Below are 60,948 nucleotides of genomic sequence, written 5' to 3' on the forward strand. Positions count from 1 at the left end.
ACATCCTCTCGCAGCAGGTGCTCGCGTTTCATGTGACAGCTCTTTAATACCTGGTTTGATCTGTGCAGTCATATCATTATTTCTTCTCCATGCACCTCCACACTACTCAATTCTGAAGCCACATGAATTATACACACGCATGCGGTACACTTAATAATCATTAACAAGAGGGAGGCATGCGAGGACTGATGAGGAGATGGAGTTTTCCTGTGATTTATAATTTGAGGTTTTTCGTTTTATCATCTCCAACATGAAATCCTTTTGAAACAACAAACAAATTTATTCTGAATGAAATGTTGCTAAGCACCTTTAGAGTCAACATGACCTTATTACTGCATGTTCCCAGGCCTTTTCTAAACAGTGCATCTGGGCATGTTATTTTCTAAAGAAGTAAATAAAACTGTAGACTTCATAATCTTTAATCAAAATGTACTTTGCTCTTTCTCTGAGCTGATTTGGTCTCATGTCGTTCAGGCAATGCGGGCAACTTAATAATGGCAGCCAGCAGCTATTTAGATATTATTTAAACGACCTTTCAATCAGTTTGGCTCTATTCAGAATAGATTTATGATCAACATACACATATATAGTCTTCTGCGTTTATTTCTTTAATAAATATGCTGTCAACATGATCATTTTTTTTAAATACTATTTTTAATTAAAAGAATTGATTTCTATAGATATGCAAATATAAATACTAATGCTGGGCAAAAATGAATCATGATTAATTGCATCCAAAATAAAAGTTTGTTTTGACATAATTTAAGTGTGTGTACTGCGTATATATTATATATATATATATATATATATATATATATATATATATATATATATATATATATATATATATATATATATATATATATATATATATATATATATATATATATATATATATATAGTAAAAAATGGCCGTGATTTCAACGGTAAAAAAACTGTAAAAATCCATAACCTGGTTAACAGTGTGTTTCTTTAATTTACACTGCGAATAACCGTAAATTGACTTTTTTTTTTTTTATTGAATAACCCTAACCCTAAGCCTAACCCAGAATTCCCACCATGGCACATCACTTTTTAATGCTTTTTGTTGACATTACTATGGATCTTCTTAGTTGTTTCCCCATCAGTTATGTACATTAGAGATTTATGTTATATCTAATGTTGATAAACAATGTTTATTTCATGACTTTAATTTTATCTGTGTTACCATACTGGTGTTTAGTAGCTGTGTGAATGACACTGAACACCTTTACACTGATACACTTTTCTGCTTGTGGGAAAAGTTGTTTGTGATGAGCATTGGTTCATTCTGTAAATGTCTATCTGTGTAACAAAAGATGTGTAGATGTTGGTAATTCAAAATACAGACATATTACTGCTATAAATTAATAAAATATGGTAGTTTACTGTAAAAATGAGGAATTACTTTTATGGTTTGTACCGTATTTTTAACGGTAAAATACTGGCAACCACAGCTGCCGTTTTTTTACCGTAAATTTTACGGATTTATTTTTTACAGTGTATACAGTATATATTTCTATATATAATAACAAAATTGCTTTTTATATTTTTGTTCCTATGTATGTGTGTGTATCACATATACATAATAAATATATAATGTACACACATATATATTTCAAAACTTTTATTTTATATGCAATTAATCTGCTCAGCACTAATACATACACCCATTCACAAACATTTATACATACATTCAAGAGTTCACACTTTTTCAGTTCAAAAGAGTTTGGCATGCTGTCCCAGGAGAGAACCCTGAACTTGAGGATAATTGAGCCCAAGGTTCAGGTAGTTCTCGAGAGCTCCCCTGGTAAAAGAGGAAAAGGGGGAAGATAAGGTGGATGGGGGGTTTCTTCAGAAAACGAAGATAAGGGTGTGGTTTTAGACAGTCTACTTATAGTGAGTTTGGATTAATTTGATTGGCTTACTAATGATTGCGGATGAGACCAGCCACTATCAATCATATCACGTGCTCCTCTCAAATTAGTTTGTGAAACTTGACAATGTTTGTGTGTGTTTTCATTTTATTTATTATTATACATTTGCTAATAATTTATTATTATATTATATAAAAATATATTTAAAAACAATTTATATATATATATATATATATAATTTTTTATTTATTTATTATTATTATAATTGAAAATGTTTTCAATACTGAAAATGAAAAAAATGACTGAGCACCAATAACAACTATTCATACAGCATGATTACAGTAGCAAACCATGATTTCTGAGACTAGAGACTGAACAAATGATTCTGAAAATTCAGCTTTGAAACATGAGAATGAATTACCAGCCACTTTATTAGGTACTATCTGTCCAACTGCTCGTTAACACTAATTTCTAATCAGCCAATCACATGGCAGCAACTTGATGCATTTAGGCATGTAGACATGGTCAATCTGCTGCAGTTTAAACTGAGCATCAGAATGAGGAAGAAAGGTAATTTAAGGGACTTTGAATGTGGCATGGTTGTTGGTGCCAGACGGGCTGGTCTGAGAATTTCAGAAACTGTTGATCTACAGAGATTTTCACACACAACCATCACTAGGGTTCACAGAGAATGGTTTGAAAAAAAAAATCCAGTGAGAGGCAGTTCTGTGGGTGCAAATGCCTTGTTGATGCCAGGTCAGAGGAGAATGGCCAGACTGGTTCGAGCAGATAAAAAGACAACAGTAACTCAAATAACCACTCATTACAACCGAGGTATGCAGAAGAGCATCTCTGAATGCACAACAGCTACAGCAGCAGAAGACCACACCGGGTGCCACTCCTGTCAGCTAAGAACAGGAAACTGAGGCTACAATTCGGACAGGCTCACCAAAATTGGACAATAGATGATTGGAAAAAGGTTGCCTGGTCTAATGAGTCTCGATTTCTGCTGCGATATTCCAATGTTAGGGTCAGAATTAAGATCAGAACTCAATCCAATAGAGCAGGTTTGAGATGTGGTGGAATGGGAGATTCGCATCATGGGTGTGCAGCCGACAAATCTGCAGCAACTGTGTGATGCTATCATGTCAATTTGGACCAAAATCTCTGAGGAATATTTCCAGTACCTTGTTAAATCTATGCCACGAAGGATTAAGGCAGTTCTGAAGGCAAAAGGCGGCCCAGGCCAGTACTAGTAAGGTGTACCTAATAAAGTGGCCGGTGAGTGTATATTCACATAAAAAATGTAATTTTAAGCTATAATTTCACAATATTATTATTTTTAATTGAGAAAAGTCTTTTTTCAAAAATCTTCCCAGTCTGTATTGTCTCTTGCATTTGTCTTGTAGGCAATTTATACCTGACTCAAGTAAATTGCACTCACACAGACAATAAGCCATTTGAAGCACAATTTCAAATAATCTTATTTCAAAGTTAAAAAACTAAAACCAAATAAATGAAACCCAAAAGGCATTTCTATCATCCCTGCAGGACACATTAAAATCAATATGAGAGTGAGAAAAAAATAGGGTAATGTAAAAAAGTGTCAGAGAGACTATAAAGGAGCGCAGGCAAAAAGTGTGAACTGTGTGTTTACAACTGGCCTAATGTTTGTTTGAAGCAGCATGTGTAGGTCTGCGGTCTGACTCCGGGTGACGGCGCTCACAAACACAACAGAAATAACTGGCTGTCACAGATCAAAGCCATAAACAGCAGCACTTGCCAGACGCAAAACAAGAGACGGGCTCCAAACAAATTGCACAAGCTGCTGCAGAAAATACGTCCCGATATATTCCTCTCCAAAGCAACAATTTGATAGTCTTTCACCTTGTTTCGTTCGTTCTTTTCAAGCTGAGCCGCTCTGCCTTTAATCCTTCAGACCCCCCGTTTGCCTTTCTTATGTCAAATCAAATTAAAACAGCCTGAGACACAAGCTAATTCCACATTTCTGACATCGCCTCAAATCAGACAATTGCAGGAATGAGTTCAACCGAGTCAGAATATTAAAGAAGTGCTTTAATAAATGCGTGACATTCTGACAAATCGGTCAACCCTTATTTTTTTCGATAGGAACTAAAGTGCTGCTTTTCATGCATGGTTTTGACATGTTACCATTTTATTGATTCACTCCGGCAGCGTGTTTGACCACCAGAGCACAACCATAATGTGACAAATTTGCAGCATCACTCAAAGAGCTGAAAGTGCATTCTAGCAATTACAGAGAGTTGCAAAGCATCAGACCTCCTGTGGTTTTACTGTAAAAGCTCCACAGTTAGACATTCGGCCACTTTTAATCTTTTCAAGATTTGCAAATATAGTTTTAAAATGGCTTCAGTACAAAATTCACAGCTACTTCCTAAAAACACCAAGTACAATCTGGAAAAACCACAAGCGGATGACTCAGCAAACAGAATTGGATTAAATATGTGTGAGGCTGACTTCATTTTCTTTTCACAAAGCGCAAGAAACGCTTCATCTGTACTTTCAAGTCAGATTTGTTGAACTTTAAATGCTCTTCTCAGAGTTCGTCGGTTGCTCTGGGAAATGCTTTTCATATACTGTAAAAATCTTTCAAGCTAAACCAGTTCAATGGACTCTAAACTAAAACTGGGACAGGGAGCAGATTTCTCTTTAAATATTCGAATACTTCTGACAAATGTCGTATATCTGATGAAGATATGGCCAATTTCATATATCATACTGTATATCTCAAACACTTACAACAAAGCATTTTGCAGCAAATATTCCATCCTACTCATCAAAATACTCACTAAATAGGAAGAATATTATAACAATGTTACAGCAATGTGAAGTCCATACAGTTATGATAGTCAGTCTGATATGAGACCAAAAAAAACACTTCCCTACGTGACAAAAGTCTTGTCGTCTATCCAAGTAACTTATTAATAAAGTCATTCATTGTATCATCTTCAATGCCTCCTCCATCATCTTACTCCAGACATGCTCTATAATGTTCATGTCTGGTGACTGGGTTGGCCAATCTTGGTGGCCAATCCAGATCTCTCACACGCCCCCATACTGAATGTAACCCCAAACCATGATTTTTCCTTCACCAAACTTGACTGATTACTGGGAGAATCTTGGGTCCATGAGGGTTCCAATAGGTCTTCTGCAGTATTTGTAATGGTTGGGATGCAGTTCAACAGATGATTCATCAGAAAAATCTATCTTCTGACACTTTTCCAAATGATCAACTAAAAGTCAAGTTATTATTTGTTGCTCTTACAACTGGAATCGACAACAAGACATTTGTCAGGTAGTGTAGATAAATGGAACTTTGCAGTTGAAGCCAAAAAGTAACATTTATATTATTTTTAAAATAGTACTGCTTAATGGAGAGAATATTAACAGATTTTGAAACATAATAGTTAGAATAACTAATTTCTAAAAACTAATTTGTTTAATCTTTGCCATGATGACATAATAATATTTCGTAAGGGGACTACAAGTATTGGCATTATTAATGGTTTTAAAATATTTTAATACTGGTATACTGTCTAAAATCATTTGCTCTGTTAAACATTACTTGGGGAAATATTTAAAAAATAAATATTTCATGGAAAGACTAAAGATTGTGTCTTCAGCTGTATACTGGAAAATGTCCTTGCTCTGTTAAACATCGCTTAAGGAATAATATTAAGAAACATGATCAGTGGATGCTGTGATGACCTTTATATTGGACTTGTTTATATTTCTCCAATTTTTAGTCTTTAAGGAGGCTTAAAAGAGGCTTCAGTAACTCTTGGTCTCAGAATTTGCCATTCATCAGTAGAAACTGTAGGCTTCATATTTTGAGTATTATGTTTTTAAAATATTTACTTTTTGTATTTTATAAACCTCTGATACTCTTTCAGATTTATAAATAAGGATATTATCATGTACAGTACATGATTTAATAGTAGAAAATGACAATGAGTCAATATAAAATAGCAGGATAAGACACGTCTGAAATATTAAAAAGTACTTTTTATTGGCTGCAAATAACTATGAGGAAATTAATGATTTTTATGTCCAGAGAACCGTTGCACTCTAAAATTGTTCTTAAATGCTCATTTATGGACAGTTTCAGAAGCAAAGAAAATATTTTATGAGAGGTCATGTTCTCAGAGCTTCAGCTGTGCATTACAACACCTCAGCTATTGATTAAAAAGAAGAAAGAAGCCTTTGCACAAACATTTTCTTTTCTATATGAATGTTCCTTTTTTGTGAATAACTGATATCCCATCAACTGAAGCTATTAAAAATCTATTTTCCTTTTCTTGGTTAGCTCATGCTTTGCCGTCCCCCTCATCTTGCCAATGAAGATCTGCCTGTCTGCAGGTCCTCCAGTCTCAGTGTTTCTGTGTTTGTTCATGACAGTCAGTAATGATGGCTTCAGCACACATTGATGAAGTGTGTGGAGGGCTCAGAAGGAGATCTTTACTAATGAAACCAGGACCAGAATTCCATCGAGATGTACAGTATAATTAATGTCACAGTTGTAAGATTGTCAAACATTTTAATTTACATGTTGTATTTCTAAGATTACATATCATCAATTGGAGATTATATATATCTTAATAGCTCATAATTTATATTTCATAAATTTTAGGCTAATATTCCAGAATTTTGAGGTTTTATCCCATAGTTGTTTTCAGAATGTTGTTAAAAGTCACAGTTGTACGAGAAGATAAATATGTAATTATATATAACATATAAATATTATATAAGCAACTAAACAAACAGCATATTTACTTATTACCAACATTTGTTTGCCCTTATTTAAAAAGGGAACAAAAACTCTCTGAACAGAATACATTTTACTGTGTGAACTCATGAAACTGAAATGTTAAAACTCAAAAAACTCTAAAAACAAGAGCTGAGAATTGTGACACTTAGAAAAGTGTAAAAAAAAAAAAAAAAAAAAGGTAGAGACTGTGTATATGATTTAATTCAGCTGTATAATAAAGAAGAAATTTCTAACCTGCAATTTCTCAAATAGAAAATGAATAAACTTTTGTACAGTCACAGCGACTAAGCATTATGCTTCCACTAGAATTAAATACAAGCTAGAAGTGAAAGGAGCTAAAAGTAGATCCACGGTGTTTGGCCCACATCATTAAATGTGGGCAGAGAAGGGGGAGATCCACTAATGCAGCATAATCCAGAAACACAATGACCTCAATCCCGCAAATCTGTCAATAGAATATCCGACGCTCCGGATTAGACGACTGGTGAAATGATAGCGCAGGCGTAGCTGTTATTTAAACATCCCACACACAAATATGTATTTATATGTGCCACGCGAGTACCGTTCCAAACTTTCAGAGATCAGTGATTCAGAGAGAATTTTTTTTATTATGAACTAGACTTTCAGAATTTGTACCTTAATTATTTTTTTTTCCATTTCCGAACATTATAGCTGCACATCTACGATTGATTATGCTTTCTTTCTTTTTTTTACAGATTAGTAGCAAAACATTTCACAGTCGATTTAAAATTAAATCTATAGTTTATTTGCCCATTGATGTCAATTTCAATATCAATTTTATTTGTATAGCATTATTAAACACAACCAAAAGTTGACCAATGTGCTGCACAATACAAACCACAAAGAGAAAGATATAAAATTATAGCTAAAACAAACAATTCTCACTGGTATTCTCACCAAATCAAAAAGTTAAGTTTTCAACCTAGATTTAAAAACAGACAGAGATGATATAGATCTAATACAGAGGGCCAGAGCATTCCACAATGTAGGACCAGCTACTACTAAAGCACGCTCACCCCTGCATTTCAGCCTCGACTTAGGGATGTATAATAGTCTCTGGTTTAATGACTGAAAAGACTGACCAGGCTGATGTTCAGTCAACAGGTCTGACAAATAAGAAGGTTTTGGTACCGGTTAAAAGCCTTGCAGCAGCATTTTGAACTAACAGTAAATGGGAAAGAGTTGTCTGACTAATCCCAAAATATAGTGAGTTACAGTAGTCTAACTTTGAAGTAATAAAAGCATGAATTATTTTTTCAAAATGTTTTCTAGATAGAATAGGTTTGACTGTTTTTAAAAGTCGAAGATGTAAAAAGCAGGATTTGACCACTGTGTTTATCTGTTTATCAAATTTCAAGCCATCATCAAAGATTACACCCAGAATTTTTACCCAAGGCTTCACAGAAAAGCTTGATTTACCAAGTCTTGTGTGGGTATTGGTTGCATGTATAAATTGTTAGACAAGAGTGAGATGACAGCATCGTGATATTTTGAAGACTATCATACAGATTGTCACTTCTTCCTTTTCAGACACATGTAAGTTAACATTGTTTTGTTGGTAATACTTAACAATAACTGTACATGAATATTGATGTATTATATGTAAACTTAACATTACTTTGTTATAAATTAATGATGAGTTAGGGCATGCACTAATCATGAACTAACTTTAACTGCAACATGAGTCACAAGAGTCCATGAGTGAATTATGGCTACTTTAAATATTTGTTAGTACATATTGTTAATTGATGTATTAATTAACATGTAAGTTTAAACTAAATGTAACCAGCATGAACTCATGAGCTGTTAATGTATAATTACATCATGACTTTACTTGGAGGGGCACATCACCGTTAACTCATTCTTAACTCAGAAATAAAGGTATGTGAGCTGTCACTGTGGTGGTACCTTTTCAAAAGGTACAAATTGTACCTAAAAGGTCCTCAAGGGTACATATTTGTATCTAAAAAGTACAAAAGGGTTCTTCTTAAAATCTGTAGGTACTAATATATACTTTTGAGATACCAATATAGACCCTTTAAGTACAAATGTGCACTTTTTGAAAAAGTACCACCCCAGTGACAGCTCACGCACCACTCTATTTCTGAGAGTGTACTTATAAACACCTGTGTTTAAGCTGCTGATGTTGACAGAACACGTTTCGATAACACTTTATCTACCTATTACTAAGATACTAACTGTTCATTAGTAATTATAAAGTATGATCTTATTCTGCATCCCTAATCCTACCCAAAACCCAACTTCTACCTTACTATTTATAAACAGCTAATTAGTAGTTAATAAGCTATTAGTGTTAGTTAATGTTTTGTTTCTACCGTGAATTGTGGCCTAAACTAAAGTGTTACCCCCTCTTCAATTGTTATTCAGTGTAATCGCACTAGACTGACGTACATAAGGAGTTCATGAGTAGTTAATAATGGGTTAATGATGATGTGCCCCTCCAAGTAAAGTCATGATATAATTATACATTAACATATAATGAATTCATGATGGTTAAATTAAGCATAAACTAATGTGGTAATTAATACAATAATTAACAAACAATCATGTACTAACAAGTAATAAAGGTAGCCATTATTCACACATAAACTCTTGTGACTCATGTTGTAGTTAAAGCTAGTTCATGATTAGCGCATGAATTAACTCCTCATTAGTTCATAATAATGTTTAGTTTACATATTAATACATCATTATTCATGTACTGCTATTGTAAAGTGTTACTGTTGCATTGGTTTTGATTTGTTTATTAGTTTGTTTATTAGTAAATTAGTCTTTACATTAGGAATAGTCTTGAATCAATACAGGGGGTTTACATTTTCATGAGCTATAAAAATTAGCCAAAATTATTGCTCACTGTATATGGACTATTGTACAAACAGCATGATTTACCAGTCGAACACACTCCCAAATCTCTTGTTACATGTTAGATCCATAAAACTGTTGTAAAATTAAAAGTCAAATTAAAAGAGATGTGTTTCATAGGCGGCGTTTATGTAGGTTTACAATTAATATTTACAATTAATGGTGTTGAATTCCATGAAAATGTAAAATAAGAGATATTTTTGGGTAATTCTATTAAAACTTAAACTTTCCTTAAATACTGTAAATACAGTTTAACAGTTCGGCTAAAAAAAAGATATCCAGAGAAGCAGATTAACTGTATTATTTATTTATTTTGCAGAATTATCTATACTATTACATTTATCAAGAAGTTTCAAATGCTTATGAAACTACATTTAGTCTGAGCTCAGATCATGACTAATATATGGCATAAATTCAGACTTTCAGAATATTTTATGTTTTATTTCTGAAATAAATAGCTTAGAATTTTTTCATGTTTGATATGTACATACATTTCAATTTTTTTTGTTTAGTTTGTTAACTAAAGAATGCGTCTTAGTAAAATGCTTAATACTACATCATTTATTCTCGCTCATGTGGTTATAAACTTTTATGAGTTTTTTTTCTTCTGATGAACACAAAAGAGGATATTTTGAAGAATGGTGGTTGACAAGAAGGGGGAAAATACTTTGAAAAACTATGGAGATAAATGGGTACTGGCATTCTTCAAAATTATTTCTTTTTTATGTAACAGAGAAAAGGAACGGAACTAGGTTTTGAACAAGTGAAGGGTGATAATGATGACAGAAATTTCATCTTTTCATCTCTAAGTATTCAAATGTTTTATAAAGTTAAATGGCCATGTTTAAGAACAGGCCAAAATGGCTAAATTTAAAGAATTAAACTACTTTAAATAGTTTATGCATTTACAGTACACTGAAAAAATGATTTAAATAAGATTCCTAAATTTACTAAATTTACTAAATATAATTTTAGGATAAGTGGTTGTAAACAATTTATTTGGGCTAAATTTAAACAAACGAATCAATTTAATTAGCAATGAATTACTTTTTTTGAAGCAAACTCACCCAACACCATTGGTAGAATATTTCAACAATCACAGTTTACTACACGCTGAAAGAAACCTGAGGCTATTTTGACGATGATTCCCTCTCTGCCAATCTACAAGAGTCCTGAGGTGCAGCACATCAGATTATCAGAGCTAGTCCAAGCTTTTTCTCCACGCGCACTGAGGGAAACGCAATTTCCAGATTTGAGGCAGTGCTCATTCGAAGAGAGAGATAGCAGTTCTTTTGCGGCGGAGGGCGGTGGGGTTGGTGGTATCAAAATAAAACAGGGAGGTTTGTTTGCAGCAGAAATTTCCTTCTTTTCACTGTCAGCGATGAGTTGAACCACAGCAAGGGTCAAAAACTAGATAAAGACCTACGATCCAGAAAACAATCAGGAGGCGTGTGGAGCATTAAAGGAAGCTGTACTACTGCAGTGATAAAATGGAGAAATGCTTATATTAATATGCAGAGGAACCGCTGTGCAAGAGTTAACACGAAGAGATGATGTGATAAAGGAGGCACGGATTGATCTGTCATTTACCCATAAAGACCCAGCAAAATAAAGATGACATTTGAAATTTGTTATTGATCAAACCAGTTTGATACTGTTAGGATTTTTCACATATACACATTTCATCCACCCAGCAAATACCTTGATGTCAAAACATCATCAAAAACCACATCAAAAAACATAAAAAAAAAAAAGCTGGTCAAAAATACACCAATCATTTGTGTCAAAAAATCATTTACAGGACTGTACACCAATGCTAGATGTGAATTTGATGTCGTTTTGACATTAAGGTAGTTTACATCCGTTGTAGGAATACAAAATTCAGTGTAAATTTGGAACTGAAGTTTTCAAATGAATAAAACCTTCCTCATATTAAACCATTGTTCATTATTTTGGTTGACAAAATGGCATCAATGTGTGGATGCCAAATGGATGTTAAGGTTTTAACATCAAATCGAATTCCAATCTTGAAATGTTTTATGTTGTTTTAACATCAAGTTGCATGCTGGGCAGTGTTGAAAACCCGTAAAACTGACATTAATATACATTGACGGGATGTAAGATCTACTGTACACACGTTAGTAATAATATTTTGGCATTTTACTTACTTGGATGTTGATGTATCTGGTCCAGTAAAACAAGATGACGCGCTTCAAGGCTCATTCAGTTCGATTAGACAGAGTCATCGTTGAGATCATGGCCAGGTGAACAGCCTTATTTACAAAACCTACAATCTAATAACAACATAGCAAGGTTGAAAAACAGGACCTGTATTAGCTACTCTTAGAGAGAGAGAGGGAAAACGTAGGTTTATTTTAGTAGAGCTAATATATTGCAAAAGTGGGCCTCACAGGGTACAGAAAACTGCAACAACAGAAATTTGCACAATTAGACACTTTATTTGATAAAGCAGAAAAGAATGTACAATGAAAGCTGGGGCAATCTGCAGTGTGGGTATACTCAGAAGCAGAAATGTAACTTATTTGTTCTTGTTAATTAATTGATAAATAAGAAACTTTTTTTTATTAATGAATATATTTTATACAATTTATTTTTTATACATTTAAAATAGATACATAAATTTGCTCATTTAACATTCAATGAGAGGTTTATTGTAATACACAATGAATAATTTCATAATATATGTATTCTTTAAATATTTAATGTCGTGTTTCTAATGATTTTATTCATACAAATATACAAAAGCAGGAAAAGTAAAAACTTTGTAAAAAGGTTAAAGAGATATTTACATCATTTTTAGACATTAATTTAAATATTAATTTAAATATTTTTTGTGTAAATTGCTCATAAAAAAAAAAAACTTATTTTCTAAGCTCCTATTCAGATGTATGAATGTATTTTTTGGCAATTGTACAGAAATTGTTATTATATACTGTACATGTTTATTAGAATTATAAATAGAGAGAAAGTATAGAGAGATTTCTTTTCATATTTCTTTTAGTTTGGCTAGAATATTTACTTTTTTAAAATCAATATTATTACCACCCTTAATAAAAAGTTTGAATATTTAAATCAAAATTATAAGCCATCCTGTGAAAATTATTATTTCAACACCCACTTTGAATGTTATCAGTCGATTAATGGGCGTTATCAATGGTTATCAGCTGATAGATATGGGCCATTAGTACACATCATCCAACCACATGGTTAATCAGCTATACTAAGCTGTTTTTACATTACTGTGACGGTTGGGTTCGGGGTTAGGGTTGGGGTAGATGTTAATAAAATACAATTAATGGAAACTTTAATAAATAATATAAATAATTCTCATGGTTAATAAGCTTTACTAATAGAGAAGACTCCAAGACTCAGTTTTTACATTGACGTAAAGGTTGGGTTAGGGTTGGGGTAGACGTTAATAAAATACAATTAACGGGAACTTTATTATAAATGATTAACCATGTGGATGGATGATAACAGCCTTTTGAGGCTTCTAGTAGGCACAGAAGGCCCCTACTGGCCCATATCTATCAGCTGACTGATAACGCCCATTAAATCGAGTGATAACATTCAAATCGGCTGGATTTCAACAGTCTACATGAACATATTAGATTAGTCAGTACCAAAGCGAAAACTGGAAGTAATCTAACAGAAAACTTAAAATCATAATCCAAAAAACAAGTACATTCAAATTAATATGTTGGATAATGAACAGGTAAAATCAAGAGAAACATAAAAAAATATAAGATTTAGTTAAAATTTTGTGGTTTGTCATTTTTTGCCACAACTTGTCTAAATTTAAATGCATCATTCAACACGTAAAGAATTTAGATGACCAAACTCTTAATAAACACAACTCTTATTTGAATAACTTTTCAATAAAACTGATTTGCTTAAATGCACCAATTAGTCTTGGCTATATTCACAGATATATTGATAAAAACATTTATTTTCAATAGAGGTGTACTCATTTTTGCTGAGCACTATATATTATTTGTTGTGATGTTTTGAATGTGTACAAATATACAAAAGCAGGAACAGTAGAAACTTTGTAAAAGGTTGCAGAAATATTTACATACTTGCAGAAACTTATTCATGAAAAAAACAATTTCTGTGTTAAATTGCTTGAAAAACATCCCTTATAAACTGTTACATTCAGATGTATGAATGTATTTTCTTAGTAATTTACACATAAATGGCTGTTTGTGTTGTATGACCGAGGCTGGTATTGCTGCAGTATAAATAACCCTCTCCTGTATCACACATTTGACACTGGTGTCACCACAGGCCACGGAGCATCTGGAAGAAACCCTTTAGACTCCATGTTCTCCTGCTGACCAAACATTTCCACCGGGCTACAGAAATGTACATGATTGACCCTTTCAGCCTTACCATTTAACCCAGCCTGGCTCATACTGGCAGCCTGACAAGCTCCAACCGGTTGACTGGGCCAGCTGAAGTTCTGTCCGCTCTTCTTGAGAGCAGCCAGATGTTTTATGTCCAGAGTAGTGAAGGTTGTGAACTGGACTTGATTTCTTTTGCTTGTTGGGGAATGCAAAGGCTCGCTGCGCACAGGCTTGGCCAAAAGTGTGGCTGATCTGACCGCCATTGGAGGAAGCGGAGCCATCGGTTCCCGCCTTGGAGGAAGCGTGTTGGTTCTTCGACCCAGAGTTGCAGTTCTCTCCTCACCTGCGATAGCTGGGATCTCTCTAGGTTGGATCATCTCCGGGTTTACGCTGTTCTGCATCTGAATGGCTCTTGGCATTTCAACAGCTGCCTGCGTTCCTGGATTGGAAGCTGTTGCAACTGGCACAGCTCTGCTTTGCTCTGCAGCTGTGCTTAGACGAACCCAGTGATGCCTGTGTTCATGCTGACCCTGGCATTGAATGGGAGTCTTCCTGTTGCGAGATCGTGCACTGCTGGTGGCGCAGTGAAGCAAAACTGCAATCATAGCCAAGCAGGAGAGTCCTACCAGTGCATAGATGCAAACTTCAATGTCTGAGAACACACTAAACATCTGTATCAGATTACTTTCCACTAGAGGCGGATCTCGCTTGGGTTCTTCTGCTGGAAACGGGAAGTTGGGCTTCTCCAGCAAGTTTCCGTATCCGTTTTTTATTTGACTTCTGGGGCCTACGGTAACAAGCGCTCTGTCTGCAATGGGCTTGGTGATGAGAGTTTTATTCACAAAGTTAATTGCCTTAATAGTGGATACACCACCTCCTATTGCTTCCTGAAGATTGGATTTAGTTGCCGATTTGATCCCACTTGTCGTACTTTCTTGCATAATGGTATGTTGAAGAATGTTCAGAGGGGATGTGAGGGTCAATTTGGAGTCGCTTTCTTTATCCTCATCGTCTGTGACCCGAATGCTGTCTTTCTTGCCAGTCCCGGAGAGCTGTTCATCTGATGGGAATTTCACCTTCACCATTCCTCCACCCACAGCCAATTTGCTCTTGCGTTTGGATTTCTGACAGGCCTCACAGATGGCGAGCTCTGCTCTGAGTAATAAACCCTGTCCCTCGCCTTCAGCGACCACAGCAAAGACAGACCCCTGGATGGTCTGCACTGACACCACCTTTGGGTCCATTGAGGAGATGGAGAGGGAATAGCCAATGGGATCATAGAGATCAAGAGGAGTTTGGGAGCCATCGCTGAACTTGAGCCAGCATCCAACCACCGCCTCCTGTTGTGTAAAGTTATGAATATTTAATTGTTTACAACATTATATAAATGTTTAGCAGACAAGCTGGTCAACATGGAAATAATGACAGCTAGCATTGCAATTCATCATAGGCCATTAGCAGGACTTACTGTATTACAATGTAGTCTGGAATACTTGTGTCTGATTGCTCAGTCATGACATTCCAAGATATGTTTTTCCAAGATAACAACCACTGAAACTACACAGGCTCATCCAGGTACATCAAATAACATTGTCCATCTGTGAATACATTTAGTGATGTTTTATAAATTTCCACACTATAAAACCCAATACCTAATTAAATCTGAGAGGGGAGTGTTCTAGAGCCAGGCTAGACACTGTACTCGGACCCCCATCTCTATCTCCATCCTGATAAGGGGAATAACACAAGTTGAAGCCTCTTTCTGAGCTCAGATTCAGTTTCTATTCAGTCAAATATCTGTGTGAAGTTATGAATTTCCATATATATACTGTATATATGGTTGTCTGTCACACTTTCAACTGTTTGGCTCCATCTTGTGACATAATAAAGGTTAGTGCAGGGTTTCAGCCCGTGACCCCCAAAATTACAATGCCAGTGACTCGTGACACCCAATATCCTCTGAGGTGGTTAGAAATATATAAACCTTCCACATAACGGCGTACACATACCCTTAGGCACAAGACTATTCATCATTTAATTTTGAAGAACGCCACTCGGGGACCATCCTCCATGTTCAGTTGTGGCCTGTATTTATTTCTAATGTACGTGAGTGCCGTAAAGGTGTCAGAAAGTTTTACCTGGTGCCATAAAATCTATGTGCTGTGTCTTTATTATAACAATCACTCCAGGGGTCACAAAAAAGTTGTTGTTATTTTAATATAACTATTAACTACTATTTTTGTTCTTCTGTAGGTTATGGATAAAATTTTAAAATTTAATTCTAATAGTTTAATAAAATGAATTAGATTTTAGGAAATCACCAAGCGACCCTCTCCTCATTGTCCCGCGACCCCCCTGAGGGGTCCCGGCCCCCACTTTGGGAACCACTGGGTTAGTGCATAGTCCATTCAGCCATTTTCGTTTCTGTCAGCTTTGCCTTTAATTAAAGAATTAATAAATTATCAGGGCCCAAAACAATGTTTTGTGTCAATTTTTATGTTTTGATGCAAGTAGCCGCGCAGAAAATGTGATAATGTAGATTCAGGCGGTTGTTTTTTCTTTTTGTCGAATAAAGCCCTTCAGTCTTAAACAACAAACGATTGATAAAGTTCATTCAGGAGGGTGTTATTGCCAGTGGTGTAAAGCAACAAATTTCTCATACCCAAATTACTGAAATCGACTAGTTTTTCTCAGGAATTGTAATTTTCAAAGTAGTTTTAAAAATGTGTACTTTTACTTTCCCTTGAGTACATTTTTAGTGCAGTATCGGTACTTTTACTCCACTACTTTCCTTCAACCTGCAGTCACTACTTTATTTTTTCTCGTCTATGGGATTGGCTTAGTACTTGGCATCAGTCCTGTGATTCCTGTCCAATCAAATCACACATAGAAAGTAAATTCCATCATACTGAACTACCTTAAGACATGGGCGCTTTACAAATGCAGCAAATCATTTGGAAGCATTAAAAGTGTCCAAGAAGATGTCCAAAATCTTTACACGCAATGATCCAGAGACTATTTAGACTGCTTATCACTGATGAGAAGATGGCAAATGCTTACTGTATAAAGACTGAAATCACTAATGACCAAATGGCCTTAAATAATCACTAAATGCACTAGAGAATGTTACGTTTACACCCACACACATGCACAGATTGCATGTAAACGCATCAGCTTTTCACAGCGTAATCCTCAAAACTCACTACTCCTGACTACTTTTAAAAGGGTTACTTTTTACTCTTACTTTGAGTATTAGTTACAACAGATACTTTTACTCAACTTGCGCTACCTTTGGGGCAAGTAATGTGACTTTTACTTGAGATTTTTTCAGTAAACTGGCTGAGTGAAGCTGATGGAGTACAATAAACTGTGCATTATTCAGTCACAAGATGGTGGCAAACAGTCAAAAATGCAAAGTTGACAGAAATGAAACCATTTGAATGGAGCATACATTAACCTACATATTATTCTTAATTATTATACATTCACCAGACAATGCCAAACAATTAAATCCAGCAACATGACAGACAAGGAGATATGAATGTAAGGACATATCAAAGTATATTGATGTGAAAGTGTTCACTGATGGTAAAGGTGATTCAAAGATTTCGGATGACCCTGTGTTGTTTAGCATTTGCCATCTTGGAATAATTCTATCAGTATTGGATTACGGAGATATATTTTATTTGCATGCACCTCTGAATGTTTAGAAAAAAAATTGGATATTGTTTGTCATAGTGCCTTAAGATTTGTCACTGATTCAAGCGCTGTAAATTATATAAAAAGACAAAATAGACCTCATTACAGTTAAGGAGCTTTAGTTGGTAAAGTACCACAGTATATATCTAACTTGTTGGAGCACTGCTCAAATACTTACAATACCAGATCAGCAGATATGCTCTTACTTAAAATCCTATTTTTTCCATTCGAGTTAGGTCGAGCTGTATTCTCGAAGTATAATCTATATGTATGGAATGAGCCTTAAGATAAACTACATATGAAATCCGTACCATCTATTGCTATATTTAAAAGACTGTCAATGTAGAACAGTGCACGTTTTAACAATTGGTTATGGTTTGTACTATTTTTGTGTTAGTTTACAGTATATGTTGTGACATGTATTTTTTTATTATTCTTTTGTATTCTCCTATGCTGCCTGTCTTGACAAGGATTCCCTGGTAGAAGAGATATTGTATCTCAATGGGACATTCCTGGTTAAATAATTAAATAAATGAAAAAATAATTATAATAATATACATTGGAATGTTGTGACTGACCAATCACAATCAAGTATTGCAGACAGCTGTGTAATAATCTGGAGTAACAACCACCAGGACGTATTTTATACTTTATATAGCACATGATAGGTCTAAAAAAATATGTATGATGGTCTAATTGTATTAACAGATCAATATTTGTTTGTTTGTGTTCAACATTGAATCCAACAGAGGGCACAGTGTATTTACAGCAACAAGCTGTGGCACAATAACCCAGAGCTGCCAGATAATACAGTACGGTATAAGCAAACGCCACCTCAGACCTATATTCACCACAGACCTGTCCTATATTCTGGGGTGAAATACATTATGCATTGGCTGAGGAGCTCTGCTCGCAAAGCCCATCAAGAGACGAATGAGGCCTCCCGCTGAGTACAAATAGCCTGATATTGATTGGATCATGTTATGCCAGTCAGACCTGGCATTGGAACTGGCAGTAATATAAAAGAATTTAGAGCATGGTTGTACTCAATACTCTTTCCTTATGCCTTAATGGCCAGTGCTTATCATAGGTGGAGAATAGCAGGTAACAGACACTAAAGATACTTACAAACAACTTGATGGATAATGCTTTGCTATATGGTGGCCAACTTGAGTAATTAATTAAATGTTTATTTGGCACATTTCATAGTAAAAACAACAGACATGTACAGTTGAAGTCAGATTTATTAGCCCCCCTGTTTATTTTTTTCCCCAGTTTTTGATTAACGGAGAGATTTTTCAAACACATTTCTAAACATCATAGTTTTAATAACTCATTTCTAATACATGATTTATTTTATCTTTGCCATGATGACAGTAAATAATATTTTACTAGATATTTTTCAAGACAAGTGACATTTAAAGGCTCAACTAGGTTAATTATCTTAACTAGCCAAGTTAGGGTAATTAGGCAAGTTATTGTACAACAATGGTTTTTCTGTAGACTATAGAAAGGGGCTAATAATTTTGACCTTAAAATGTTTGTTAAAAAATTAAAAACTGCTTTTATTCTAGCCAAAATAAAACAAATAAGACTTTCTTTAGAAGAAAAATATATCAGACATGCTGTGAAAATTTTCTTGCTCTGTTAAACATCATTTGGGAAATATTTTTAAAAATAATTCTGACTTCAACTGTATATAGATCAAACTTACATTTTGATGTCTGCATCAAATTAAATTGATAAAAGCGATGTCATACACTACATAGAAAGCATATTAAGTGTATGTTAATTGTCTACTTGTTTTAAATAACTTTCAAATTAAATAAGGTTCAAAACATGGCTGAAAGTATCTATCATCATTCATACATGTAAACATGAAACAACATGGTTATCCTGATCTGCATTTATACATGAGCAATTCCATGCAAATTCCTCCTACCTTGACATGAAAAAAAAAAAAATCGTCTTCACCAAATGAGCGAAACACGGGGCAACACATTGGGTAGCACTGTCACCTCATAGCAAGAAGGTCACTGGTTTGAGCCCCAGCTGGGTCAGTTGGCATTCTTCAATAATCAGGGGTTGCCACAGCGAAATGAACCACCAACTCATCCAGCATATGTTTTATGCAGCGGATGCCCTTCCAGCTGCAACCCAGTACTGGGAAACACCCATACACTCTTGCATTCACACCCACACAAACACTATGGCCAATTTAGCTCATTCGATTCACCTACAGCTCGTGTCTTTGGACTGTGGGGGAAACCGGAACACCCGGAGGAAACCCACGCAAACACAGGGAGAACATGCAAACTCCACACAGAAATGCCAACTGACCCAGTCGGGACTCCAACCAGCGACCTTCTTGCTGTGAGGCAACAGTGCTAACCACTGAGCCACCATGCCACCTATTATTAATATTTAAATAACTTAAAACTAGTTGGTAAAACCTAGATATTAAAAGCTAGTAAATTATAAAAGATTTTAGCGCTAGTTTGCTGTAAATCATGAATATGGAGATTATATATGATACAAGATAAAACATGTCATGCACCCCTTTTTCTTTTACTATGGAAAAAACAAGAGATAAGTTGAAAATTATTTGGGGTCTCTGGATTTATTAGTTATGGGCAGGGCCAGATGGAATCTGCGGGCGTTTTTTGCTATTTCTATGGAGAATTTTGGTAAAAATTTGTGGATTTCTACTAAATTATTAAGGTATCGTAACTAAAACCTTAATATGTGAAACAAAAAATTATCTCTTTTTAACTTGTATTTAATGAGATTCACTTTATTTGGTAAAGCAAGTCTCTCATATGATATAACTATTAAAAGACAGAAAATATTACTGTACAAACTGCATTGTACATAAATCAGATGAACATTTCTATATTAGTCACTAATATTACTGTAAGTAATTTAAAAACTGAATAAATATAAATGTACATACATTTACATAAGTAAATAAATAGAATTAATGTTGGCTGAAAATTTGCGGAATTATGCAGAAAATCTGCGTGCGCAGATTCTGTGTGGGCCTAGTTATGGGTTTGAGTACATTTTTAATATTTGTTTCAGTGTATGGTGGTCTTGTAAAATTTCTTACAAATTTGAAATAAAAATATATAATTATAACAAATGTTTTATTAACTCTTATGAAGTTAAAATATTGGTATTGTGTTTAAAATGTATTTGAAAAACAAATATAAATATGTGTGAATATATTTCTTATTTAATGCATTGAATAGCATAAAAATAGAGCAGGCTTCAGTATTCACTAGTCTTTCAGAAGAAAACTAAAACCGTTTTACTCAAACCCATAGCTATAAATATGCATTATATACTTGTCAAACACACACACCCACACACATACTTGTCAACCACAATTAATGTCTTTGAATTATTATCTATTCTCTCATCTTTTATTACGTGCAATTGAAATATTAATATACAATTCAATTAAGAAGATTGACAGCTCATACAGCTACATGAATCACCTGCTTGGGGTAGTGTATTATCTCCTGTGTGGTCGTCTTGGCAACGATGGCCCTGTTGCTTCCTGTGCTGAGCTGAAGGTTCAAGGAAAGGCCAGAGACCAGCTGCACACCCAGCTCTGTAATACTGACTTTATCATCCAGAACCCGGATCACCCTCTCAGCCAGAATCGAGCTTGACAGCGGAGACATCACCTGGACCACAGAAACCAACAAAAACCAGCATGCCATCACTACTACTTTATTTGTTTTCCAATTAAAAACAAACAGACCGTTCATTTGAGGGCTGTCTACATATTGTCTACTGTCTGATATTGAATAAACACAGAATAAAAGTTGGTTTCAAGGCAAGACATCACAGGCAAAAACACTTTTCATGGAACTGTTAATTTTTAATACTTTTACATTTTGGCATAAGAATAGGCCGTGTGTTTGGATAGAACTCAGTTTTTTTGACCACACTTCATTATTATTGTTCATTTATTCATTTGCTGGAAATTAGAACTGAATTTAGAAGTAGTTTTGAAACAAATCTTTGTGCTTAACAAATGAAAATAAATATGTAGGCTAATGAATGTCTTTAGTGGAGTACGTACAACACTGTTTCCTTATCCACGAAAGTAAAGAAGTAAAGGAAAGATTCAAAGTAAAGAGAAAGTAGAATAGGCCGAATGGAGGAGACTCCTTTTTCCTTGCGCTGCAGATGCTCTGTTTAACTGTTTTCTCACTAGTGAAGCTTTCAGTTTTTTCAGTTACAAATTCTGCCATGTAAATAGCAAATGCTCCATGGCGTGACACAACTGACTCTAAAGGGAATGAGATATGAGACTTTTATTGGTTTAATGCATGTCATGCTCAAAACACACCCATAACTCATTAAGAAAATAAGCACAATCATGTTAGGCCATGAGCGTATTTTTCCATCTTTAAAATAGCAAAAGTGGATTCGGACACACCCTTAATGCCGAGTTCAGACTGCATCATTTTTTAAACATTTCAACTTTTTTCTTTTTTGACCTGGTTGTGATATTGCTCACACGACACGTCAAACAGACACGAATGCTCCAGCCAAATTTACACTAGTTTTTCCTTCATTTCTTGGGTAAATAAACTGAAAATGACAGCTTTTAACTTCTCCCTCAACCTCCCGCTGGCCTGCAGGTACCCATACTAGTGGATGCTGCTCTCTCATTGGCTGTAGGTGATCACCAATGTTATTTTCAGTCAAAACTCGATTCACACGGCATGACTTGAATCGCCGACAGTTCCAGATATTTAGCATGCCAAATATCTGATGGGCATCCAACTCATGGGCGATTCTGTCAGATCATGTCTTTGATAGTTCACACTGTGAGATTGTCACTCACGTGAACGAGCACTGACTTGCCCATGATTTCAGGCATTTGACGGCAATTTCTCAAAACCGGTGAGTCAAAATCATAAAATTATGCAGTCTGAACTCGGAAAAATGCTTTTGCACCATGTGCTTTAGGCTTTACGCCTAGATCGTTACAATAGAGCCCTATATTAATTTGTGTCTGTATATTTCAACTAAAGTACACCATTTTAAAAGCATTTTTTTCCTAAATAATTTTTTCTCCTGCACTGAACCATACATCTCCAGTTCAGCAGCACTTGCAAAGGCCAAACTTTATTGTTTTATTCTGAACATTTTTAGGGATGTACATAATTTGCATGATTATATACAAATCTATTTTCTTAAAAACTCCTGGTATAATCATCAAGAAACTTTGCTGCCATACCATGGCTCCAGCAGGCACAATGATGTTACGCAGCACTGTTACTTAGTTAACTAGCTACTGTACATATTTAGGTGCTACTGTATATAAAATCATTGCTCTTGCTTCACTCATAGTATGGCAGTAAAGTTTGTTGATTATTACACCAGTATACTTCCTAGCCACACTGGCTTAAAAAGCAACTTTAAATTTTTCGCTGCTGCCTTAGTACACAGAAGAATCAACATTTAGGGTGCACTCACACTATCCTATCCAAACCATGCCTAGGTCTAGGCATTTCCCTGCTCCGAATCGGGCCCAGGCATGGTTTTGTTGGCCGGCCCTGGCCCGGTTAAAAGAGGTGTGTCAGAGCGCAGTTCGGTTGGGCTTTGACATGGTTCGCTTGTAGTGTGAGTGCAAAGCATGCCTAAGCCCGAAACTAAAGACACGACATCACTTTTAAGGGACTTTTTCATATGGGTTTTTTAATCATTCTTACTTTCCACTGAACGCTAACTGTCGTAGTTTATTAAAGATGCAAACCCCCGCTGTGCGACAGCTGCCCCTTCAACAAACCTCTTAATACATGCAGCATGATGACTTTTATGATATTGTATGAGCGTCAAGTTGTCAGAGGAGAGGGTTCGACACGGTTCAAAGCAACTGTACCTAGTGTGAGTACACCCTTAAACAAAAAAATTACCAGAATTTTTTTTTGAGAGAGAGATGCTATTGGTCTAATCCAATTTCATGATTTATGCTAAGCTAAGCTAAAAGTGCTCCTGCAGACCAAGAGACTGTCTGGATGGATTGAAAAATGGTAAAATCCCAACTTTAATAACGAAAAAAATGAAAAAAAGAGTGTTTCTTTAAACAAGGTCTCATTTGCATATTCAAACAACATTTAAGAAAACTTAAAATACCAAAAATACTTCCAATTCTTAATGCCAGCAAACAACTGGTGGAATATGATGAAAGTGTTAATTTTATTAGCCTATTCACCTGCAGTGCCTTGCCTTAATGAATATAGAGAAATGTAAACTGCTGACAGCTGCAGGCGGCGCTCTCATTATCACCATTACCTGCACGGTGGTGACTCCCACAGCCTTGCCTGTCAGTACGGTTCCTGCCTGGAGGCGTGCAATACTCGTATCCCCAACTCTCAGAAAGTAGCGCACCAGGCGCGTCACATCAACCTGCCAATCCGAGCCGAGAAAGTATGCAGGAGAAGGCCTGCTCGGATCTGGAGATTCTGCGGTGAAGACCGTAAGCACTCGAATCAAACTGTGCTGATACTGCAGCATACATCCTCGACCCTTCCTCTCATCATCTTCCTCAGTGTCCCAGCTCACTCTGAGAAACAGATGGAGAAAAGATGAACAACTCTCTTCCTCGCTCTCCTGTTCTCAATATATTTTTCCTCTGCTATCTGCTATTTGACTAGGCTCAGCAATCTCTCATCTCTACCTTATAATGAAAGTCTCTGCGATGTCATAAAAAACTGCAGGGATATCTCTGCGGAACACATTCTCTATTCTAACAAGAACAGTTTGGAGCAGTTTTAAAGTGGAAAAAGTCGAATATCAAATATCGAAGTTCTGAGCTAGTTTGAGGAACTAAAGGTGCCAAAAAAAGGTGAAATTCAGAATTCAAGAGTTACTCACAGTAACAACAGTATCAACAGTCCAAAACAGAACAGAACAGACAACAGAATAAATGTTCAGAATGTTATAACAAAATACACCACATTCTGTTAAAAATTAACTAAATATTATGGGAAAATGAAAGTAATGAATAGATAAATTACTCACTGTTAAAATACATACACATTTTTGAAGATACTTTAGTATTAAATATCAATATTATTTAGTGTTGTAATTACATTTATTCGATTTAAATTTGATTTATTATGTATTTGTGTAAATAAGGGAGGATATGAGTAATGAATATTTTATTATTACTCATTATTAATTTTATAATTAATTACAATAACAATTAATAACAATTCATAAGTTCAGTTAAAAATAATAATAATAATACAAATATTATTAATAATAATAATAATAATAATAATAATAATAATAATAATAATAATAATAATAATAATAATACTAAAAATAATAATAATAACAATAGTAAGGATAATAATAATATAATTAATAGTAATAATAATGATAATGATAATACAAACATAATAATGATAATAATAAAAAAATAATAACAATAACAACAAAAATATTACTACTACTACTACTACTACTACTCCTACTAATAATAATAATAATAATAATAATAATAATAATAATAATAGTAATAATAATAGTAATACAAATACAAATAATAATAATAATAATAATAATAATAACGGTAATACTAAAAATAATAATAATAATAGCAATATTAAGGATAATAATAATATAATTAATAGTAATAATAATAATAATAATACAAACATAATAATGATAATAATAAAAATTATAATAATAATAACAACAAAAATATTACTACTACTACTACTACTACTACTACTAATAATAATAATAATAATAATAATAATAATAATAATAGTAATAATAATAGTAATACAAATACAAATAATAATAATAATAATAATAATAACGGTAATACTAAAAATAATAATAATAATAGCAATATTAAGGATAATAATAATATAATTAATAGTAATAATAATGATAATACAAACATAATAATGATAATAATAAAAATAATAATAATAATAACAACAAAAATATTACTACTACTACTACTACTAATAATAATAATAATAATAATAGTAATACAAATACAAATAATAATAATAATAATAATAATAATAACGGTAACACTAAAAATAATAATAAAACAATATTAAGGATAATAATAATATTATTAATAGTAATAATAATACAAATATTAATAATAATGATTGTAATAATAATAATAATAATAATAATAATTATTATTATTATTATTATTATTATTATTATTATTATTATTATTATTATTATAACATATATTCAGTAGTACTGGCCAATTAGGAGTATTTCCTAATTCAGGTAAGCACATATAAAGCATACCAGGGTCTGCATGATTATGAAATCTAACCCCCTGACCCACATCACATTTAGTTTGGAGGGGGGCTGTGTACTTCCTTTAAAGCAGCTACTTCTCATTATTTGACTAAGCTGAACTAAATATTGTATTCTTACTCAATAGCAGCAGCGTCACTTACTTTTTGCTGCCAGAGACAGGAACTCTCCAAGCTTTGATCTGGCTGAGCTCTGTATCGGACATCTCCATCTGCAGGGGGAATCGAGGCGTCCACACGTTCACCTCCAGCTGAGCACTGAGGTAACTGTAGGTAAAGTTCACCATCGTCTTCACCCTGCCACGCGTCTCCTTTCCATTAACGTACACAGAATCACACCTCTCAGACACCTGTGTGCAGAAAGAGTATTTAAGTTAATTCATGTTTAGCATGGTTTTAATAACATGACAGATCCATTGTGGTGTAGTAAGTGAGGCAAGGCAAACTGTATTTTAGGCAAAGCAAGGCAAATTGTTTTATACAGATGTGGCTACTGAAAATGCGCGCGTGAATGAACATGACCACACACAGTGCTGCAGTACTGTGCCGCACAGCACAACATGGTCTAACACAAGAAAGACATGACCAGCAGGAGGCAGATGCTTAACATAGTGAACATACTGAACTGATATACTGTAGCAGTGCACAGACCGAGAACGAAAGGAATTAAATAGGTTAATCATGATTGTCTCATGAGTTTATGATGATGATTTGTTCACTGAAAACTAAATTTTCTAAATGTTGTGGATCAACTAACAATCACGATCTAAAAACGTACTGTAGCTCTGACTAGTCTCCAACTTGAATGATGCTAGGGGTTTGAATGTTATTTCAGTAGAAATATAAAAACAAATAGCTCAATAAAAATATAATAAAAAGAATTTCAAAGCAAGCAAATTAACTCCTGCAACCCTTTTTTACAGTACTGTAATGTCAATTCAGTTAGGTTTTTGCTTTTTTTCAAAATGTCAATGTTTTCCTTCAAATTACCGTTATGTTTTTTTTTAAACGTATATTTATTTATGACAATAATGGAACTTGGGACCTTAGGCTCACACTGGCCCGACAATGGAAAAGCAGTTGTTCCTTGCGCCATCTGGTTGATATTGCGTAAAGCACAAAAATGTTGTTTTTTTAATGAAAAGGCAGCCTTTGCTGCTGTAGCACAGCGTGTGACAAATTGCAGCACTGCGCATGATGAAACGTGGCGGTTCATTCCATGGTGGTGACTCCGGATGAAAAAAGGGACTAAGCCAAAAAGAAAATGAATAAATGAAAGAAAAGGAATATATATATATATATATATATATATATATATATATATATATATATATATATATATATATATATATATATATATATATACATATATATATATACATATATATATATATATAAAACAACTGAAATACAGACATGAAATAACGTGCATGCATCACTCAAAGGCAAGGGACTAAAAAAAAAAGTCTTTAGGTCATTCAAATTAGCTCATCGGGACCAATATTATTACCCCAGAATTGCCCCCTAGTCTCACAAGCTCAAGTTTGACCATATTTGGAAAGGTCATGAATATTAATGAGCTCTACTCTAAGCTCCAGAAATCATAAGTGCCTGCTCACACCTCATACACACAGACAAAAACACAGAGGCTCACACGAAAAAAAATGTAACAAATTTTTTAAATCTAAAAAACAAAAGATTTTATTCAACTTTAAGGAAACTGTTAGGAAACAATTGCTTTAAGGATGTTTTATAGATGAAAACTATAATTTCAGATTGTAAAAGAATAAATATAAAAATACAACAAGGCTCTGAGGTTAATGCATACGTGAGCATTACTGTGGTACATGATGACAGGCCCTGTATACATTGTTCAGTCTCATTAGAAAAACCTATGGGCATTGTTGCATCACTGTTTCATTCAACCTCAGTACTTTGAAGACTAATTATATAAACCCCAGGGCACATGCTCTGAACTCTGCACTATAAACAGAGATATTCCTACACTTCTCTTGGGCATTGAAGGCACATTTATGAGTTCATGGTGCAGTTAAGCTGTGCATGTGTGAGAAGACACATTATATTGCATAGGTTTGTGTGCATGGTTGTAGTGACTCTGTCAAGTAAATGAGTCCTTCCCTCCATTTATGTTTTAGGCTTAAACGTGAAAAGACAAGCTTCGGGGAGCTCTGGAGTAACACCTTTATATCTTCAGATATTTACAGTGAAGCTGCCATTGTTTAAGGTGAATGACCCCAGAGAATGTTCCAACAATAATAACAAGATTTCAAAGTCTTTCTAATAAGCATGCAGAAAAAAAGACTGTTATTGACAGCAAAGATGGAAAAAAACTGAGCTCTAGAGTTGATGCTAAAATTTAAATAATCAAATTATAAAACTGCATATTTAGAATAGAAAAATAATAGGCTTATCAACTAGGCTTGTGCGGTAATAAGGTAATATGGTATACCGCACGATCTAAAAATAGCAACGGTGTCAGTTTCAATAGTTAAACCGTCATAAAAAACAATGCACTTAAATAGGAGACAAGTATTAAATAATAAATATAATTTATTTAATGCCTAAATATGCAAATGCGTGACTGTCATCACGGGACAGTGAGGAGGAGAGAGAGAGGTGAGGTAAGATGGTGAGTCGCGCATCAAGTGACCTGGTCTTGAAAAAGAACACAACCTCTGCAGTTTGGCAGTATTTCTGGTGTCGACCGAACAAGAAGGAAGACGTGTTAAATACAAACTAGAGGTCTGCATTCCCTTGGTGCTCTCTATGTGTGAATGAGAGAGAGACAGAGAGAGAGAATGATGCTGTGCTGTGTGTCTGTGTGTGCGTGCGTGCGTGTGTGTGTGAATGAGAGAGAGCATCCCATGGAGATCTCAAATACGAACAAGACAAACAGGGAACCGCGAACCTATGTCGCATATACGGTATTCAGTTTCTAAATGATTTAGGCACAAGCCAACAGTTTGGTGACGCTGTCGGAGCCTCACATCATAATTTTTTTTATTATCCACAGTAATACCTGATACCGAGGTAAAATAAGGAGGAAGGTTTGACGGTCTCAAAATTTGGATGGAAAAGGTCCATTCAACCTCAGCCATACAAAGTCAAAAAGAATACATTAAATAAGGCTTCTCTAGCAAAAAGAATTATTGCCTGCTGAGAGCATGAAACCATCAAAAAAAAAAACGTTCAGCTTATGCCATGTTGATAATTTTGTCTTTATTTTGTAAACTTGTTGGGTCTATGGTAAAATGACAAAAAAAGATAAGAAATATTTGCTTTAATACAATGCTGTCACTTTATTCAATATAAGATCCTGAGACAAATCCAGTTGAGAAGCACTGCCCCAGAGAATAATCCGGCAATAACAGAGGGTTCAAGCTCTTTATAACGCGCAGAGGGGGAAAAAAAGACAGGTGTTTGAAGCACAGATGTGCTTTGGGTAAAAAAAACACTAGTTCAGTGAGGGCTTGCAGGTCTATCTCCATCTTGAGTTTTTATCTTTTTTTTTTACTTGAGGAACTAAGTGGTGGTCTAAGTCATCTCCTCTGACCCCTCTCTTCTGTTCTCTTCCAGTTCTAATCGACATGTCATTCAGAGGTAGACTAAGGCTGCTAATAGGAAGCACACACACTGAGTGGGAGATTGCTGAAGCTGTCAAAAGTGGTCTGACCCTGACATGCATTACCTTCAGGACATCCTGGTCTGAAGACCTGCAGCGAGAAGAGTTAGTGATGTCTGTGATGGAGCCATCAGCCTCAACTCCCAAAACCTTCACAGGGACAGAAACCCTCTTACCCGTCAGCATGGCCGTGTTGAGGAGCTCTGTATCCTGGAAAAGCACCACAAATAACACTGGATTAACACAAAATTGTGCGAAATTCAAAACTGAAATGCCCAATTAAAAGATTAAAATTTGGGTTTTCTTTGACCTACAGTATGCTGCTACTCTCTGGGAAATTGCCCCATATGCTAGAAACTGCTGGAAATAAATCACCAGCACAATACAATTTAGCTTTGCATATCTCAAAATATGTGGCATGAATGGCCATTTTTCCAACACAATCGACAAATGTCCTTCTCTCTATACATTATGATTTTAATTGCAGGTGCCTTAATTTAAAGCTGCTTGGTTTACTTTTCCATGAGTATTGGTTCTTTTAGTGCCGATGTCACTATTACGCCAATGTAGTTGAAGGCAAAACAACTGGGGAAATTGGAAGAAGCCAATACAATCCACCAGCAAAGAGATTCAATAACTATAGGCTTCAATTTGAAAATTAATTGTGCAAAAAAGTAATTGCACATCTGGTGGGAGGCAAAAATAAAGAAATAAACAAATAAATAATCAAAATAATTATAAACAATTACAGCTGAGGTTGAAGGAAATTAATATGAGAGGCCTGGATAGAAACACTCATGAAAAATGAGCACACTTCATATCAGGTCATGTTTAAATAACGTTATTAGTTATTATGGATTATAGTATGGTTACATAAGGTTTCTCATGCATGCCCACCAAATTAGAAATTAGGAAACAAGTGATTTCGCACGTAGCAGTAACTTATTTTATCACTTCGGTTAGCCAACATTATTAGCTGCACAACTAGCAGCTAACAACAGTAAGTGCAGAGTGTGTAAGTGTATAGCAAATCAATTGGTCAGGGGAAATGGTTCTGCCTCCACCTACAGCAAGACAAAATTTCTAAATTAAAATTTATTGAATTCTTTAACATAATTTATTTATTTATTTATTTATTAAATTAATATATTAAATAACCACAATTAAGGGAAGTTTAAGCATAAACTAATTTCCAGAGGATCACGTGCTTATGATTGACCATAACTGGTCACGCATTAGCTAATCATGATCCTCCAGTCATATGATTCCAAAGCCAATATAAATAACCACAGTCTTCATTCTACAACTATCTTTGTCTGGAAGAAACCCCCCTTCCTCCCCTTCTCCTCCTCCTTTACCTAGATTGGGTGGCATGGCAGCCCAGTGGTTAGCACTGTTTCCCCACAGCAAAAACACAGCCGGCTCTGGTCCTCAACGGGCCGGATGACATTTCTGTGCAGAGTTTGCATGTTCTCCGAAAGGATTTCCCCTGAGTTCCCTGGTTTTCTCCAACCGTCCAAAGCTATGCATCATGTAAACTGCCTAAGCCTAATGGACACCATGGTCTAGCTCCCAGCATTAGTACTTTTCCTTCACAAAGAAGTTCACCATAGCATCAGCAGGGGAGTTTTTGAGATCTGCCTGAGCTCAATCTCACCCTGCGCATGAGAGGGAGCCCTGGGCTTGAGAATCCCTTGAGTTCAGAATTCTCTCCCGGGACAGCCTGCCAAACAAGCTTATTAAAGACCACCAGTTAAGTGTGAACTCTTGAAATTTTGTCTTTTTTTAACAATAAAAAAAGTTTTAATAAACTAAACAGTAAACTTATACTAGTACTTTAAAAGGTAGAATACCCTACCTGATAGTTTTGTTACATAAATACTGTAAATTAAAGCATAAGGTTGAAGACAATATTATTAGCCTACTTGTGAAATTTTTATTATTTTTCAAATATTTTCACAGTATTTCATATAATATTTTAATTATTAATTATTTATTTCTTTTAGTTTGGCTGAAATAAAACAGTTTTATATTATTCTATATTATTTATATTTTTTTCCGATTGACTTCAGAACAAACCACTGTAGCCTAATTAATCTACCTGTAATCTGCAAACTAACCTACTATAATTAACCTAGTTAAGCCTTTAAATGACACTTTAAACTGGATTCTAGTATATTGCTAAATAACAAAAAAAAATTACTTGGTGACATGTCAAAGACAAAAAAAATGTAGATATTAGAAATTAGTTATTAAAACTATTATGTTTAAAAAGATGTTCTCTACATTAATCAGAACTTTAAATTTTTGTATGATAAAAATCTCATTGAAGAGTTAATAATTTTGCCTTCAAAAGTGTAGAAATAAATAAAAAAATTATAAATAAATAAATAAAAATATATATGTATAGATATTTGTATTATATCTCATTAAAAAGTACTTTATCACAGTAATACACCTTACATTATCCCATGCCGAATTACAACTAAGGTGTGTGCACAAAAAAAAACTTGACCTCCTGCATTCATAGGCTAAACCTAAGAACAAGCACTCTCATCATCTAATAAGCTCCTATGAAGTCTCTTCTTTTGGTGCTGATTAAAAGCTTAAACGGGTCAAACACGTCAAAGCAACAATCGTGGATCAGACACGCTCTGTCTGAGTTTAATACCCTAATGATTATCTTACAGTGTGCCCCTGTGATGACGAACACACTAGGATGATTAGGTTTGAGCGTAGATTTAACTTTCAGACCCAACAGATGTCCACGAGCACCCTCCAAACGCAACACAACAGATGCTGACAGTGATTTGAAAAGTTACCGGTAAAATCCCACACTCTTGTGCTGGTATTATTTCAGAGGCAGGGTCACTCTGTGAAATAGACCACTCCAGTAAACAAATCTGGCAGCGAGCTGTAGAATGGATGCTTTGTATCAATGAATTGTCACAATCACTTTTGGTTTTATTCTTTAGTCTTGAACATTTACATGAGAAAGAGCTAGTTTATTATATTTTAATGGCTCCTGGTGAACTTGTAATAAAAGAATCCACGTGGGAGTTACGTACGTGTCAACATAAAACAAATGTCAGTTTTGTGAGGGTAAACTGTGCAGTAGTTTGACCAGTAGCAGGGGTGATGATAAGAAGAGATCAAAAGGGTGAACTAAGTGGCACTGCGCCTCTGGACAATTAAAACACACACACACACATACACTCAAAAACACACAGACTGAACAAAGACACATGAATCATTTATAAGTGCTGTCACTGAAGCTCTATGGTCAAAAGATATTATACAAAGCGTGACAAACACTTGTCATACCAATGCAATTTCATTTTGAAATGTCCATGTTTCACATAAGGCCTTGCAAAATGTGACCTAACAAAACTTTACAAAAGTTAAAGGGATAGTTCATGCCATCACATTTAAAATGATGCATTGTTCTAATCAGGAGTAGACATTTAAAAATAGTTTTAATTATGTTGTTAATATAATATTATACTTGAAGTTGGTAATATAAATACTTGAAATATTTTTAATTATTTGTGGTTACTTTAGATTAAATTAACAAAATTATTATAAAAAGAAATCGTATTAAAGGGGTGGTTCAGAGTGTATTTGTATTGGTTGTGTCTATAAGGTGCAAAGCAATGGGTGATCATGCTTCATTTGTAAAAAAATCACGTTATTTTTTTCATATATCTTTCTTTGATTATTTACAGCTACGCTACTAACATGAAAACAACCGTCATATTTACTCGTTCCTCAAAAAGACTCGCCCTCAAGAAACTCAGATTGGTCAGCTAACATAATTTGCTGTGATCGGCTCCACGTCACCTGGAAATGCGTGACACTTTTAATAGCATGTGCTGTGCTTCTGCTGTGTAAATACTGTCAGTCAGAGTAGCTGTTAGCCGTATAAGTTTGAGCCTGAATCAGACAGAAAATGAAGAGCACACAGCTGAACCTCATGCCTGCTCTCTAAAATAAAATCTGACAAGTGTCTTTCATATATATTCAGAATAAGCATGTGTAAGTAGTATGAAGCGTTCACATGTGTTTTGCGAGTTTGTTATTTGAGATGTAGAACGCAGGGAAAGTGGCTGCATAGAGAGACACTGCAGCGCTGTTGAAGACTGTGGGGGATTTACATCAGTTTGAAGGATAAATATGAATTTGTAGCTAAATTGTTAGCTGTGCCAAACAGCATTTTCCATTGTTTACGTCCTCGCTACAACATACCATTAACGCTAGACACTATGCATGTAATAGATCAATTTTAACAAATCAAAATATTAACAGGTTGTGGCTCACATACTGTACCACAGCTTTTTCTATTATGGTTGGAGCTGCTCCTTCTTTGAGGAGTTTTTAGCCGAATCCAGCACTGGGAGAGATTCTGGAAGTTCTCCTTTGTCAAATGCTAGCTATATATTATAATTCTCAGGAAAATATTTAAAATTAAACTGTAAGCACTTCTCTCTTTGTGTTGTGTCCTTTGAAAGCCCAAATACAGAAACAGAAGAAGCTCTGTGGAAATAGCAGCGTTTGGACAATATTTTAGCTTACTCTGTTATAACATTACAGCGCCTCTGGCCATGCATGTAACCTGAAATGTTTGTGATGTGTTTTTTTGTAGTCCCCGAACTTCGTTTGTTGTAGGCTTTGCTAAGCTAACTCTGTAAAAGTCTCCCTTTACACTGAACTTTGAGTGTATTACATTCAGAGATGTTGTTTATGTTCACACAGCTACATTACACATCAACTAAAGTTTAAAATATGATATTATAGTGGACCACCCCTTTAAATAATGGTAAAGTGTTTAAGGTTGCAAATAACTTGCATGAAATTATCCAAATACGGAAAATACAGGAATAATTTCCCATCTCCATTCAGAATTCTGCAAAACTGACACAGAATACTTATTAGGCTCTGAACGTATTAAAATATGTATAATAAGTGTTAATATTAAATTTTATTGTATTTTAATAGGGAAAATGTCTATATTTTTTAAATTAGGGAATTGTGAAATGAAGAAAATATAGGTAGTTTCAAGAAGATAGCTAAATAAAATGTTTAAATAATAAATGATCAGTGTTTGGTGCTATATATAGTAAATATACAACTAGTTTTTCCACTAAATTACATTTGATTTGATGTTTTGTTACATTGAATGACATTGTAAAGTCCATTAAGTCATGGCCAAAATATGTTTAAAAAATTAAACAAGACACATTAATAAATAAAAACTACTAAAGAGAGGAAAAATCTGAAGAGAGGAATTCTGCTTGCACTATGAACTGCACTATGTGCAACAGTTGCTACATTTTTTCTACTTTTTCGACAAACCAACAAATATTATGAATATTGAAAGAATATGAGGAATATATCTAGTCAGCGACTAGAACTGGGTTTTTGTGAAAACAATTCATTTTAAAAGATCGCTTCCATATGATAACAACACAAAAAAGCTGATTAAAGAAACAAACAAACATTCCCCACCGTGATCAGAGGCGCTATTCCCACATAGTCTCTCTGAATGGTGTAAATCCTCATGGTCCCTTCATCCCGGATCATGTTTCCAGGCAGCTCCAGCCTCCACGTGATCATCTGGCTCTCTAACTGATCACTCTGCTCCTCTGTCTCGAAGTCCAGCTGCAAAACCTCCAACAGACCTCTGTGAATAAAACATCAGGACACAGTCACATCCCAACCTCTGCAACAAGTGCCTGTAATACGTTTTCTAGGTCAACAGAGGCGTATCGAGTCAAAGGGGACCATGTGGAATCTTAATGAAAGCACAATCAGCCACCAGGAAAGATAAAGCTCTTCATCCACTTCAGTAGCATTAAAACACTCAGCATTATAATGAGTGTATCAGTGGGTTCAATGCTAGAACATTTTCAGCTTCAGATTCAGCGCAACGCATCTTTTAGCCGGAATTTGCCTTGATAATAGAGCTTTTATATAACTAACAGAAAGGCACAAAACGTATTGCAGTTCATGCATTTCTATCGCACTCATGTGAAAAGGATGCTTTGAAAGCATTTGAAAAACAAGTTCGTTTTATAGGGGGGGAAAGAAGCTTTCCAAAAGTTGACAAATCCTTAAATATTTGTACGATATTATCTTGCCATTAACGATACAATCTCACAGAGGTTTTTCTATTGTTGATGCATCAGGAGTGAAATGTCAAGTGCATGAGTCAAGTCCCACTACTATATTGTATTAAGTGCTTGAATTGTCTGTGATTGGCTCTCCACTGGTTAATTTCAAGATCTCTGCTATAATCTTGCAGAACGTCCTGCTTTTTAAGTTGGTCTAACACACTGATGCACTGAGGATGATTGAAGATAAGTGGGTCTGGGAAACATGGATATTTTACATCTATTAAAGTCTAAAAATTCAGTCCAGTGTTAAAGACAACATAATCACTACCTTAAAGTAAAATATGAAAACCTTCACCTTAAAATGTAAATGTACTCACTGATTACACATGCTTAAGTGGTTACAAACATTTATAAGTTGAACTTAAAAAGAGATATTTTGAAGAATGTTAAAAACTGGTAACCACTGACATCCATATAATAAAAAAACAAATATCATGGAAGTCAATGGCTACAAGTAGCTAATATTTTTTAAAATACATTAATATTTGAAATGATGATAGATATAAAATGATGATAGAATTGTCATTTTTGAGAACACTATCCCTTTAATATGGACTTAATAGACCCTTTTCACATGACGTCACAGGGTTTCTGGTTTCACTCCATGCAGTGTATCATTACTTCCGCCTACACAGAAATCCACAGTCTACACAGAACTCACCCAGTCAGCTGTATATTTACTACAGAAACAGTTAAACTGTGTCTACAGCTGTTTTCTGTTGTCTGCATTCAAGGTGAGACATCAGACATCTATTATAAAAAAATAACTAAGAACTAAGAAAATGGGACTTTAAACAGTCTATTGCTTTGTGTTGCTGTCTTTACTGCAGATGAAGTTGGTATGGACTTCAGTACTTGTCAAATAAAGATTTCAGATGTTTACACGGGTACTGCACATTATTTTATGTCAGAATTATTTTTATTATTTTTTTGTGTGTCCTGAAAAATAAAAAATAAATAAAACTGTGTGTCTTTTACTGTGGTTGTTTTCAGTGGACAGCTGGATCACAAACACATGCATATTATTCCCATTCTACTGCTCAATTCTCTGACATTTCTATATTGGCATTTTATTCATGAACATAAAACATGTGTCTATTTAATATTCAAATTAAATGAAATAGAATAACAATGTTGTCTGTGACTCTTAATAATCAAACAAAATCATTATAAAAATGTACAATTGCAAAAATAACACCAACAGTAATAGCAAATTAAATCCATCCAAAAGGTGGCGGTAGGACATAATTAATTCATTAAAACGGAGAAACTGAACAAAACATTAATAGATCAGTAAATAATACATTTTGAAACTTTTTTTACCAGGTAATATAAGAAGATTTAGTAAAGAATTTTACTCATGCTGGAACATTTACATAAAACAAAGAATATAAATTTGTATTCAGAGCAGCATTAAAGTAAAAATAAATCCGTTATTGAGGAAATAAACTTAATTAATAAGTGAAAAGGTTGCTTTGCTTGACAAACAATAGCTTATACCTATTTTTAATAACTTCGAGAATCATTTTCAAACTCAGAAAGCAGTATTAAAAGAGAAACATTTAGACACATGCCCAATACCAATAATCGTCTTAAATTAGATCGTGCAATGTTAATATTTTTATTTGTAAATTTTCCAGAGTTGTTTTTTTTTTCCCCTTGGGATATCCACATACCACAACCTTATTTAGTTTATTATACCCATAATTGTTTTGCCCTAGACTTGGGCATAATAATAATAATAATAATAATAATAATAATAATAACAATAAATTATTTTAAGCAACAAATATGCCTATTAAAATGTATTAACTCAAGCCACAAAAGTTTCAATAAATTAAATAAACAAATAATAAAATGTTTTAAGAGCTAAAAATATGGTTTGATTGAAATCTATAAAAATATAGTTTAGTTGAATCGATGGTAACTGTCCATCAATGCAGAGATTTACAAGATTTAGTTAAGCTATATAGTACTATAGTGTAGACTGTATTTATGCAAATATAGAGTAGTTCATGGAATACGTGCTATAAGCTACAATAATAACGACAACCCATTCCCATGAAGACCAAACTGAACAGAAATACGACACCCAGGTGGAGGCTCTTATTAACAAGTTGATGGCGGCTTTTGAGATGAACTTGAATTGGATCCAAAAGCACTCAAAAAAGAAATCTTCATATGAAAACTGAGCCAATCGCTCCTTTGCTGAGATGCACAAAGGTAATATGAACTCAGAGCTCATTCTTCTTAATAACCGCAGAGGAGTTGTATGTTTTCTGTGGTTAGCTGCAGCTGAGGTGATGGAAAGATATCATATTTTTATGAAGTTATTTTCAGTGGCTTTCCACATGAACACCTAGCGTTATGGAATTGATTCGTGACATAAATCATGAAATCGCAAAATGGCGAGCTTTTTTCTCTGAAGCTGCTGTCTGTACTTAATAAGTGTCTGTACAGGGGTAAATGCTGTTAACCTACACCTTTTTAAACAGAAAAAGCTGGTCTTTAATTTTCATTCAAAAAAACCATCCTGCGAAAGGTGAACAGGTTGTCTGAGCATCTGTTAGTACCTGAACAATGAGAGGGGAAAGAAATTAGAAGGTTGTTTTTTTTCATCAAAAAATTAATTTTGCAATCTGTCACTTAATTTCTCTCAGTTTCAGAGGAAACAGACCACATCTGGCGATGCGCAAGGGCAGAAAAAGCTTTTTAGCAGTGAAAAGCCTTTAAATATACGAGTTAGAGAGAATCTGTGGTTCAGTGGTTTCTAAAAACCATGAAAATGATGCAGCGAGAGCTTGCCTTTTGCTAGCAAATGTGCTTTTCTTCTGGCAGGTCACAGAGATGGTTTGGGCGTCACTTCCTCTGCCAGGTTCCAGAGTGATGTCCCACTGGTGTGCATCGCTAGGTCTGGCTGTGCTGAAGGACATCCCTTTTCTGGATGTGGCTCTTTGAGACGGAACACACAAACAAACAGATGACATCAGTGGAAAGGTCTCAGCATCAGGTGGACACACACAGTCTGCTTGCTGAGCGCCTCAAGCATATTACACACAGAAATGACAACAGTTTTCAAGAGGCAAAGCCAGGAAACTAATTTGTGTTTGCTCAACAAGGCTTCATTCGTTGGTAAAACACTTTATAGACACACTTTCACAATATTAGATGTATTTTATTTCAATATATTTGACATAGCTGTTTGTGTTTTTCATTCATTGAACATGTAAATGCAGTTTCTAGCATTGATGACAGCTACATTTTCAGAATCATGACTCCAATAATCAGTGCCACTGGGATCAATCAGTTTACTGAAGTTTGCATGTGTTAGCACTGTGGCCTCACAGCAAGAAGGTCGCTGGTTTGAGTCCTGGCTGGATCAGTTGGCATTTCTGTGTGGAGTTTGCACGTTCTCCCCGTGTTTGCGTGGGTTTCCTCTGGGTGCTCCGGTTTCCCCCACAGTCCAAAGACATGCGCTATAGGTGAATTGGGTAAGCTAAACTGTCCGTAGTGTATGAGTGTGAATGTGTGTATGGGTGTTTCCCAGTAATGGGTTGCAGCTGGAAGCCATCCGCTGCATAAAACATATGCTGGATAAGTTGGCGGTTCATTCCGCTGTGGCGACCCCAGATTAAAAAGCGACTGAGCCAAAAAGAAAATGAATGAATAATAATAATAATAATAACAACAATTATAATTAATAATAATAAATAGTATTAATAATAAAAATTAAAACATATAATTTGTGGTTCAGTCCGCGCTGTGGTTCAGACCCCTGCTAGATAAGAAACTAAACTGAAGGAAAATGAACGAATGAATGAATGAATGAATGATGAAAATATAATGAATAACATTTAAATTTGTGGATCTCAGCAAACTATTCTAATTGGTATCAATATGTTAAGGTCTTGTATAATTAATTTAGACAGATTTAGGATTTTAATGAGGCTCCATGTGTAATTTGTACAACTTTCAATGATCAAAACCCAAATGAGGGTTACTTACAGTTTATATTTTTCCCACTTTTGAACTGACACCATCGACCATTTCTTCTATTTCAGAATTGTTGCTTTTCATGCAAGTTGATTTAACCTTTGCTCTTTCGTTCTTGACCTGAAAAAGCTGGACTATAATTTATTCTAATCAAAATACATTTATTCAATAATTTTCCTTCAGCATAGCCCCTTTTGTCATTAGGGCTCGCCACAGCGGAATGAACTGCCAACTTATCCAGCAGATGTATTACACAGCGGATGCCCTTCCAGCTGCAACCCAGTACTGGGAAACATCCATACACACTCATTTACAAACATACACTACGTACAATTTAGTTTATTCAATTCACCTGTACCGCATGTCTTTGGACTGTATTCCACACAAACAGGGGGAGAACATGCAAACTCAACACAGAAATGCCAACTGGCCCATCCAGGACTCAAACCAGTGACCTTCTTGCTGTGAGGCAACAGTGCTAATTACTGAGCCACCATGTCGCCACTGTAATCAAAAATTATTTAGTCAAATTGAAACAGATGACTAATCATAGGTTGATAAAGAAGTAAACAACTAAGCATTAAGCCTATACCACAAAAAAAAAAAACAATTACACATGCAGTAAACATCTATTGCTGATACAATGAACACGTCCAGCACTAACTGAGTGTTTACTACAGGGCATGTGTGTTAAAGTTGACAACCTGCGCATTTAAAGGTTGAGGTGGAAAACATCCATCTCACCTCAGACGGACAGAAAATCAACAAACACATCTTAAGTCCGTCTCTGCTGACATCCCTTTCCATTCAGCCTGACTCATAGCCAGATTTATATAAAAACCAACATGTACAAACTCATTAATGGCTATAGAAGAAGATATAATTGACATCTAAATCCTGTTTGCAAGACCTACTAACCACTGCGGGTTGAGGTCAATCGGCATGGCTCTCATTTCCCTGTTTCACTTGCCAGTTTTCAAATCTTGGCTCAATCTCTGTTGCAGAAAGAGCGATTGGACGTGTAACAATGTTGTATTTATCAAGTGTATACAGCGAGTATGCCGCTCTGGAGAATTTAATCTCCTAGTCTCCTTTGGCTAGGGCCAAAGCAACCACATGTTCACCATTCAGTTTAAAGACAGCGCCAACTGCTGCTTTTCTGTATCTATCAGTTTATCCACCGCATTCCCTCCTCTCCACTGATGGGACTCAGAAAGCGTGGAATCATGCCACGTGCGAATTCTCCCAGACATGTGCTGGAATCAGGCGTCTTGGGAAGCGTGTCCGGAGAGGAAACAGGTCACGGTGGAGGAAGTGGAATGAGCGCGGCTGACAGCATCGTGACACACCACATTATCTTTCCTCAACCACTCATCCATCTCATTCTCTCGGCGTTTCACACTTCAGCTCTGCCTCAAAAACAACAGATTGCCATGCAGTGGATTGCAAATGATTCATTAGCGACGTGCACAATGAGCCTGTGCATTAAACCACACATGCAGCTGTGCATTTAAATGATTATTTCCCAGAATGCATAATGCCTTAACACACGTGATGGATGGATTTATCTGCCGTTGAGCGGGAATACATGATATTGCCGCTGATAGCATTTCGCATCACATGTGGATCTCTGGGATAGAGCTTGTCTATCAGAGCCTGGGACTCAAGGGAGAGGGATCAGTCTTTCTTCTTGACCCATTTTGTATCGTCATCATCTTCAGAGCAGACGGGCAATTTTTTACAGACAGAACGACGCCCTCATTGGATTATCCAAACGTTTTTAATTCCAGGGAAATGAAGAGAAACAAAGCTTGGGAGGAAAATAAGAGTCAGTGGGGGGGAAAAAGAAATTGCAATACAAAGAGAGAGCGAGAGAGAGAGGGAGAGAGAGAGAGAGAGAGAGAGAGAGAGAGAGAGAGAGAGAGAGAGAGAGAGAGGGAGAGAGTCTGTGAGTGTGCGTTCTGTTTGGGTTTGCCAGGGGAAGAAACACTGTATGCATGAGTGGCAAAAGAATTCAGTCAAATCTATAATGAGGATCTTGATGGAATAAATCTCTGACACAAAATCAAAGACAGACGAATATTGATGTGGGGCTGCACCGTGCTGACTGCAGGACATACAGAGCAAAACAGAATAGAATAGAATAGAATAGAATAGAATAGAATAGAATAGAATAGAATAGAATAGAATAGAATAGAATAGAAATTCCGGTGAATGATTAATGTGACTTTTTTCAATATTATAAGGTTCCTTCTACAGCATATACAATCAGTTAAATACAATCAGTTAAATAGATATAAGCATTAATTTAGTTGATCAAGTGTAAAACAATGAAAAGCCGTTTACACACACACACCCGTCAGGATCAGCAGGCAAGCGCAAAAACTCCATTGAAAATACTGGGGTAAAATAAATGTTTATTTTTTAAAGACATGGTGAGGGAAAATAAAATTTAATGCAGTGCTTCTTGTACATTCTGAGACCCACTTTAAATCGTATATCAATCAGGCAGTGAAGATTGTTGATTTTTAACGAAAACAGACCTTGAACGCGCCGATTTTGTAACACAATACAGTTCACCGGAAACACTTGACCCAGGTTACTGCAAAATTAGAAGTCCTTCAGCATACACCCTATTAATGTATAAAACCCTTTAAAAATATAATAATAATAATAATAATAATTATACAAATATTATATAATGCTTAAATCAACAGTTTGTTCATATATATATATATATATATATATATATATATATATATATATATATATATATATATATATATATATATATATATATATATATATAAATGAAACTAAATACTTATTTATATTGTCCCTAATATTTTGCATAAATGTAAATCAACTAAAAAATCGTTACCACTTCAAACAATATTGTTTAACAAATATTGATATTCAAAATCAAATCTAAAATAAAATTTGTATTTATTCATCATGTTTAGCAGTTTGTCTATTCAAAAATGGGGGAAAAAGATTAAATAATCTTCATTTTTAAAGATCTATATGAATAAATTGTTAGCAGAACAGAAATCATATTGAAATAAAACAATTGCATTTTTTATTTACAAATTACTTGATTATTGATTTAATAGCATAATAAAATATAAAAGTACATAACATAACATAACGGAAGCCAGCTAGTGAAGTGCTAGAGCACTTTGTGCTGTTCCGCACAGTACTGCAGCACTGCGTGTGGTCACACTCATTCACTCGTGCATTCTCAGTAACCACACTCGTATAACTTATTTAATCTAATAATGAATTTATTTATATGATAATATTTAATCAATAAATCATAGTTTATAGTTTACAATAATCATATGCAGGTGAACCTCACTCCTCTGACCTCAAAAGGTGCTCTAGCGACAGATGCTAGAGGCCATGGTCTTTAGTCTTCATGTTAGAGCAACCGACTCCCATGCAATATAATATAATATAATATAATATAATATAATATAATATAATATAATATAATATAATATAATATAATATAATATAATATAATATAATATATGTTCAGCATTTATATAAGTATTTTTATAATATTTATCTTAATTTAGTTTAATAAAAACTAAATATTTTTCATACTATGCATTCTGTGTGGTGTAAACTATAGTTTCGTTCATAAGCACTTGGTATGTCTGGCAGGTGTCTGAGTTTGTCTCAGTCATCCAGACAGCCTCGAGTTGAAAAAAAAAAACTTTCTGGTGAAAAGAGAGCACATCTCTGAAGGGTTAAAGACTTCACTAATTTTCAATCAGCGTGTGGATTATCTATCATAACCTCAGGGGTCTGGACTCAATCTTGGAGAGAGTAGTGAAGTGGGGCAGAGATTTTTCCCTGGATAAAATCAATCTCTTCAGGATACCAGCCTTTACCTCACTTTACTGCTAACGCTGAAAGCGAATGTCCATTTGAGCCAGGGCCGAGGGCAAAGTAAACCCTATCAGAGCCGAGCGAAGGGCAGTGTGGATATTGGGGGCTCAGGTGGTATATGGGGCTCAGCTGCCGGTCAAATGTACATCTGAGGTCAGAAGCTGGGTTTTTCAACTTCACAAAATAATCAGCACAAATCAAAGTCTCAGCTCTGTCCAGCCATTCTGTCAAAAAAAAGAGACTCGCTTCTGGGAACAGACAAAAATCTCCAAAAACTAATTACTCTGGGATTTAACGATTGGCTCACAATATGGGTCAGGATACAATTTATCTCATCAGCTCCGGAGGACATTTTCCCCACCAGTTTTCATTTGCCTTGAAAACAAACGAGAACAAACTTCAAAGTAAAACAACAGCTTCCGCAATACATGAAAGAACAATACCTTTGATCCAAAACATGCCTGTAAAAGCAATTTGACTCATTTATGTGTTCTTTCTCTGTTGCTGTGGGTTGAGACTAAGAAAAACAGATTGCACTGTGTGTTTTTGTACGATAGCTGTAATATGTTCACTTCTGCCCAAAGAACTCAAGTAGTTATTAGGTATTTGTTTTCTTGCTCCATTAAGTTGATGCATTATTTATGGGGGGAGAAGCTGCACAAACAATGCAATGTTAAGAAATGAACGCTGCCAAATAATTTCCCTATTATTTTGCCATTTATGGAAGAGTGCCTTTGAAACTCCTCCAGTTGGAAAAGTGAATTGAGCCGGCACAAGGTTATTACATTTTGGTAATCTGTCTACTGAGTGGGACTGTTACGTTCTCTCTGCTCTAAAGTGGCATGACTGTAATGTGGCATACTTGTTAAATTCGCACTAGGCTTCTGGGGCATTTGACACATCTGTTTGCTCTGTGCCACCCTTCCAAATGGGACGCCGCTATCTCAATCCCCAATGCACCTCCTCTTCATTTTATTTTGGCCTGACCAAAAGTCCCTTCCAGGAAAAAAATATTTGTTGCGCCTTCTGAGAAAACTACATAATCCTGAACAGAGTAAATCCAGTTTATCAACATTCCATTACGTGAAATGATTATAGCCAGAATGCCAGGTTAGATATACCAGACTATGCCATACTTTGTAGCAAAGCAATCTGCTTTATTTAAAACACAAGCATCCTCTCCCATTTAAAAATATTTTGGACCCCATAAATTCCCACAGGCAAAACTAGTTCTTCAAGATGTCTTCATTTTTGTTCTACAGAAGAAAGTCAATATTTTAACCATATGAAAGTTAGTACCAAGAATACAGTGCATCCGGAAAGTATTCATAGCGCTTCACTTTTTCCACATTTTTTTATGTTACAGCCTTATTCCAAAATTGATTGAAGTAATTTATTTCCTTACAATTATACACACACTACCCCATAATGACAATGTGAAAAGTGTTTTTTTTTAATTGTTGCAAATTTATTAAAAAAACAAAAAAAAAAAACAAAAAAAAAAAAACAATACATAAGTATTCACAGCTTTTGCTCAATACTTTGTTGATGCACCTTTGGCAGCAATTACAGCCTCGAGTCTTTTTGAATATGATGCCACAAGCTTGGCACACCTGTCTTAGGGAATTTTTGCCCATTCCTCTTTGCAGTACCTCTGTCAGGTTGGAAGGGAGGTAATAGTGTACAGCCATTTTCAGATGTCTCCAGAGATGTTTGATAGGATTTAGGTCTGGGCTCTGGCTGGGCCACTCAAGGACATTCAATGAGTTGTTGTGAAGCCACTTCATTGATATTTTGTGTGCTTTGGGTCATTGTCCTGCTGGAAGATAAACTGTCGCCCCAGTCTGAGGTCAAGAGCACTCTGAAGCAGGTTTTCTTATGATCTAAGAGTCCTTCAGATTTCAGGCAGGGAGTGGCTTCTGTCTGGCCACTCTACCATACAGGCCTGATTGGTGGATTGCTGCACAGATAATTGTCCTTCAGTAAGGTTATCCTCTCTCCACAGAAGAACACTGTAGCTCAGAAAGAGTGACCATCGGGTTTTGACCACCTCCCTGACTAATGCCCTTCTCTCCCGATCACTCAGCGTAGATGGCTGGCCAGCTCTAAGAAAAGTCCTGGTGGTTCCAAACATCTTTCACTTACGGATGATGGAGGCCACTTTGCTCATTGGAACTTTCAGAGCAACAGAAATTTTTCTGTAACCTTCCCCAGCCTTGTGCCTCGAGACAATCCTGTCTCGGAGATCTACAGACAATTCCTTTGTCTTCATGCTTGGTTTGTGCTTTGACATGCACTATCAACCCTGGGACTATATATAGACAGGTGTATGCCTTTTCAAATCATGTCCAATCAACTGAATTTACCACAGGTGAACTCTAATTAAGCTGCTGAAACATCTAAAGAATGATCAGTGGAAACAGAATGTACCTGAGCCCAATCTAGAGCTTCATGGCAAAGGCTGTGAATATTTACAGTTGAAGTCAGAATTATTAGCCGCCCTTTTAATTTTTTATTTTATTTTTTTTAATATTTCCCAAATAATAATGTTTAACAGAACAAGGACATTTTCACAGAATGTCTGATAATATCTTTTTCGTCTGGAGAAAGTCTTATTTGTTTTATTTCGGCTAGAATAAAAGTAGTTTTTCATTTTTTATGAAACATTTTAAGGTCAAAATTATTAGCCCCTTTTTATAACTGTCAACAGAACAAACCTTCATTATACAATAACTTGCCTAATTATCCTAACCTGCCTAGTTAACCTAATTAATCCTGTTAGGCCTTTAAATGTCATTTTAAGCTGCACAGAAGTGAAGTGTCTAGAAAAATATCTAGTCAAATATTATTTACTGTCATCATGGCAAAGATAAAATAAATCAGTTATTAGAGATGAGTTATTAAAACTATTATGCTTAGAAATGTGTTAAAAAAAATTTCTCTCCATTAAAGAGAAATTGGGGAAAAGATAAACATAATTCTGACTTCAACTGTATGTACATGGGCTTTTTCAGGTTTTTTTATTTTTAATAAATTTGCAACAAGTTTTGTCATTATAGGGTATGTATGTAGAATATTGAGTAAATGAATTAATTTAATCCATTTTGAAATAAGGCTGTAACAAAAAAAATATTGAAAAAGTGAAGCGCTATGAATACTTTCTGGATGCACTGTATTGAAGTAAATGAAAACTAAAACTAAGACTAAAACCTTAAAAAAACAACCGAAATAAAAAAATTTATTCACAATAAATGAAAAACTAAAACTAAATTAAACTAAAAAGTCAATGTAAAATTAACTGAAATAAATAATAATTAACAAAAATAAATAATGATTTTCAGAATTACAGAAATCTAATCAAGATGTGATAAGGCATGGACAAACCTCTCAGCACCAGGTGATGAAAGAAACCATCAGGGGTTGAAAATAGAAATGTTTTAACAAAATAAAAACTAACCTAAAACTTACAAAGCCATTAATGAATCAATCTAAACCTAAAGTTGAAATGTACAGCAGACATCAAAATAGTATCAAAATAAAAACTCATTTAAAAATGCAAAACTATAATAACCTTGGTGGGTACAATATTTTAGGAAAAAACTATCCATTTAAAAAAAAAGGCACATAAATAAGATTAAATCAACCTACCTCAGAATGAAATGTTCCACTGGTGATGTACTTGATAGGAACACATAGAAAGTGGCGGTGTCTGTGGTCTTCAGTGGTTTTGAGGACGTCTGGATGATAACAGCTCCTCCGAGGCGCAAACGCATAAACGTGGGGTTTCCTGAAGGTGATCGCAGGAGGTTTACAGTACCAATCTTCTTCATGGAAGTTCCATAGATCTGCCGTCCCAGCTCACCATGCTGTTGACCCCTTCTTATCTTGCTCTCTTGCGGGACACATTGACCACTGGGACTGGGTCTGATCTGGTAATAAAGTTCAGCAACATTCCCTCTTTGATCACCTCTCTGTTCCCAACTGGACCTGCCTCCTGCAGGGTTGAACCACGATGGCTCGGGCCTCAGGTGCACCAAGCAGAAGCCACCATCTGCCGAAATGGAGCAGCTGTCCCGGATTTCTTTAGATTCCCAAAAGGCGTATAGAGTAACACACATATACCCTCCTTCATTCTGCCCTGGGATGTTTTGAATAGGCCCCTCGCTCGTATCATCCCTATTGCCAGTCGCATAAAACAACACATACAAGGCGGGCGTAGATGATCGTACCTGACGGGCCAGTATAAACGCTCGAATCCTGGGGCCAGTGTGGATCATATGCAATGGTATAGACTGCTCCAAAGACATGGGACCATAGCTGACATTGATGGCTGGCTGGCCATTCAGTCCAGTAAGTATGAAAGGTTGCCTTTGTGCCCGCAGGCTGGAGTTGTCCATTACGTCCTGACTTGTCTCTCTGAGGAGGAGGTAGTCTGCATTGATGATTTGATAGTTCACACTTGGGAGAATAGCGAGAGGGGACATGGATCTTGGGTCATCTGACAACTCCACAACCTTCATTCCTTAAACAAAATGAATTGGATTATAATAGTATAACAGAAAGAGCTACTTATGAAATATTAATGGTATTTTCTAGTAAATGACTCTAGTGGCCACTAGAGTGCATATTTCTAAATCAGGGCTGATTTTGTTTCAGGGACATGATTGGACATCAAGTGGAGAATCAGAACCAAAAATAAAACGCACATTTTAGCAGCTGTTGAGAAATACAGTATTCCATCTAATCACTTCTTTAGATCACTTCAAAAAAAGAGACCTAGTGAAGTCTAACAGTTTTAATTATGCCACTGCATCACCCATGTATCTGGACACATTTCTGAAAAGATGTCTTAGAGATGGTAAGACCATTAGGGATGGGCAAAAATACATTGAAATGTATTTTAAGATAAAATACAAAATACTTCAATTTTAAGTGTATCAAAATAAACAGCAAAATACAGCAGCTACAAATGTATCAAAATCAAATACTGTATTTTGTAAATACTACAAAATACTTTTACAAGGGAGCATGAAATTTCTTCGCAAACCTTCCATCAATAGGCTTATTCAAATCCCTTCACCATTAAATTAATTTAGTGAAGTAAACAATGATTGATAACAACAGCTTTTCTCTGAGCAAGTTTAGGTCAGCTTCTCTGCACCTCATTCACCTACAGTATACTGTACATGAGGAGGTATTTATTAAAAAGTAACTTACGGCAGCAGGTTTTTCAACACAATCTCACGGCAATTCGTAACTTTTTGATTTAGCGGCTAATTCGTATGAATTTGTATGATTTAATTCGTACAATTTAGTACGATTTGCTCATCCCCCAATGACGGTTGGGTTTAGGGGTGGGGTTAGGTGCCACGCCTCCTTTTTAAAATCATAAAATTTTGTACGACTGAACTCGTACAAATTAGCCACTAAACTGACAAAACGTAAAATACTTACGTTTTCTCGTGAGATCAAGCTGGGTTTTTATGAATTATTTTATGAATAAAAAAATAAATAAATGTACGTTTTATTCATAAAACTTGTTTTTCTCTTTGATTTTAGTATAGATTTGGAACAAATGTCATACAGAAAGTCCTGTCTTGAAGATAATGTCTTTAATCACTGTAAAAACCATTTAATGCAGATAATGAGTTAGAATATAGTATTATATCTTTTGAAAGTGAAAACTGCCACCATCACTTAAGTCTTATTTTTCAACATTTTTGCAATTGAAATCTTTAATACTCAATGTAAAATCACGATTTCTAAAAACTACTAAAATTTCCAGTTTTAGTCATTTCCATAAATCATGTTTTTTGCAATTGTACTCTTCAAAACACAATATAAAACAGAAATATGGAAGTTTTCAACCAGTAGATTGGAATATTATTTAATATTTTTGTCATATTGTTATAATACTGATTAACTATGTCAAAGTTTGTAATTAACTATGAGGAGGACCTGCAGATCAACTATTGGCATTTGAAACAGCCAATGAAGTTTTGTAGGTACCGCCACTGTAAGCCTTTATGTTGTTTGTCTTATTTGACCTGCTCCTAATTTTCACCCCTGCTATTTGTCTGTTACTTTCTTTATATATGTTGCATAATTTCCATCCATACGCCAAGCATTGATCAACTTATTCAATATTAATCAATTTTTTAGTCTGATCTCAAGCCTGAACAAATAACTGATAAAGCACCAATCAGTGGCCACAAACACATGACCACATGACCATGGCCACATGACAAAATACTACTTTTTTATTTAAAATATGTATTTGAAATACATGCATCTTAAAAACAGCCCATCCCTGAGTACCATTTCCTTGCTTTACAAGAGTTTAGAACAGGTGAATAGCCCATCTACGGAGAACATTAAATCTGCTTGGGAAGAAGAACTTGCAGTAGAAATTACAAGTGAAATTTGGGAACAAAGTCTTGAACTGGTTCACAGATGTTCCATTAGCACAAGACATTGTCTCATTCAGTTTAAAGTGCTTCCAAGTGTAAATTGAATAAAATGTTTCTAGAAGTGCCACCATTGTGTGACAAATGTCAGTTTTTAGATTTCAACCAGTCTCATTCCTATGTTGTGTTTCCTAAATGAGAGTTTCTGAAACACAATATATTTCAAGTTTTTTTTTTTTTTCAGATACATTAGACCAGAACTCCGCGCTGGAGGGTCGGTGTCTTGCATATTTTAGTTCCAACCTCAATTAAACACACCTGAACCAGCTAATCAAGCTCTTTCTAGGTATACTAAAACTTTAAGGGAGGTGTGTTGAAGGAAGTTGGAGCTAAACTATGCAGGACATCGGCCCTCCAGGACAGAGTTTGGACACCCCTGCATTAGACATTCCGATTGAAGCAGATCATACATGAATTAATTAGATTTGGTTTCTGAGTTTCCGAAGAATTTTTGAGACTTAGACAGGTTCAACAACAGTTTGTTTCATATGGGTTGGTCTCTGCCAAAAAAGGTAAGCTTTTGTTTTGGAAGAAAAGTTCCAACTCCAAAATTATGGCTGACAGAGTTAACGGATCCATTACATCTGGAAAAAATCCGGTATACCCTAATAGACAAGGTTTTGTTATTTGAAAAAAAAATAAATAAATTGGTCCCCCTTTATTTCCTTTCTACAAACTTGTGATTAATTTGTTTACTATGCCTTTAGTACAGGGGTGTCCAAACTCAGTCCTGGAGGGCCGGTGTCCTGCGGATTTTAGCTCCAACTTGCCTCAACACACCTGCAAGGATGTTTCTAGAAAGCCTAGTAAGAGCTTGATTAGCTATCCCACGTGTGTCTGATTGTGGGTTGGAACTTAACTTTGCAGGACACCAGCCCTCCAGGACTGTGTTTGGGCACCACTGCTTTAGTACATACTTTTACCATTGGGTAGCACTGGTGGGTGGGTGGCAGGGGGAATGCATGTTTATTTTTTTGTTTAATTATTATTTTTATGACTGTTGTTGTTGTTTTTTCATGTCTAATTGTTAAAATATAAGTTTTATATTTATATTTGTTAAAAAGTGTATTTACAACTGAATGTCTGCTAAAATTTATAATAATGAAAATATTTAAACCAAAATTAAAATACAATTCTGAAATTCAATGGTTTATTGTTATTGTAATAATTAATTGCACAAAAACATTGGTGAGCTCGTCTCACGCTTTTAATTGCTGCATTGAGATCATATTTAAAGTATATCACACAACCTGTTGAAGTTTTGCTTAATTTAGATGAACATGTTTAATTGGATATGCAATCTTTTAGAAAAACAAAACTCATTAGAAAGTTAATAAGCATATCTATTTTCCTATTCTAATTATGCATGATTGAATGCTTAGTTGCATTTTATTATTTGCAAATTTTCCTGTCTCTAACTCTATCCAACAAATCTCAGATGCATCCCGCCACTTGTGATTGACTCCTCTATGGTAACCCATAATGAAACCTTTCATTCAAAAACACGGTAAAAGCAAGGTTACTTTCACACAACATTATGCTTGGTAAATATGCTATCAATATGAGGGGTTTTATGTTCTAGACTGCAAAATCTCAGCGCTACTGCTATTTCTATATTGCAGAGTTGTATTTCAGAGAAGTCATTTGCTATGGCATTCCTCTCTCATTCAAAGTCAGAGTACAAAAAAAAGAAGATTGGTCTAAACCTGTCAGCAAAAACCTATCATTCTATTACTGTTTGAACCTCTCCCCAGTGTGCTGGTCTATAATCTTTTCAGAAAACATTTCCATAGATGTCAAGCACACAAAATGTTTTTGCTACTTCAGTATCACAAAAAAAATCCCCACATTTCCATTGGTGCTGCATGGTTTGGAATAAAGCAACGCATTGGGGAGGCAAAAATAGTCAACATCACTCTGATCAGGTGTACTGTGTGTCCAGACAAGCATCTTGTCAAATCACTCATCTGGGAGAGATGCTTTAACCTTTACCTTCTGACAGGCGGCAAGGGCTACACTGCCTTCTGATTGCAGCATTGAAAAGCTGAAGGTTGATCTTGACATGCTGTGCGTTTTTGGAGGAGTTTGTCAAATGTTAGTCTGAGTGTCATATTGATATGTGAAAATTATTGCTATTCTGAAAAAAAAAATTAAATGAACTGTGCTGTGCAGCAAAACATATTAACAATTTGATTAAAACATTGCTATATTTGTTTGTATTTAAATATATTTTAAGTAATTTGATGTATTCGGCATATTTGATGTAATAATGCATATATTGCACATTATACAGGTTTTCTATGATGGAAAAAATATCTTTAAAAGGGCACCTATGGTGAAAATCATCTTTTGTAAGCTGTTTGGACAGAACTGTGAGTAGGTATAGTGTGTGTACAGTCCTACTGGGGTGATGTAAAGACAATAAGTCTTTTTGTTAAGTTTTATATGGTAAAAAGGATCCAAATCCCTCCCATTTTGAGGCCCACTGCAACGTGATGTAGGACTGCTGTTTCCCCACCCATCGATTTAATTGACAGCTGGGTATTAACATGCCTCCATAATAACGCATATAATAATATCAACAAGACAAAGCAACTGGGATTAAAAGATCTGTTGAGCTCTCTGTGATCATCAATCATCATCAAATGTGATCAAGAATGAGTTTTAAAAGTTTAAAATGTTTTTTAAAACAGTGCATGTTCCTAATGAATTTCATCGATTTTACCGTCTTTATCACCACACCCGCATGTCAGTACATTTATTTTTTAAAAAGACGCTTCAATCCCGGTTTGTGGATGTTAAATCAGGTTTATTTTGTCCATTAACATAACTGATATTAATGTGTATCCTGTCACATTTGCTTGCAAAATCAGTGCAAAGTTAAACATGCACGCTGTGTGTATGTGCGTGAACTTTATAACGACATTGTGTGTTACTTATCATAGGAGAAAGGCTTCAATAAACTCCACAACAAATACATTGAATAATCACAGGGAAAGTTCTTACTGTAGTATTTCTCACAAATGTTATGCGAGATCTGCTTCCTTCATGTCTGTCACTGTGCTGTTTATCTGATGCAGCCAGAGACGGAGACAGTGTTGGCAACTATTTTCAACTAAAAAGCACTAAGCTCTGCCCGAAAAGTCGCTAAATGTCGCCAGATTATCATACATCAATTTCCATATTACTGACATCATCACATTATGCTGTTTCTGTTTGTTTAACAGCCTCTGATTAATAAAGTGGTATTTATATTAGCACTACGCTTTGTATATGCATGTCAATTTAACTAAATTTATTGCTGTTTAATTACAGTACATCAGTATAGATGTATAGTGAATTTGCAGTGATCTCTCAGATGTGATAAACTCAGAAAAGTTCCGAAACTGTCACTATAATATCTGTGGATTGTGAACAAGGTCAAATTAAATTGTTAAAATAAAGGAGAAGCAGATCAGTTTGACTGTACAATGCTAAATCATTTGCCGCTAGTACGCAGAGGAGTGATCTGCTCTCAGGCTGCAGGTGTGAGAGACTGCTGTACGAGGACTGGGCAGCCTGTCAGTGCTTTGAGGCGGGGAGGGGCCAACGGCATCACCCGCAGCTCGTTGAGAAGAGTAGGAGCGGTACAGTACAAGCACATGAGAGTCTATACAAAATCTCCAGTAACACACAAAAAAGTCGCTAGTCGCTTTTTTGAAAATTTGTCGCTAAAGGGGTCTGAAAAGTCACTTATAGCAACAAAGTCCCTAAGTTGGCAACACTGATGGAGACATTTTAACAGGCACATGCGAACGGTGGGCGGGGAGAACTAGCATTGAGGCACAGGCAACAAAAACAGCTACAGTGTGTTCAGAGCAGAAAATTGCAATATTCTAAAAGGTATAATAAATAATCTGATGGGTGTTTTGAACTGAAACTTCTGACACATTCTGGACATACAAAAGACTCATCTTAAATCTTGAAAAAGGGGTAAAATAGGTGGCCTTTAAATTGAGTTTTTTAATTTATTGGTTTTAGATTTTTGTTTACTCATTGTACTCAGAGTACAGTAAATCCAAGCCAGTTTGTCACAGAACAGATTACAGTCAAAAAGACTGAAAGCTATGAAAGACAACACACTATATTAATTTAAAAAAATGTGCATGCTAAAGTATTTTTTCATTCATTCATTCATTCATTTTCCTTTGGCTTAATCCCTTTATTTTATCAGGGGTCACCACAGCAGAATGAACCGCCAACTCATCCAGCATGTTTTACGCAGCAGATGCCCTTCCAGCACTGGGAAAGCTAAAGTATTTATTTAAAGCAATAAAAATGAGTGGCTGACAATAACTTTTGTGTTTGTAGGTGTGCTAACTTTTCAATGTATACACATGATATGTAATCATTTTTAAGATCTATTCCTTAGTTTTATGTAAAATTTCCCATGCACAGCTTCCAGATCAACACTTAAAGTTGATCCATAAAAACCATATGTTAATAAGGTTATAGTGCTTAAAAGGGACATTTAAGCACAATAAGAGATTCATTTTTAAAAGTACACCACAGAAACGGAATAATAAATAAAAGATTTTTTTTATATACAGAATATTGCATCAATTCAACGTCTGTTTTCATTTGAGTATTAGGATTATATTTAACTATAAATTTACATTAAAGTAATTGACTTTCCAGAGCAGGGATTCCCAAACTTTTCAATTGGCGACCCCCAAAATAACAATGCCAGTGACTCGCAACCCCCCATATCATCTGAGGTGGTTATAAATATATAAAGCTTGCACACATACCAATAGGCTCAAGTCTAGTGATCTTTTTATTTTGGAGAATGGCACTCGGAGACCATCCACCGTGTTTAGTTATGGAATTAATTTATTTTTAATAAACTTGAGTACGGTAAAGGTGTCAGAAGGTTTAACCTGATGCCATAAAATCAATCTGCTGTATCTGACGCTATTGCGGTGTCTTTAATTTAACATAATCACCTTAGAGGTCGGAAAAAAATCATAAAAATTGAATCGAAAGGCTGTTGGCTTTTTATTTGCTTTTTATGTAACTAGTAGTTTTTTTCTCTGTAGGTTAATTTCACTGGTTTATTTAAATGAAATTTGATTTTTGGAAATCTTCTCTCATCAACCCACGACCCCCACTTTGGGAACCATTGTTCTAGAGGACACTAATCCATGTGGCAAATCATTCAACTGGCATCCTATCGACTTTTGCCAAAAAAAAAGATAAACAATATGTTTGAATCTCATATGCGAAAGTGATGTTTCAAAGTAGGTTAATGGCTGAGCCTGAGGGGGAAAATGGACTAGTGTCAGTGCAGTGTCTAAGAACATTAGGCCAAACGTGACTGAGTTTGCACAGCTCAAACTGGGACTGAGCCTCTGCAGTGATGACAAGCCTATTTGTCAGACTCTCTAATTTCAACATTGCTGCTTTTGGCATTACTAAAATTCCAGAGCATATCAAGTTCAAATTAGGAGCTTTCCAAGTAGGGTTTTATTCAACGTGAATGAAGACAATTCGAGCAAAATTCCCTCCTCACAGTTTCACTATTAAAAGCCATGGCGCAGACTTCAAAACACATGCGATAAAGTTTTAATTCCTCTATTAAATAATCCACTTACAGTAATAACCAAGCAACTATTTGCATTCCGCAGTTAATTATATAAGCAAATTGCAATTAAATCTATATTTACTTTATGCAAAGCAATATTAATACCCATATGAAGCAAAAGTAACATTTATATTAATGTGCTCAGCTTAAGTGCACTTACCAAAAGTTATTTCCAATAAAGTTCACAGCACAGGTTACAATTTTAATATGCAAATAAGTTGTATTAATGCAAACTTTCAGAGGTCTTTCAGCTCATTCCCTCACAGACATGACTTTCAATTGCGGCCACATAAAGTCCATCTCCATCTAGAGGGTTTTATGCAGCTTATTATATGAAATGACATGAAAAAATGCTAATAAATATTAAATAATAATAAAAAAAGAATGCCTTACCTTCTGCACTGGATAGACACAGCATTAAAATCATCAGCAACATTGTGCTCGTCTGTACAAATCAGTCCAAACGGCAACTTAAATTATTTTATTCCTCTAATGCATTTTTATGTGAGAAATGATGTGAGCTTTGAAATTAATTTCCAAATCAAGAAAGGTGACCATGGTGTCCTTACATGGCATGTAAAGTAAAAACAAATGTCTTGATAGACATTAGGCTCAAACTAAATTACTGTTAAAAGATAAATAAACTAAATAACGTGTTAAAGTGCAGGCTAAGCGCTGTCCCACTTCACGTGCTGCTGTTCGTGGACCTCACGTCAATCTGAGCCTGAACGATTAGATGTCACGAGCGTAATCCTCTGCAAATGAAATACATGTGCGCTTTATGTTGTCTCACACTCGCCTGTCAATGCTCTTCAATTTCATGTGGACATGACCAGCAACATGACTTTTTGTAACGTAAAAAGAATGTCCCTAAATGATCTTTTAACAGTTTCACAACATTCTATACAATGTTTACGTATTGTTTTGGGGAGAATCTATTAACACGTGTAAAATTGAAACACTGGCATGCTGTTTGATTTATAAGCTTGCGTAAACGTGGTTAATGTAAGTGCATATAGCTGTAGGATATCAGTAAAATACTTTGAGAACGCACAAACATTTTGTCCGGATGGTTGTTCAGTAAGAACTTGCAGCTCTTGCCTGTATGAAGCGTATAGTCACTTCAGTGGTTTGAAAGCAGTGGTAGTGTATTTTACAGCGCGCAAGCGTCCCCTGTTGATGGCCAAACCAAAACAAATGTGTCAGGAAGGACACGCTTCAACTGAACACAGGAGAACTGCACATTACAAGACCAATGTGATATAAAATGCAAGTATTAAAATGAATCATTCAAACTTGTTGACCTTAGCGAAGTATCGCGCGAAGCGCGTTCAAATGTAGCTACACATACATACCTTAAGTCTCAACATGTCCAGTGTTTTTGATGACGACAAAGTGTTTGGCACAGAATTGGCCTCTCGAGTTTCGTATGCTAACTGGACCTTTTATCAGGTTTATACGAGGTTTTTGTTATTTTACAAATAATCAATCAGTTCAGATAAATTAGTTTACACACTTGCAGAAGAATTTAAGTAACCACATAGCTGATCTATAGATCAGTGAACCACACCGTTCACCAGTGGACGTCACGTTTACGCTTAGTCCGCGCCCGTATTAGACATGTTTGTAATTTTGTGAATCTTTGTGGTATTTTATTCCTAACAGTATATTTAAAAAGATTGGTGTTCTTTCTTTTTAAACAAAATGCAATTTCTCCATTGGTAAATTACCTAAAAATTTGCTAAATTCCAACATGCTCTATTAGCCTGGAAACTGGTTTACAACCACAATTTCCCATCCCCAAAAATATTTGATGAAATAATAGACATTAAGATATATAATAAATCTTTTTAGGGGGGATAAATAGTTTAACTAGTGGATTACTGTGTCTGATGAAAGCAGCTCTTAGTTATGAGGCAGGTTCCAAACAATTGTCACAGTTATGCCTAGGAGGAAAATCTAATCTTAGTAATGAACGCAATAATAAGTTCATACGTCAAGTGTCCCAGTCACTTGGGGGGTTCTATAATGGTTAACATTAGAATACAAAATTTGCACAATATTTACCCTGTAATGCACTCTTGTCCAAATATTGTGGTTACTGATATTTGCACCTTTTGTAAGAATGAGTGTGAAGACATCTATCAGTTGTTGTTTTTTTCATGCAGTGCATCATCGTTTTGGAATGATTTAATTTCATATTGCTTTCCAAGGTTAATATGAGTGGCAATTTGCACCGTAAGGATAATATTTGTTATTTTAAAAAACCAAAACAAGACTGTAAACTTTCTTATACTGTCTGGGAAATTTTACTTTCATAAACAGAGGTTCCTTAAAAAAATAACATTTTATAGACTTCTTATGTGAAATAAAACACTTAATTAAATCACTTAGATTAATTGATAATAAATGTGCTCCTTTCTTAAGTAAATATGATGAGATCTTTCATATTATACTTGAATTTTTATATATTTTTTGGTTTTGCTCTTTACCCTGTTTATCTAATGTAAATATTGTGTAAAAGAAGTTTTCTCTTTTACTGTGTTCTAAGTTGTATTATACAGTTTCTTGGAATTAATAATAATAATAATAAAAATCGGTCACACTTTATTTTGATGGTCCGTTTGTTGAATTTAAGTTACATTGCATCTACATGCCAACTAATTCTCATTAAATTATAAGTAGACTGTTAGGTTACGGTTAGGGTTAGTGTAAGTTGACATGTTGTAAAGTTTCTTAAAGTCAGTTAAATGTCTGTTGATGGAGCAGTATTAACAGATATTAAGCAGACAGTCTACTAATACTCAAATGGAGCGTCAAAATAAAGTGTTACCAAAAAATGTTTATAACTTTGTCTCTTTGGCATTATATCCTAACATTTGAGAATTCTGTTTTCTTATGGTTTATAGTTTTTATGTGTTTGAATAAAACATAATTTATCCTGTAAACTACAGATTAGATTAATTCAATAAAAATGTAGAGATTTAGAGTATATTTTTGTTGCATAAAATAACAAAATACCATGTTTACTCATTCATTTATTCATTTTTAGACAACACATTACAGTTGGGGCGTCACGGTGGAGAAGTGGGTAGCACTATCGCCACACAACAAGAAGGTCGCTGGCTCAAGCCCTGGCTGGGTGAGTGGGCATTTCTGTGTGGAGTTTGCATGTTCTCCCTGTGATCACGTGGGTTTCCCCCACAGTCCAAAGACATGCGGTAGAGGTTAAATAAACATGCTGAATTGGCTGTAGTGTATGTGTGTGAATGCATGTGTGGGTGTTTCCCATTGTTGGGTTGCAGCTGGAAGGGCATCCGCTGCATAAAAAAGTATGCTAGATAATTTGTCGGTTCTTCTGCTTTGACCATCCCTGATTAGTAAAGGGACTAAGTCAAAAAGAAAATGAATGAATCAATATTACAGTTGCTTAATGGCTATTATACCGAAATTTACAATTCTGTCATTTACTAACTCACTTGTTCAAAATACATTTGAGTTTCTTTTTTTTGCTGAAAACAAAATAATAATGCTGATTCCACTGTATCTTTTTCCTACTGTGTAATTCAATGGGTGCCGGCAACGATTTTTCGTATCTTCTTTTGTGGTTAACAGAAGAAAGAAACAAAGGTTTAAAACCAATTGTTATTTCATTACATGTGTAGTTTCAATAATTCAGTGTGTGTTCATTCATTCATTTTCTTTTCGGCTTAGTCCTTTTATTAATCCAGGGTCACCACAGCAGAATGGACCGCCAACTTATCAGAGAGCAGGACATAAAATCGTGCGTCCTATTGGCGATTGACATCATCAAGCACAACAGAGCAGCAGAGCAGGTCATACCGTGTGTTGTGACTGACAGGAGATTGATGACGCTCCCTTTAGCGAGATCTTTAGTCAGAAATCACAGAGAGTTTAGTAATTCACACTGACTCTGAATATAAAGTGAATTGCTAAAGTATATCTCTCTGGAAATATATAACCTAACATGTCATAATGATGCATTGACTACCACTGAAAATATGTCAATATGTGACTAAAGCTATATGAGAAATAGTTGTCGCACAGGTAAGTTGTCTCAAGGGCTATATATCAGGGGCTATAAGGACTTGCATCAAACATCAAATTGCGGATGCTGGATAAATTGGTGGTTCATTCCGCTGTGGCGACCCCTGATTAGTAAAGGGACTAAGCCAAAAAGAAAATTAATGAATGAATATTACAGTTGCTTAATGGCTATTATACCAAAATGTACAATTCTGTCATCATTTACTAACTCACTTGTTCAAAATATATTTGAGTTTCTTTCCTTTACTGAAAACAAAATAACAATGCTGATTCCACTGTATCTTTTTCCTACTGTGGAAATCAGTGGGTGCCAGCAACCATTTTACTGTGCCACTGTGTCGCCTTCAGTGTGTGTGTGTGTGTGTGTGTGAATCTAAAATTTATAAGGTTTTTGGACTTTAAATCCCAAACCGCTGCAGTGCATAATTTGATGTTTGATGCAAGTCCTTATAGCCCCTGATATATAGCCCTTGAGACAACTTACCTGTGCGACAACTATTTCTCATATAGCTTTAGTCACATATTGACATATTTTCAGTGGTAGTCAATGCATCATTATGACATGTTAGGTTATATATTCCCAGAGAGATATACTTTAGCAATTCACTTTATATTCAGAGTCAGTGTGAATTACTAAACTCTCTGTGATTTCTGACTAAAGAAGATCTCGCTAAAGGGAGCGTCATCAATCTCCTGTCAGTCACAACACACGGTATGACCTGCTCTGCTGCTCTGTTGTGCTTGATGATGTCAATCGCCAATACGAAGCACGATTTTATGTCCTGCTCTCTGATAAGTCCCACAAATTCCTCTACAAGGACACACATGGCACCAACCGTTAATGCAAAGAATAAATCACACTGCTGCTCATGCCAGATGAGGTTAGGTGTAAGTGTTAGTGCCCCATACAAAGTTAAAACTTATGGATATAATGCATGTATTGTGAATCTGAACATGCGGACATGGATTTCATCTGGAATTTAATCAAACCAGCAACTAGTAGATCCCTCTATTTGCTGCAAACAAATGCAAATGCCTTTGAAAATGAATTTTCCCCCATGGCCCAGTTTACGTACCATTATCAT

At 35.2% G+C, this 60,948-nt stretch overlaps 1 protein-coding gene across 1 annotated transcript; it reads right to left on the reverse strand.

The window, feature by feature from the left end:
• Positions 1–13,833: 13,833 nt before the first annotated feature.
• si:dkey-1d7.3 (transmembrane protein 132D) lies at positions 13,834–56,231 on the reverse strand. The gene is made up of 9 exons (XM_056446611.1): positions 56,189–56,231; positions 47,354–48,227; positions 38,621–38,767; positions 35,148–35,322; positions 29,709–29,852; positions 26,144–26,349; positions 23,994–24,264; positions 21,176–21,367; positions 13,834–15,316 (listed from the first exon to the last, which is right to left on the reverse strand). Exons 1-9 carry the CDS (start codon positions 56,229–56,231, stop codon positions 13,889–13,891), a joined length of 3,480 nt encoding a protein of 1,159 aa, XP_056302586.1. The 3' UTR covers positions 13,834–13,888.
• Between the last annotated feature and the right edge of the window lie 4,717 nt (positions 56,232–60,948).

Source organism: Danio aesculapii, chromosome 21 (genome assembly GCF_903798145.1).
Source record: "Danio aesculapii chromosome 21, fDanAes4.1, whole genome shotgun sequence".
Classification (NCBI taxonomy): Eukaryota; Metazoa; Chordata; class Actinopteri; order Cypriniformes; family Danionidae; genus Danio; species Danio aesculapii.

Coding starts and splice junctions, on each gene's coding strand:
- si:dkey-1d7.3 (XM_056446611.1), bottom strand. CDS start 56,231: ATGTTGCTGATGATTTTAATGCTGTGTCTATCCAGTGCAGAAG. Junction 21,368..23,993: donor TGGGAGTCACCACCGTGCAG/GTAATGGTGATA, acceptor TCTGTGGTCCAG/GTGATGTCTCCGCTGTCAAG. Junction 15,317..21,175: donor TAATACACTACCCCAAGCAG/GTGATTCATGTA, acceptor TTTACACAACAG/GAGGCGGTGGTTGGATGCTG.